At 45.7% G+C, this 53,352-nt stretch overlaps 1 protein-coding gene and 1 pseudogene across 1 annotated transcript; both read left to right on the top strand.

Moving 5' to 3' along the window:
- The first annotated feature begins 385 nt into the window (after window positions 1-385).
- CPA4 (carboxypeptidase A4) lies at window positions 386-30,671 on the top strand. Its single transcript, XM_039472993.2, has 11 exons — window positions 386-454; window positions 5,683-5,764; window positions 6,213-6,347; window positions 7,749-7,847; window positions 11,337-11,438; window positions 12,691-12,795; window positions 13,522-13,632; window positions 15,305-15,395; window positions 18,074-18,273; window positions 19,293-19,377; window positions 29,497-30,671. The coding sequence occupies exons 1-11, from the start codon at window positions 387-389 to the stop codon at window positions 29,682-29,684; spliced, it is 1,266 nt and encodes a 421-aa protein (XP_039328927.1). The 5' UTR covers window position 386; the 3' UTR covers window positions 29,685-30,671.
- Window positions 30,672-52,922: 22,251 nt separating this feature from the next.
- On the top strand, window positions 52,923-53,020 carry LOC120365514 (small nucleolar RNA U13; annotated as a pseudogene).
- Window positions 53,021-53,352: the final 332 nt, after the last annotated feature.

Below are 53,352 nucleotides of genomic sequence, written 5' to 3'. Positions count from 1 at the left end.
TAGCCCCATCCCAGGTTTACAATCTCACCTCTCCTATCAGGATAAATTCCATTCAACCCCGTGAGACTTTCTTATTCACTCAAAAAAAAAAAAAAAAAAAAAAAAAAAAACCACACACACACTATTTAAATGCCAAGTGATGAGCAATATGGTACCCTTGGCACACTTTTCAGCCCCTGGAGCAAGTTCCTGACCTTGTAAATTGAGAGGCTCAATCTTTATCACTTGAAAGGAATGGGAGAGGCATTGGTAGGGCCTGGCTGTCGCACTGTCAGAGTTGGAAGGGTGCTTGGGAATCAATTAGCATTTCTGAGGACTTGAGTCACCCCCACAGACTCTATAAATACAGCTTGACCTGGCCCCTGTAGGACTGACTACCCTGGGATATGAGGTGGATACTGTTCATTGGGGCCCTTATTGGGTCCAGCATCTGTAGCCGAGAAAAATTTTTTGGGTAAGTTCCTTTTGGACTTCTTCTTCTTTGGTTATTTCAGAAATATGGGAGCCAAATGGGACTGAAAATGAATGGCTGATGATAGCTCACATGGAGGAAGGAGAACTGGGCTCTTTTTCCGGCTTTGTCCCTGTGTCATCCTGGACAAGTCCACTCCCTTTTCTTCTCTGAGACCCGATTTCATCTGTGAAATCAGGACTAGATGATCACTGCAGTCTCTCTCCAGTTCCCTCATCTCCTGCCATTCTTTTTCTGCCTAGTTCTTTTTTTTTTTTTTTTTTTATAAGGTCAGTTCCAGGCATCTCCTTTCTTACTCCTACATTTTTAATTACTAAGAGTTACTGGTTACTAAGAGCTACATTATTAATTACCAAGAGTTACTGGTTACCAGAAATGATTCGTTTCCAATTTTTGCCATACTTACAGGGAAAACCTGGGTCTCAAGCTTGTTGATTTCACTTCTTTGTTAATGGCCAAGGCTTTGCAGAGCTGATACTTTCTCTTGATCTGCGGTTCAGTGTTCTACCCCTCAGCTATACCCCTTCTGAGCTGGTGCTTTCTCACTGGCTTCTGGGATGTGGAGATTTCACAGGTCTTGCCTTGACACAGCTATGAAAATGATATGCAGAGACAAATGCCTGTACACTGTGTGCACGCATGCACATGTGTGTGTGTGTGTGTGTGTGTGTGCCAAGTGATGAGCACATGCTCAGCACGCTCCAAGCAGAATGCTTTGAGGTTTGCAAAGGAGTGACATTTGGGTGGTAGGAGAGGTAAAAAGGATACCATGGTGCCCTGCTAGAAGACTGAATTATAATAACTCATTACTGCATAATACTTTGCCATTTGCAAAGAGCTTTCATGTACATTATCTTTTGCATCATGCAACAACTTTGCCAGGCAGGGGTGTTATTTTCTTCCGTTTAAACATGGAAAAAAAAATCAGTCTTAGAAATGTTAAGGAACATGCCCAAGGCCACTTAGTTGGGAAGCCAGGGAGCTGGAACTCTGAATGTAAAACTCGCATTCTTTTGCTATAACACAAGTTTATTTCCAGATAAAATCCTGTGTCTCCTGGATCTATCTTAGTTCACTTTCTGTTTTACTATCTGACTAATGGAATTTGGGTTGTTTTTTAAGGTAATTACTTACATGAGATTGACTAATTTTTATGGTGATGACTTCTGTTCACACCTGTGTCTCTATTGCCAAATAGCTCAGAGGGGTTAGGCTAGCAGGTGGGCCAGGGAGATTTTCCCGCAGGCGACGCAGCAGTAGGTGTGTAGTGACTAGACTTGCTGCCATGTGGGCTGACTCATGGATCCGTCAGGCTCCTACTGCAGCTATTCATGTGGCTGAAAAAAATCTCTATTTCTCAAGACACAGACCTCTCTTGCAATCCAGTGGGCACCTGGGCTGCGACAGCTGGGCCAGGCCCTAGAATGAATGCTCTCTGCGGGAATTCTACACAGAAAAAGCTGTGTGCCTGAGCTGATTGCAGATGGTGTGAACTGATAGTGTCGTTCTCATCCCCAAATCTGTTCTCATGCCACAGCTGGAAACCTAGCAAAGGCAGTGGAATTCTTCCTGGGCTCTCTAGAGACGTTCCAGACACCCAGAGTTTACAGGAAGGGGAACATTGAGAGCAGGGGGAAGCGGGCCTCTCAGCATTCAAGCCGTTGGGAAGCCAGGCTCTGGATTGGCGGCTGAAGATGAGGATGATGGTTTCTCCCCACCACCCACCACCCACCACCCACCACCCATTCCCCTCCCTTCCATCCGCCTCACCTATCTCTCCAGTCTCTCTTGCTCTACTGGCGTCTTCTGCCCTGGTCTTCAGACATCTTCAGGATGGGACAATGGCCAGGATGCCTAGAGGCGCCAGGCAGGCAGAGAACAGTAAGCAATTGCAGAGCTGGTTACAGTATCAGCATCAGGAGGAAGCTGGCAGGCATCTAAGAGTTCTGTGAAACCATCTCTTAATACTCTTTGTGGTGGCTGCTAAGCCTGGCTGGGGAGGCAGGTGAGAAAGGCGCAAAGAACGGGACACGTGGCTGCCAGCGTGGTGAAAGAGGGGGGATAGATGCTCAGTCACCAGAGTGGGTACGGACTGTGTAAAGCACAGACGCCTGTGGGGGTAAGGGAGAGGCGGTGCCAGCCATTGCACTGGCAGCAGCTGGACGCCCCTGGCTATTGGAGAGGACCGAGTTAAGAGGAGCTGCGAGAACACCTGTGTGGAACAGGAGAGGCAAACATGGCCACCTGCAAATCCCAACACGTTCGCCTCCCAGGCCAATCTTCCATCTTCAGAAAGAGTTCAAGGTCTTTGAGTGAATTTCCAGATAGTGGAGATAGGATATGCTCGACCATCTTGAGCCTCATGAACTCAAGAGGGCATATTCCAAATAGAGAGGAGGACGGTAAGGGCAAGAAGAAGGGTGTCCTTCGCATGGCACCCCGAGACGTCCTTCCTGCTTTCGGGTGTCTCTGTGCTTCTGTTCATAAGGATGATGCTGCCCCACTACTGCCCCACCAATGTTCAGTGCTATCTGAAGACTGCTAGGACTGGTCAGGAAAAGCTTCATGGGTGATGTGAGTGGGTCCTAAAGATTCGATGGGACTAGATGGGCCAGACAGATGAGACAAAGGATGGATTGCAGGCAGTGGGAACAGCACGTACAAAAGTACACAAGGAGTTTGGGCTGGGACCAAGGTGGGGAAGAAGGGAGAGGTGAAGAAGAGACAGAGGGAATGGGCTCCACTCTGCGCCTGCCCTTCTGCCCTGCCTCTTTCCATGCTACAGACATTTCTTTAACCTCTGTAGTTTGGCTGGTTAGAGCAGGATGAAATGGGGTTGCGAATTTAATCGTACTCAGGGCCAGGTAGAGACACAGCGTCCCATTGTCCTGAACCGCGCCCAGCAATGTGCACAAGTTCTGTTGTGAAGTCACCACTTTGGAAAAACTAAAATGCACGTGCTGGGTGAATATGTAACATGATTTTTATACTCCAAGAGCTCCTTATTCTTATGCTCTTCTTTTTTCTCTCCTCCTATTCCTTCTCCCTCCCTTTCCTCTTTGTGATTGCTATAGCCAGTGCTGTGTATTACACATGCCTAATTGTGCTAATAAATACGTCACCACGCAAGATCTTTCTAGAACCCCCATTTTTTTTTTTTGGAGACAGGGTCTTGTTCTGTCAGCCAGACTGGAGTGCAGTGATGCCGTCATAGCTCATTGCAGCCTTGAACTCCTGGGCTCAAGCAATCCTCCTGCCTCAACCTCCTGAGTATAGAATCCCCATTTTATTTTATTTTATTTATTTTTTAAGAGAATCCCCATTTTAAAGATACCCCGTTTCTGGAGTGTTGGAGGTAGGTTGTGATACAGCAGGGGCTCAGTAGATGGGTCCTTGTCCCCATCCAGGAGTAAAGATTTCCCTTCTGTTTTATTTATTTATTTATTTTTAATTTGAATTTTTTGAGATGGGGGCCTTGCCCTGTTGTCCAGGCTAGAGTGCAGAGGTGCGATCATAGCTCACTGCAGCCTTGAACTCCTGGGCTCCAGTGATCCTCCTGCCTCAGCCTCCGTAGTAGCTGGGCCTACAGGCATGAACCACTATGCCCAGCTAATTTTTTTTTTCATGTTCTTTGTGGAGACAAAGTCTCCCTATTTTGTCCAGGCTGATCTTGACCTCCTGGCCTCAGGCAATCCTCTCCCTTTGGTTTCCTGAAGCACTGGGATTACAGGTGTGAGCCATCACACCTGGCTCCATTCTGTCTTCCATCCTTTTTCAAGGATGCTCGCTCAGGTCAGGGAAAGGCCAGGTTTGACGCCTCATCCGAAGCCTGTTGGGTTCAGACTGAGACCTGCCCAGCCAGTGGCATCTCTGCAGGGCCATTGGCAGTGCCCACAGGGTGCAGTTACCAGTTCACCTCCAGGACCCTGTGGGGACCAGGTGGGTTGGGAGAAAGGGAAGCTTCAGCACTGGCATCTCCTCTAAACCAGCCACCTGCAGCAGAAGTGGCTCTGCAGTGGACCTTGACTCCTTGAGACTGGCCCAGATCTACTGGAGAGCCCCTAGAACCTTCCAGAACCCAGCAACACCCTGAAGGATCGTCTGGATGAAATCGGTTTTCTGACGAGGAGCTGCCCCATGAGGCTGCACGCTCAGCTTCCTGTGACAGCCATTCACTCTCAACAGGTCCTTGAGCCCACAGCGGCTCTCCTCGCATTCACTTGTGCCATAGACGTGACGCAGTCACAGCTTCAAGTGCGGATGCATTGGGGCCGTCTCCTAGCAACGGCCTAATGGCTCCCCTGTCTCTCCAGCCAGCTGAGAGCACAAAGGCAGCTTTTCAGGCCCCGCTTTCTCCCACCCACACACGGGACTTCAGGGTCCACTACACCTACTGCCTCTGCGGAAGCTAAATCACGTACGTGAAGCAAGCTCAGGACATACGACAAAGGGCACTGAGACTGGCTGGCCCCCACTGTGCCCTCTAAGGGTCCCTTCTCTCACCGTGGGGAGGAGCGGATCCCAAATCCAGCCTCAGCACCATGGGCCATGGTCAGTTTCCACCCAAACGAGCCTGTGTACGGGGTTCTAGAGCAGGAAGGGACTGAGCGAGGACCCAGCCTCCTCTCCTGGGTTTAAGAGGGCACAGCTCACCCTCCCAGCGTGGAGATGCTGTTTCCTTTCCAGCACAGAGGTTCTGCCAGGGTTTCAGTCCTCAGCCCTGACAGTGAAGAAGTGCTTCTTTATGTCTTGAGTTAGCTTTGCATGTAACTCAGGCACATTCCTTCCTGTAAAATATATATGTTTTTCATTATAAAGTAATATGACCACATTACAGAAAACAGATACAAGGGGGAAAAAAGTAAGTCATCCATAATCCCACGACCCGAACGCAAGGGCTGTCAGCATTTGGTATATTTCCGCTGTCTGTTTTTCTTCCAATGCATCTGCTATTTCCATACTTATAATCATGGCATACATACAATTTTGTGTCCTGCTCTTTCACTTAATATTTCCCTTAAAGTTATGCCATAAGCACTTTTTCATAGTTGCCATGTAGCCTTATTTTTAACGGCCATACATTATAACCAAAGACTAGACCGCTTCCTTTCCTTCTGCTTGGTTATGTCTGGGACAGGAGGCTTGGGGTTTCTTTGCCAGCTGAAGGCTCATCATTACCTTTTGCTCTTTTTTTTTACCTCCTTCTCTAGGGACCAAGTTTTTAGGATTAACGTCAGGAATGGAGACGAGATTAGCAAATTGAGTCAGCTAGTGAATTCCAACAACTTGAAGGTACCTGGTTCTTCTTAGCTTTCCCGAGTGTCTTCTAACTTTGGTGGGAGAAGACTCTTGCTCTCCTGGTGGGATCATTTTTATTTCTGAAGAGTCTCTGAATATAATCCCGTGTTAGTCCACTTGCCATTTACACAACTGAGGGGGCCAATGAGAGAGGGAGCACTGTAGATCACGTCACGGTGGTGGGGTCCTGGGAGAAGGGATGCTTGAACAGTGGGCTCCATCCTTCCAGCTACCATCCACTTATGATGCTTGGTCTCTGCCAGATACTGCTTGTTGGGCAGGTCTGAGCAGACACAATTGTGAAATGGGCAGACTTTGCCCTTGGGCAGAGCCCGGCCTCTCAGGGATCACCCTGGCTTTTGGCAGTGTCCTGGAAGAATGAGCTCATTGTACATTTTACCTGAACTGTCCTTTAATCTGGTTTCATTTCTGTTCTCTTCAGCTCAATGTCTGGAAATCTCCCTCCACCTTCAGTCGGCCTGTGGATGTCCTGGTCCCATCTGTCAGTCTGCAGCCAGTTAAATCCTTCCTGACTTCCCAGGGCTTGGAGTATGAAGTGACAATTGAGGATCTGCAGGTAGGTACGCTAAGCCCCCCACCTCCTGATCTCGCATAGGACCAAGCAGCCAGTCCAGAGTAGGTGGGAGAGATTTGCAAGTTCTGGTTTTATCCTTTTCTGTTCTATAGATGAGGAAGTTGAGGTAAACGGAAGGGAAGTGCAGTGACTTGTTAGAGGAACGACATCGTACAGTAGAAAGGGCATAAATAGGCCAGGGAACCACGCAGATGTGGATCCAAATCCTGATTTTGCTAACTGCCAGTGCTGTGTGCTGTGTCTCTGGACAAATTATTAACCTGCAGGGCCTCCGTTTCTTCATCAGTAAAATGGTGACAGTGAGACGTACATCATGTGATTTGTTGAGAAGGTTCAGGATTAAATGTATGTAAAACGTCTAACAGTACCCGGCAGATCCTAGATGAGCCTTAAGTCATAAGTCCCTCTTTCTTTTCTTCTTTGAAGTCAGGTGGCAAGAGCAGAGCAGGGGGAGGGTGTTGGGGACCACCCTTTGAGACAGGGGGAATGTCATCGACAGCCCCCAGCAGAGGGAACACCATCCTCTGGCCTCACGACCTGTATCTGGACATCAGGACAGTGTCTGGCTCATACTCTCTCCTTCACTGAGGTGGGTTGTGGACTAATTGGTGATCTGGCCCGGGAGTTTCCTGATGGTGTTAGCAGCTATGAGCTTATTAATCATCCTCACATGTCACAGACATCTGCCAGGAACCTTCAGAGTAGGAGTGGTTATAAGAATGTCTTTGTTTCTGAATGGTTTCCCAAGCTGTGTATTTCAGAGGCACTGGATACCAGATGCAGCCTGATGTCTAGAGAATTCATACTATAGAATAGCCAAAGAGCACATATGCTGCTTCCAGGGAATAAGTGGCTTTTGAATTAGGTGATGTAAGTTGGACACCGAGAAGTACATTTATTTATTTATTTTTTGAGACGGAGGCTCACTCTGTCGCCGGGCTGGAGTACAGTGGTGCAATCTTGGCTCACTGCAACCTCCGACCCCCTGGTTCAAGCGATTCTCCTGCCTCAAGCGATTCTCCTGCCTCAACCTCCCGTAGCTGGGATCACAGGCATGCACCACAACGCCCAGCTAATTTTTGTGTTTTTAGTAGAGATGGGGTTTCATCATGTTGGCCAGGATGGTCTTGATCTCCTGACGTCACGATCCGCCTACCTCAGCCTCCCAAAGTGCTGAGATTACAGGCACGAGCCACCACCCAAGAAGTAAAACGTTAGAAAGATATGAAAGAAATCTGACCCCCTTTTAAACCTTGACATTTGTACTGCTTGATATGCTGAAGGGGCCTCCATCTTGGCTGGCCCATGTGCCAAGATACGGCAGAAAAACCATAAACCTACATCTGCAGTGCAACAGTTCACAACATTGCTGTGTGTTTTCAGGCCCTTTTAGACAATGAAGATGAAGAAATGCAACAGAATGAAGGGCAGGAACGGAGCAGTAATAACTTCAACTACGGGGCTTACCATTCTCTGGAAGCTGTAAGTGTTTCAGAGTGAGTTAGGATCAAGGTTCTCTACCGCCTTACTTCTGGGATACATTAGTCTTCAGCACAATATCCCCTCACTGAGGGGCTAAAATATGTACATTTCAATTCCTTTCTGGTTCTTGTATTGCTTAACTCCTACCAGCACCTAAGATTGTCATGAAATACAACCTGACATTTCCCCCTTCAGCCATCCTTCTTTCCTTAAGCAACTCCTTAAGAACACCATGAAAATAATTGCAATCGTTTCTAGTCGTTGTAATTCAACCTTCTTCTAACCTACCATAAGCCCTCTATTTTACTCACCCAGCATAAAATGTTACTTATTCCAGGCAGGTAGACGAGTGACGATTTCCAAGGTTAACCAAATATTTCCACTCATTTATCATGACTACTTTTAATGTATATATTTGTTCCATCATGCGTTTTGGTGCTGTGTTTAGTTACAAACCACTTGACATTGATGGCTGACTTTCAAGGTAAGCCAAACCTTCAAACGAAAAACTTGAAGCAGAATAATTTCCTAGGATACTGGAACTTAAGAAATCAAGAGAGACTGTCGAATCGAACTGCATCATGAACACGGTACAGTTTTCTTATACCCCTCAGGGTTGTCGTCTGCAGACCACGAGCTCAGGAACACACCCCCACGTGGAAATGAGTGTTCCCCTTCGTGTACCTTAATACGGCAAGGCATATGCTTTGAGTTGTTTCTCTTCTTGAGGGAGGATTTCAAAGGTTGACTACTTCCACTTCTTTCCCATGCTTGTCAGTAGTTTTGTTTATGGAATACACTTCAAATGCACTGTGCCTTCATCTCCCTTGTGACCAATGACATACATGTGCAAAACAGCTGGATAAAGTTAGGAGTTCAGTCTCAGGCCATGGACGAATGCAGCGCTCAGAGCCCACATAGGGATCAGGCCCATGACATCAGCCTCATGAATGTGGGGCCCTCGCAAGCTGAGCTAACCAATTGCAAATGTCACCCAAGACCTGGAGGGGCCATCCCCTCATCTGCCGTCTGCTGGAGCCTCACTGTCTCACCCACTCACCTCTGGTTTCTCTGGTTTCAGGTGCCCTTTGCAGCCTGGCTTACAGCAATCTTGTCCTCACACTGTGACACCCTCCACTGTGGATTGGTGTGCCACCACCCTCCCAGCTTGGTTATATGCAGTTCTTTCTAAAAACAGCTTTTAAGAACTCGTATTCTAGGCTGGGCGCGGTGGCTCACACCTGTAATCCCAGCACTTTGGGAAGCTGGGACAGGCAGAACACTTGAGGTCAGGAGTTCGAGACCAGCCTGGCCAACATGGTGAAACCTCGTCTCAACTAAAAAAATACAAGAAGTATCCGGGCGTGGTGGTGGGCACCTGTAGTCCCAGCTACTTGGGAGGCTGAGGCAGATGAATCACAGGAAACCAGGAGGCGGAGGTTGCAGTGAGTTGAGACGGCGCCATTGCACTCCAGCCTGAGTGACGGAGCAAGACTCTGTCTCAAACAAACAAACAAACAAACAAACAAACAAAGAAAAATCTCATAGTCTATAACCACTTAGGCTTTCTTAGGTCTCTAGTGGGAATCTCATGCTTGTCTCTGCCAGAGTTTCTGGTTCCAAAGCCATTATTTGTGTGGTGGGCAGTGTGAATTTACATCCCACACCTGGACACAGCTTGGTGTTTTAACTTTTCCTGGTGATTCTCTTTTCTCTCAAGGTTCAAGGCAGCCATCCTGCTTTTCCTCTACCCTCTAGGGTCAGTGGGTAGAGTGGGGACAATCTCCGGGCCCTATTTGAGGCCCAAATTGCCCGTTCCTAGCTCTCAAATTCCAGCTCCTTGTCCCATGCTGGGTCCTATGCCTCCCCTCCTAGTTGAGGTTTGCCTAAGCCCGCAGCACCCGAGGCAGAGATGGGGCTCTGTGGCATGAGCTCTCACCCTCTACCTTCCTAGTTAGTTCCTTCTTTGTTTCTGGCACCTACAGTTTTCTCTTTTTCAGCTTTTAAACGCTGTGAATCATTTTTCTTGTATTTTACCTGGTTGGCCTATGTATTTGGAGGTGGTTTCTTGCTGCCGCTCAGTCTACCGTATTGATAGCAAGTCTGATAAACCCTTTAAGTTGGACTTTGTTCTGTATCAGTTACACATTTTCCTCCTCTGTAGAGTTTCTTTTTCTAGTCTGAAAGCCAAAACAAATACGTTTGTTTATTTTCTTTTGGCCCTCAAGTGGTTTGAACAACTAAGATGGGTAAATTCTATTTATATCAAACTTTTTTTCTGAAAGCAAATAAGGGTATCCTTAGCCATTTATTTACCTTTCTTCACTGCATTCACAAAGCCTTTAGAGAATTATCTCTAGAGCAGGGCATGTGTATCCACGGGGTATAAGCAAGATAGTCCACTAGGATGAAGGAAGAAACGATTACAACTTCTATTTATAGTTCTACATATATTTATGTGTACTATTAACACAACCATTTCAATTGTTTAATAATGTACGTAATACATTTGTATCGTTGTGTATGTGTGTGTCTGTGTGTGTGTACATATATATGGTGCATGCTAATTTTTAATTTTTTTTGAGTAGAGAAAGTGATCACAGAAGTTTGGAGAGTTCTGTTTTTAAGAGTCTTGGAGCTCTTTCTTTTTTTTTATTTTTCCGACAAGGCCTCACTTGTTGCCCAGGCTGGAGTGCAGTGGTGCATTCACAGCTCACTGCAGCCTAAACCTCCCAGGCTCGAACGATTCTCCCACCTCAGCTTTCCGAGTAGCTGGGAACACAGGCAAATGCTTCTGCAGCTGGCTAATTTTTTTTTCATTATTTGTAGAGTTGGCGGGGGCTGGGGGGGGGCGGTTTCTACTTATGTTGCCCAGGCTGGTCTCGAACTCCTGGGCTCAAGTGCTTCTCCCACCTTGGCCTCCCAAAGTTCTGGGATTATAGACATGAGCCACCACACTTGGCTTGTTTTTATTTTATTTTATTCTTCTTCTTCAATTTTTAAATTTCTTTCTTTTTTTCCCTCCTCCATATTTTTCAGGAATAATTTTTGGTTTTGAATGTTAGATAGGGTCTCACTGTGTTGCCCAGACTGGTCTCAAACTCCTGGCCTCAAGCAATCCTCTTGCCTCAGTCTCCCAAAGTGCTAGGACTACAGGCATGAGCCACTGCGCCTGGCCTCTTGTCTTTCGCTGTCCAGTCTAGTACGGAGCAAAACGACACACTGTTAGAGCAATATCTGGAAAAGTCTCTCTACCTAGTTTAGTGGACTACGATTTCGTAAACAAAGTGTGCTACTCTCTAGAAAACTGTAGAAAAGGACTCTTCAAGCGGTTCTCATAATCAGGATTTTCATGCTGGTAATATGGTCAACTCCAAGATCAGGGTACTGGAAGAGGTAATTAAGACCAGAAAGGTAAAGTTTCCAGATACCCAGCCAGAGCTGAGCAGATTTTTAAAATGTCCCTGGCTTCACTGTTTCATGCTTCAGATTTACCACGAGATGGACAACATTGCCTCAGACTTTCCTGACCTGGCGAGCAGGGTGAAGATTGGACATTCGTTTGAAAACCGGCCGATGTATGTACTGAAGGTAAGACCACATGCCCTTGGAAGGGTCTCCTGGGTCCCCATATCCAGGACCCAAGCTTCAGACCTCTGCAAAGGGCAGCTTTTTGAACTCCTCGACTTCAGGGAGGAAAGCGAGGTCAGGACACATTGTACCTGGGGTGCAACTTGGTCTGACAGAGTCCCCTGCTTTTGTCTCATGCAGGGAGTGTTAGAAGGAACGCATCCCACTCCAAGTTTTGGCTGAAAGACAGGATCAGAGGGAGGCGATTAGTATTCCAGAAAGCTCTCAGATGGGACAGAGTCTTTTGCTTTCATTCTCACCTCTGTAAATAGCAGGATAAGCTGGGATAGGCCTGAGACTTCTATTCTGCTTTCAGGGGGTACTTACTGGAAAATCAACCTAGGAAGCTAATTTGAGGGTTGGTGTAATTTTAAGCCCAGCTTCTGATCCTTGGCTGCACAAAGCCTCATTTCCAAATATTTCTAACAGATTCAGGTCTAAAAGAGGTAGAGAACTATGATCAGGACATAAATTACGTAAATAATCCAGCTGAATGAATCAGAAGGAATTTGGGCATATAACCCACGGAACAACTGGTGGTGGTAAGAATCCGCCAAACCCTTAGCTTCATATAAGTCCCAAAGAACTCAGGCTTATAGCATCAGGCAAGAGACCAGCGGGGGAGGAGACCTGCCGCGGAGCTGGTTGCTCTAGAATAATGACGTTTAAATAATTTGCCAATCTGATGGAGACCCTGGCTTCATTAGCATCGAGCTCTCACCCAAGGGGGCCCAACACTATGGCAGAGGCAGGAGCCAGGAGCCAGGATTCATGACTTGTCATTTACAAAGAACTGTAGCCAGCCTCCCTTCTTTTAATTTTAAACCAAATTCATTTATCGTATCGACCCAAACAGCCTGGTTCGTGTACCCTTCTGTCTCTCACTGTTGGGATACCGTTTGAGATCTTTCAAGAGACATAACATTATCTCTAATGGCATCGGCGTCATAATCCACAGCAACGAGTGTTTCCTCTTCCATTTGCTCTGAATGCTGGAGAGATTCAGGCTGCCTGGAGCTGCACTTGGCCCCGCAGCCAACCAATTAAGCTTCCTGGTCACGGATAAACTCAATAAATAGATGGTGCCCTTAGGAACATTTGGTCCCTGAATTATCTTAAATGAATTAAATGAATGGGAGAGAGCTGGGGAGAGGAGAAGGGAGCGGAGGTGCCGGCAGGCAGGTCATTTTCGAGCTGCTTCTTCCTTCTGCAGTTCAGCACGGAGGAAGGCGTGCGCCGGCCGGCCATTTGGCTGAATGCAGGCATCCATTCCCGAGAGTGGATCTCCCAGGCCACTGCCATCTGGACGGCAAGGAAGGTCATGTCGCCTGGTATTAGCCAAGAATGCTGATGGGCCCGGGGTGCCCTGAAGCATACCACGTGGCTGGGCCCTGGGGCATGAGGTGGGAGGGTGCTCTGCTAAGACCCACTCGGCTGGGGGCCCTTTCAGATTGGGGAAGCAAATGGTCAAAGCCCCTTAGTCAGCTCACTGCGGCCAAATGATTGAGTGTGTTCGTGGTGGCGAGCAAGCCGATACGCAGCAGAAGTGGGCCTGAGCCTCCGAGCACAGTCCACCCCGCAGAAAGGGAGCAAAGCAACACCCCGTCGAGGCCCCGTAGGCCCTCGGAGACCTCACGCCATCTCCATCTCCTGGAAAGGCTGCTGGGAGCGGAGGAGGGTTGCATGTGGAGAACACATCTTCCCTCCCTCTCCATTGGAGGTTCAAATTCCTAGAAACTACGACAATGTGTGTGGTTCCCTCCTCGTGGAAGGAAGGAATAAAGCATGTGCCCCAGGACTCACTGCCATTGATGTCATCAGCAGCCATGTCCCCAAGCAGCCGTGCCTCTCCAGGCTTTGAAGGGCTCAGAGGGCTGTGCAGAGAGCTGAGCTTCTGAGGGTGGCCGGGAGGCTTTTGAGGGTAGATGCTATTCTAGGAGCATCCATTCTAGCTGGTTGCCAGGCATCTTGAGAAGGTACATGGTTCAGACCTAATGACCCAGGCTGCGATGGGATAGCTGACAAGCGTGTTGTCTCTGCTTAGATTGCGTCTGATTACCAGAGGGATCCAGCTATCACCTCCATCTTGGAGAAAATGGATATTTTCTTGTTGCCCGTGGCCAATCCTGATGGATATGTATATACTCAGACTCAAGTGAGTAGTCCCCAGTGGGCCGGGCTTGGAGATTGTTGAATTCCTTGCTTTGCCAGGATCTAATTGTTTGACCTTGGAGAGGATTTCCACAAATGTGCACGTTATGAGCTTCCTTGGGATTTCATTTTCTAGTCATCCTCAGAGCTGAGAATCACCAAGGGATATTTTTTCTTAGAGAAAATTGTCTAATGAACCCCTATCATGAATCTTATTACCAACATTTTACCCATCTTCTTTTCATCTCTCACCCTCCCACGCATTTTTCCTGACGTATTTAAAGCAAATCAACACATTATGTTACTTCACTTCAAATTACTTTTAGTATGCATCTCTAACTGATGATAGAAAAAAAAAAAAAAAAAAAACCCTTAAAAAACCCCCATGGTGCTACTATCACCTTTAAAGGATTAATGGAGGTTCTTTAACATCATCTAACATCACAATTATCTTTACGATGGAGGCTGAGGCAGGCAGATCACCTGAGGTCAGGAGTTCGAGACAAGCCTGGCCAACATGGTAAAACACCGTCTCCTCTAAAAATGCAAAAATTAGCCGGGTGTGGTGGTGCATGTCTGTAATCCCAGCTACTTGGGAGGCTGAGGCAGGAGAATCACTTGAACCTGGGAGGCAGAGGTTGTAGTGAGCTAAGATTGCACTACTGCACTCCAGCCTGGGTGACAGAGCAAGATTCTGTCCCCCCAAAAAAAGTCTTTTAAGAGTCAATTTGTTCAAGTGGGGACCCCACAAGGTCTACACATGCATTTGGTGCTGTGTCTCTGTGGTCTCTTTAATTCTGCAACAGCACCACACACACCTTTAAAAAGTGTCACTCATTTAGGGGAGAAGAATTTGTCCTGTACAGTGTCTCACATTCTGAATTTGGCTGATGGCTTCTTTGTTGTGTCATTTGGTTTGTTCCCTTATCCCCTGTATTTCCTATTGACCAATTGCTAGGTCTAGAGCCTGATTGGATTCATGGATGTTCTTTTTTTTTTTTTTTTCTTTGAGACGGAGTTTCGCTCTTGTTACCCAGGCTGGAGTGCAATGGTGTGATCTCGGCTCACCGCAACCTCCGCCTCCTGGGTTCAGGCAATTCTCCTGCCTCAGCCTCCTGAGTAGCTGGGATTACAGGCACGCACCACCATGCCCAGCTAATTTTTTGTATTTTTAGTAGAGACGGGGTTTCACCATGTTGACCAGGATGGTCTCGATCTCTTGACCTCGTGATCCACCTGCCTCAGCCTCCCAAAGTGCTGGGATTACAGGCTTGAGCCACCGCGCCCGGCCTCATGGATGTTCTTTAGGCTAGCAAGAAACAGGGGCTGTGCACGTCCAGTTACATCCGTTATCATCGAGGTTGACAGTGTCCATTTGTTCCACTTCTGCCAAAGTCAAAAATTGTTCAGTGGATTCAGGCGGCATCTGACTGGTTCTAGCATATAAGGGTCTCATCGGTACATTCGGAAGAAGTCCTTCTCTTAGAGCCAGAAGGGGAAACAGTCCTCCGTCTGCAGGAGGAGAGATGACTGCTCAGTCAGTGAGGACTGGAGCCCCAAGGCCCTCCCGGCAGAGCTGCAAGCAGCCTGCCTGTCTGCGCGTCATCTTCACCCTGGCTCTCGTCGGTGCTCTGATCTGCCTGAGTTGTTTGCCCCCTCCTTGGTGGCTTTTTCAGAATCGATTATGGAGGAAGACGCGGTCCCTAAATCCTGGAAGCCCCTGCGTTGGTGCTGACCCTAATAGAAACTGGAACGCTAGTTTTGCAGGTAGGTGTGGGGAGACAGTTCTCAAATCTTGCTGCCCTGGGCTAGCCTGGTTTACCCGTGCTCTGAGCTGGCCGTGATGGAGCCCGTTTCTACTCTGTTTTCATTGCTGTGTCACTGAGAGACTGAGGCACGTTCCTTAGGCTCCGACTTAGTGTTTTGTTTGTTGTTGGGTTTTTTTTGAGATGGAGTCTCGCTCTGTTGCCCAGGCTGGAGTGCAGTGGTATGATCTCGGCTCATTGCAATCTCTGCCTCCTGGGTTCAAGTGATTCTCCTGCCTCAGCCTCCTGAGTAGCTGGGATTACAGGCACATGTCACCATGCCTGGTTAATTTTTTTTTTTTTTTTTTTTTTTAAGTAAAGACGGGGTTTCAGCATGTTGGCAGGATGGTCTCGATCTCCTGACCTTGTGATTCACCCACCTTGGCCTCCCAAAGTGCTGAGATTACTGATGTGAGCCCCTGAGCCCGGCCTTTTTTTTGTTTTTGAGACAAAGTCTTGCTCCATTGCCCAGGCTAGAGTGCAGTGGCAGGATCTCAGTTCACTTTCAGTGTACCCTCTGCCTCCCAGGTTCAAGTGATTCTCCTGCCTCAGCCTCCTGAGTAGCTGGAACTACAGACGTGGGCCACCACGCCCAGCTAATTTTTGTATTTTTAGTAAAGACAGGGTTTCGCCATGTTGGCCAGGCTGTTGTCAAACTCGACCTCAGGTTGCCCTCCTGCCTCGGCTTCCCAAAGTGCTGGGATTACAGGCGTGAGCCACTGCACCTGTGTGTTTTTTTTTTTTGAGACAGAGTCTTGCTCTGTTGCCAGGTGCCAGGCTGGAGTGCAGTGGCGGGATCTCCGCTCACTGCAAACTCCACCTCCTGGGTTCAGGCAATTCTCCCGCCTCAGCCTCCTGAGTAGCTGGGACTACAGGCACGCGCCACCATGCCCAGCTAATTTTTGTATTTTTTAGTAGAGATGGGGTTTCACCATGTTGGCTAGGATGGTCTTGATCTCTTGACCTCGTGATCTGCCTGCCTAGGCCTCCCAAAGTGCTGGGATTACAGACGTGAGCCACTGCGCCTGGCTGTTTGTTGTTTTTTTTAAATGTATTTTTTTTTACTTTGAAAGGGAATGATAGTAATGTCTGTCCTCCCGAGAAAATGGCGGGACAGAGCATCATTACATTGAGATTGCAATCTACACTAATATTTTTAAAACACCGTCCTCTTAGACATACGAAACAGGGAACCTTCCTTATCCCTGAGCTTACCAGCCCTGCCTGGGCAAGTTATGCGTGGGCAGAAGGACTCCGGGCAGCACCGCACAGGGAGCAATTAGCACTGTCACCCCAGTAGGCAAGACTGTGCTACGAAAATCCCACTCCAGTACGCTTAGATATCAACCTTAGCAGCTGGCTGTCACAGAAAGGAAAGAGAATTAGCAGACCTGGGCTCTGAGTGCCAGCAATTTAAAAACCACCCTCCGCAAAAGTGCTGACTGTGTACCAAGTGCTTTTCTGTGTTTATCATATTTATTCTTCTCGCCTAGCGAGTGAATTTTGTGATCTGAAATGAGATGGTTGAAGCTCAGAGACAATCTCAAGATGACGTGGGCGATCAGAGTGCTGATCTAAACTCACCTTCCAATTTCAAATCCAGACTGTTCTCTTTCACTGTTCCTAGGCTGTACTGATGGGTAGTTTGTTTTGTTGAGACAGGGTCGTGTTTTGTCATCCAGGCTCATGCTCTGTCACCCAGGCTGGAGTGTAGTGGTGGGATCACGGCTCACTGCAGCCTTGACATCCTGGGTTCAAGCGATCCTCCCACCTCAGCCTCCTGAGTAGCCGAGATTATAGGCACACACCACAATGCCTGGCTAATTTTTCTATTTTTTGTGGAGATGGGGTTTTGCTATGTTGCCCAGGCTAGTCTTGAACTCCTGGGATTAAGAGATCCTCCCATCTCAGCCTCTCAAAGTGCTGGGATTATGGGCATGAGCCACTGCGCCTGGCCCTGATGGTTTGTTTTTAATGTACTTATTTTACTTGTATGGAAATACCACAAAAACCACTGTGGGAAAATAATGACTGTGGGAAAAACAAAACTTTGAAACTCAGGGTTTCAAAGTTAAGTTAGATATTCCCACCACTGGGGTGGTTTCAGTCGCACTCATACACACACACACAGACACACACGCACGTGTGCACACCCCCCTCCCCAGAAACCTGAGGGAGCTACTTTATGAAGTAATACGGAAGGCAGTGTTTCTAAATACCTGTCAAATAATCAAGAGATTTTAGCTACAACAATTGATTATTTCTGACACACTTGGCCTTTAAGATCTGAACCAAGAGAACACGTTGACACCAGGATAAATGGAGTCATTTCCATTATTTATTGGTATTCATATTAATTATCCAGACTACTTATTAATTACAACTCATTCTCGAGGGTGATATTAATTATTTCTGACAACTCCCATTGGTACAATGCAGGGTCAACTCTTAACAGTTTTTTGCCTCTGCTGTAGGAGACCCAACTCCCAACCCTCCCTCTTCCGGGCTTTCTCTGTAGTCCATGCCCACCATGGACTAGTGTGTGGCCAATACCTTCGGCCCCTCCTCTGGGTTGAGTGTCTTGCGTTTCTGTGTTCTTAGACTATGAGTTAACGTTTCTGCTTGGGCTGACCCCAACAGGAAAGGGAGCCAGCGACAACCCTTGCTCCGAAGTGTACCATGGACCTCATGCCAATTCGGAAGTGGAGGTGAAATCGGTGGTAGATTTCATCCAAAAACATGGGAATTTCAAGTGCTTCATCGACCTGCATAGCTACTCGCAGCTGCTGATGTATCCATATGGGTACACAGCCAAAAAGGCCCCCGATGCTGAGGAACTGGTGAGTCACAGCTGCCTGCCACCCATCCCGGGGCCCTCCTGTGTACCCTTCTGGTGCTGCTAAGGTGGTATCTCTGCAGCTTTATAAGGAAGGTCCAGGAAGGAGCCTGGGCATGTTTCATTGAAGGCCCAGTCTTCTCTCCCTGCCCTGTGGGTTATGCCGTCAGCTGCTGTGTCTGCTATGAGTTCCCAGAACCATGCTCGCCCCTGCCTTTCCTTCTCCCTTGTTTTTCTGACTGCAATGTATTATGGACCCACTGCTTGCCAAGGACTGTGGGTGGCACCCGGGTGGGCAAGGGTAAAGCGCCTCACTCTAGTGAAGGAAGAGTTCAAGGAGGGTGAAGGCCACAGCCTGGGATGCCCTGTGTCTCATCCAGAACGTGGGCCATCAGGAGCGGGGCTGGCGTCTGCAGGGTGACTGCAGGTAGCTGTCACCCAGGGCCACAGTCAGCCCTTAAATCTTGGGCAGATGCAGCCCCTCCTGGGCTCATGGCAAAGTTGGGGCTAGATGCTGCTCCCCCACCCCTACGCGGCCTCTCTGGCAGGCACTTTACACAGGGGTCATCTGCCTTCTCCACTCTGCCACACCCGACTCTTTGAGAGCCTTCTCTGGAACACACTTGGCTTCCCTCATGTCCCTGGGTGTGACATCCACCTCCTCAGGACAGGTGAAGAGGGTGGGGCCTTTACTGGACTCCTAGCGGGTCGATGAGCAGCCCCAGATCCCTCATCTCTTCCAATCTGAGTACATAACACACAGGCTGCCCCTTCCTTCCTCCCCTCCCTCCCCAAACTGGGAGTCAAGAACTGGGGGTGCGGTGGGAGAAGGAGTTGAAGGAACCACGGCCCCTCCCTCAGTTTACAGTTGGGCCTTGGGTCTGGGTGAAGGTGAAAGAGGGAACCAGAAAGGAAGTCAGGGGAGGGGCTGAGAATCTTCCAAACCATCCCTGAGCAGAGCAGCTGAGGAAGGTCAAGCCTCAGGATCTATTCTTTCTCACTCCGCGGATTCCCCCTTTCCAGGACAAGCTGGCGAGGCGTGCGGCCAAAGCTCTGGCTTCCGTGTCCGGCACTGAGTACCAAGTGGGTCCCACCTCCACTACTGTCTGTAAGTACTCCCTGTATTTATTAGTTATTTAGGAAGGACTTTGAGAGGAGGCTCGAAACAGAGTAGGAGGAGAGCTGCAAGTTAGACTTCCTATTTGTCATCGGATTGTTTTTGTTGTTAATAATAGACTGAACTACTTCATGCCTGTGTGGTGACAGCTGCTGCATGCAATCCTCTTCATCAACATCACGTCAAAAATTCCTCATGCTCACCCTTCCATTTTCAAAGGAAACCTACCTTTCAGTTGGTAAACTGATGGTGGTAGTGGAGTTGGGGCACTCCCTCACCTTCCTATAGGAGATGAACAAACATTGAGCCTGGGCAACATAGCAAGACCCATCTGATATGGTCTGGCTGTGTCCCCACCCAAATCTCATCTTTTTTTTTTTTTTTTTTTTGAGATGGAGTTTCGCTCTTGTTACCCAGGCTGGAGTGCAATGGCGCGATCTTGGCTCACCGCGCAACCTCCGCCTCCTAGGTTCAGGCAATTCTCCTGCCTCAGCCTCCTGAGTAGCTGGGATTACAGGCACGTGCCACCATGCCCAGCTACTTTTTTTGTATTTTTAGTAGAGACGGGGTTTCACCATGTTGACCAGGATGGTCTCGATCTCTTGACCTCGTGATCCACCCGCCTCGGCCTCCCAAAGTGCTGGGATTGCAAGCTTGAGCCACCGCGCCCGGCCCCAAATCTCATCTTGAATTCCCACATGTGGTGGGAGGTAATTGAATCATGGGGGCAGGTCTTTCTTGTGCTGTTCTCATGATAGTGAGTAAGTCTCATGAGAGCTGATGGGTATTATAAGGGGGTGTTTTTCTGCACAAGCCCTCTTCTTGTAAGAATTAGAGAAAGAGGAAAGAAAGATGAAAAGTGGTTTAACAGTCAAAGACAGATTTATTCTGGGAGTAAATCTGAGAGGGGCTTCTGGCAGATTTCAGTCAGGAGCTTTCTCTCTTACAGTTTAGGGGTATTTAAGGGTTTAGGGAGGGGGAGCTTATTGCAGGTTCAGAATGTTTCTGTGTGAAGGAGAGTTTATTTCAGGTTGTAATGTCTCTGATCAGAGGGGAGGTTATCTTGGGGTTGGCATGTTTCTGGTCAGAGGGGAGGTTTATCTTAGGGTTTGAATATTTCTGGTCATGCTGATGTTACCTATTGGGCTGATGTTTGGGGCTGGTTTTTAATCAAGGGTAACTTCAAATGGCAGTATTTGCCCAAGATGGTGATGCTCCTGCTCTGTGAATCCAGACCCTATAGTTATAAAACGACAAAGGGTGGCATGTTCTTTTTGTCTATTTTCTGCTGAGGGGGCATGCAGAGGTTTTTGGTCCTGGATTGACTGTGGGAGTAATGCTGTCTGCAGATGTTTTTGGTAGTAGTCTGTGAGACGGCCATGATTCTGTTGGATAATCATCTTTGAAAATGGTTGATTAGGCAGGATAAGAACATTAGTCCTAGGCATATTATTAGAAGAGAGCCCAGGAATGGGATGGCCTGTGTTATGGTTTTGTCTCCAAACCAATAATTTATTTGTTTGTTTTGCTATTCCCTTAGGTTTTCAGCCCTTTTTAAAAAGTTTTTCAGCAGCGTTTCTTAATAGGCCCAGTTGGTTGAGATGGAAGCAACATTTCTTACCCAATGAGAGGCAGAGGCCCCCTTTTTCAGCTTTTATAAGATTTACTCCCCATCTATTTTGAAGGACTACTCCAGTTAAGGAGTCTGGTAGGTCTTGGGCTTTCATAAAGCTTCAGGCTATATTTTTTAAAGAACGCTGTAGTTCTGTTGAGTTTTTTTGGCTTTTGTTTTTGTCTTTCTTTTTGAGACGGAGTCTCGTCCTGTCACCCAGGTTGGAATGCAGTGGCTCAGTCTCAGCTCACTGCACCTCCACCTCCCGGGTGCAAGCGGTCCTCCTGCCTCAGCCTCCCAAGTAGCTGGAATTATAGGCACGCGCCACCATGCCTAGCTAATTTTTTTGTGTGTGTATCTTTAGTAGAGATGGTTTCACCATCTTGGCCATGCTGGTCTCGAACTTCTGACCTCGTGATCTGGCCACCTTGGCCTCCCAAAGTGCTGGGATTACAGGCGTGAGCCACTGAGCCTGGCCGAAAGAATTTTAAAGTCTGTTAAAGAGGTGGACAATCTGCCTGCTCCCAATCCAAGTTCGGAGGGTACACCTAAAGGCCACCATCAGAGAAATGACGTAGATGGCCCTCTTTTTTTAAAACTTATTGGACGGATAGAATGGGAAAAGATTGATTAGAAGGAATTCATTTAATGGGGGGAGAAAGATAAACTAGGGTGCAGGCTCCAGTTTAGTTAGTGGGGAGACAGAGGCATGTGTCAGTGCCACACCGAAAGAACAAGCCTTCGTCGTAAGCACAGGCGGAGATACGGAAAGAAAATAAGTGAATGAAAGATGGGGTGTTTTTTCTTTCTTGTGGTTTATTACTCCAAATGGACAATAGGAAGTGTTTTTTTTTTTAACACAATAATGCGGTCAGATGTTGCACCATTGATATTGAACCATGGGAAAGGGTGGGCGCTAGGAACGGCACAAGTTAGGCTGGAGGCATTGATTGAGGGAGAGGCTGTAAAACCAGTGGGTTGTACCCGTTTGCTTCTGGCGATTCTTGGTAGTCAACTTAGTTTGATGGTCAGAGGGCTGTTTAATAATGATAGTGCATTTGCACTGATTAGGTGTTAAGAACCCTACAGGGAAATTTTCCTTAGAGGCAAAGTGAGGCTCGTTGTAAAAGTGGGGCATGTTTAGTTATGGCCCCTTCAATGGGAGGGCCTTGGGGCTTGAGGCATTGTAGGGAGTTGTAATAGGTTTGAAATAATTTGTTGGCCTGATTGGTCCTGTTAGTGGGATAATCGCTGACCAGGGTGTCAGTTCTTTTAAAAAAGGAAGCTCCTTTTGGGGGTTTATAAATCAGGGTTATGTTTCCTGTTAAAAGGTCATGCAGGGGTGTAGGAAGGGCTGTGTAAGCTGAGGAAGACAGACATAAACACATGTAGCATTCCGGAGCAAAGGAACAGTTTGCAGCAAGAGGAATCGTGCAAGGTTTACGGAACGTTCCAGTTTGAGAGCGGTGAGGAGTGGTTGTATTGGTGAGGTTGATGGGATTAGGGAATTTCTATTGAAAGAAACAAACAAAAGGAGAAAAAAGATATTTCCGTAGGAGTAAAGTTCTGGAAAGTTCCTTGAAGTTATAGATCCCATAGTTCAGTAAGGAGCTGATCGGGGTGTATGGTGGGAATTTTGTAAGGGTATCACTGAAGGTCTCTAATGAGATTGGTTAGGAAGTGATGAAAATCTGGGAGAGAAAGAAATATAAGCAACTGATGTGGATTTCTCTTCCTTTTTCTTCGGGACTTGGGCAAGGCAAAGGAGAGCGAGTCATGTGGAGATACAAGAGAAGCCTGAAGGGGTTTTAGACATGGTGGTTTGGTTGCGTGGTGAAGGGAAGCCTGCTTTCTTGAGAGAAGTATCATGAAAGCGGATGGGGAGTCTCTGGAGCTTTGCTGCCGTAGGCGTAGTGAGGATGATCTCATCAGGTCCTTTCCACTGAGGTGTGAGCGGGGAGCTGGGGGTAGGGCTGGGGTCTGTTAACAGAACCCCATCCCCTGGCTGGAGGGAGGGATCAGAAGAGTCGGTTACAGGTTGCGCCAGGCATTTCTCAGCATATTCCCAAACAAAACGGTGGATGGTATACAGAAGAGGGGAAATGAGAGGAGTTGGAAGAGGTGGGGCTCGACTCTTGAGGTGGAACAGAAGGGGCGAGTGGTCTTTCAGACATGAGTTTAAAGGGGCTGAGCATCGGACGTTTACGTGGGAGTGCCCAGATTTTTAGAAGGGCCAAAGGTAAAAGTGTAACCCAGTTTGTGTTTGGTGAGTACCTGGTGAGGGTGTTTTTTAGAATGTTATTCATTTTTTTCGACCTTTCCTGAAGATTGAGGTCGATAGGGGATGAGTAGCTTCCAGGTGATTTGTAAGGCTTGTGCCAGTGTTTGAGTAATTTGAGAAGTGAATTCAGGACCCTTATGAGATTGAAAAAAAAAATGAGGCACCCCGAACCTGGGTATGATTTCTGTTATGAATTTGGAGGTGACAGTAGAAGGTTGTTTGTTAGATGAGAAAAGCCTTGACCCCTCCGGAAAGGTATTAACCAGAACAAAAAGAAATGGAATCTTTTTTGCTGGGGGAATGTGGGTAAAATTAATTTGCCAATCTTGTCCTGAAAAGTGTCTCCTGGCTTGATGGGTTGAGAAAAAAGGGGGTTTGGTTTTGGAGTGGGGTGACGCTTTCTGGCAAATAGAGCATTGATGGAAAATGGCTTTTAACTGTTCCTTTATATCTGGGGTTATGTGTATATGGGAACTTAAGAACTGTAGTGGGGAATGGCTCTGTGGAAGAGATTGTGGATATCCCATAAAAGAGTTGTTTTTTTCAGGGTTTGGTAGAACTAATTTGTTTTGTATGAACCAGTATGGGGGTTTGATTTGCGCCCCCTCCATAACTAGTTGCTGTATTTGGTGTTTAGGATAGAAGGAGGGGATCTGTCGTATGAGGAGAAATAGGTGTTAGGGAATTGGATGATTGGTTGAGACGTGTTTTGCCCAATAATCATCCTGGTGGTTCCCTAAAGAAAGGTAGCTCTTATCTGATTGATGTTCTTTGCAATGGATAATAACTCCAGCCTTTTCTGGAAGTAAAGTGGCCTTTAATAGATGATAGATTAGTTTTCCAGTAATGATAGGAGTTCTCTCAGCCGTGAGATACCCTGCTCGCTCCAAATTTGGGCATTGGAATGGATGTTATAGGCATATTTAGAATGGGTGTGTATATTCACTTGTGTGTTTTTTGCTAGAATTAGTGCTCTTATTAGGGCAGCTGATTCTGCTTCCTGGGAGGATGTGCCCAAAGGCAAGGGGGCAGCCTCTACAACTCTTGTAGGTGGGAGAGAATGGGTATCATCATGCTATCCCTCAATAATGGCATATCCTGCTTGGAGAGAGGGTTTTTTGATGTGCTGCCGTTTATGAAGTAATCTGGGTCTCCTTTTAGAAGTAGAAGTAAGGTGGTGAAATATAGTGAGAGAAGTTTTAATTAGATCAGAGCACGAATGTTCGTTGGGGTTTAAAATTGGTGCTGAGGCTGGGCACGCTGCCTCACACCTGTAATCCCAGCACTTTGGGAGGCTGAGGGGGGTGGATCACCTGAGGTCAGGAGTTTGAGATCTGCCTGACCAACATGGTGAAGCCAGTCTCTACTAAAATACTTTAGCTGGGTGTTGTGTGCACCTGTAATACCAGCTACTTGGGAGGCTGAAGCAGGAGAATCACTTGAACCCAGGAGGTGGAGGTTGCAGTGAGCTGAGATCATGCTATTGCACTCCAGCCTGGGTTACAAGAGCAAAACTCTGTCTAAAAAAAAAAAATAGTGTTTAAAGTAAAAGAGTGGTGGGATTGGGAGAGTAGCATTTATAAAGATAGATAAAGGAGGTTAAAGGAGAATTGAATGGAGGGCTTGCATGGGAGAGGATGAGATGGAGGTGAGCGCCTCATGGCCGAGCATATCTTTAGACTGTGAGAAGAAAATACCTGAAGGGGTCTTTATCTGGGCTCAAGCAATCCTCCCTTGTCAGCTTCCCAAAGTGTTGAGATGGCAGGTATGAGGCAGTGCACCTGGCCTGCTGTAGCTCTTGTATGTTTAGATTTGTTGAGATAGACAAATACCATTGTGTTACAACTGCCGGCAGTATTCAGTGCAGTAACATGCTGTGCGGGTTTGCAGCCTAGGATCAACTGGCTACGCCACATAGCCTAGGTGTACAGAACACTATGCCATCCAGGTTTGTGTAAGTACATTGCACAATGATGAAAACATACCTCCACTGTGAAGTGATGCCTGGCTGTATAAACGTGGGAGGTGCAGCTCTCATCCCCTTTAAGATGGTACCCTCCTTTTTTTTTTTTCCTCTGAATTTTATGAAACAGGGTCTTACTCTCTTGCCCAGTCTGGAGTGCAGTGGCGCAATCTCGGCTCACTGCAGCCTCGACTTCCCCGGGCTCAGGTGATCCTCCCACCTCAGCTTCCTGAGTAGCTGGTAGAACAGGCAACACCAACAACACGCCTGGCTAATTTTTGTATTTTTTTTTGTATTTTTTTTTTTTTTTTTTAGAGAAAGGGTTGCCCAGGCTGGTCCCAAACTGCTGGGCTCAAGTGATCTGCTTGTCTTAGCCTCCCAAAGTGCTGGGATTACAGGCGTGAGCCACCGCGCCCTTCTTTCCCCTCTCTGGCCTTTTCTATCACAGCGTCCCAATAGTTGATCCACCCTCAGAACCCCTGCAAATGTGCTGTTTCTTTCCTCTTCAACACTGTAGCTCAGTCTCCCTTCTGACTTGACTCACTCTCAGCTGGCTTTGCTTCAGACCCCCTCTTCTGGGAAGATTCTCCATCCACCCCCTGGGCCCTCCTCTGGACTCCATCTCTGTTTCAGAGGCCATCAGATGATGTTGGTGTTTGTGTTGCTAATTGCAGCAACAATCCATTAATAATTCATGGTTTCTTGTTATTAGTGTGGCTAAATGGGAACTCTTCAGTGAACACACCCGGAGAGTTTCTCCATCCTCTGCTTAATTAGAATGCTTAGTGAGGGGCCAAAGACAGTTAAAAGAGACTTGGTAGGAGCCCTCTGAGGACGTTCTCTCCAGAGATCTTTGGGGGTCATCAGGGTCCTGGCCTTTGGGTCAAACACCAGCTTAAATAATGGCCTTGTCCTCCTGCATCAGACACATTCTTCTCTCTCCTCCCCAACATAAACTGTCAAAACCCGGAGATACTCATCAGATTCCTCCAACAGAAGAGGAGGAAAGCTCTCCCGAGGGCTGTCTGGGAGACATGCAGTTTCCACCTTTTCCAGGAGCCCATCATTCGTATTCTTTATAGGTCTTGTCTGTCTTCCTTGTTTTCCAAAAAAAGCAATCAATCTTTGTACGATAACATTCCAGCCAGCGCCATAGGTTGGGGGGTGTGTTACAGAGAGTCGACGTTGTCCTTTCAAGGGCTGACCTTTCTTAGATCAGCCATTTTAGAGGAAAATAATTCTCAGATGGATTTTACACTCTTCTGCCTTCTAAAACAGTGCGTGTAGAAGAGATTTAAGCCCCTTTCTTCATGGCCAAGTGGACTTCTCAACCCCAGTACTTAGAAGCTAAAGGCCTACTCTGCCATATTGGACTGTTTGGACCTCTGCTAAATGGTTACAACCTGCTTTGCTGCTGCTGCTTTTTTTTTTTTTTTTTTTTTTTTTTTTTTTTTTTTTTTTGAGATGGAGTCTTACTCTGTCACCCAGGTTGGAGTGCAGTGGCATGATCTTGGCTCGCTGCAACCTCTGCCTCCCGGGTTCAAGCAATTTTCCTGTCTCAGTCTCCCAAGTAGCTGGAATTACAGACGCCCACCACCATGCCCAGCTACTTTTTGTATTTTTAGTAGAGACAGCATTTCACCATGTTGGCCAGGCTGGTCTTGAACTCCTGACCTCAGGTCATCCGCCTGTCTTAGCCTCCCAAAGTGCTGAGATTACAGATGTGAGCCACCGTGCCCAGAATTATGATGTCTCCTTCCTCCTGCCAGACTGACAGCAGTAGCTTGTACTTTGGCCTCCCAAAGTGCTGGGATTACAGGCGTGAGCCACTGTGCCTGGCCTGTATACTTTTCTTCATACAGGAGGGAGGAGGTGTATGGACTGGGGAGGTGGGAGGCAGACATCACAGGAAGGTGAGGGGCCCTTAAGCAAATGAGGTGGACCTATGTGCAGTAAAAGGGAATACTCCCCAATTGTTAATTGAAAACGACAGCGTACAGAACAGTGTTAATAGTGTGTTCCCATTTGCTGTTGTTGTTGTTGTTTTTAAAGAGTGGGGAGACTTTGAGCAGGGACCCAAATAAAGTGAAGTTTACAAACTTGGTCATTTTGACTGCTCAGCAGAAGCCTTTTTCCCTCCTTCCTGAATCTCAGATGCATTCTGAAATACTTGCGCTTGCCATGTAAGTAACTTCTAGAAACTTCTGGTACCATTGTTTTTCTTTCAGCATTTTCTCGATGTAGAGAAAGGCCATGGGAACCACACAGGGAGGGAGCACAGAGTCTCACTGGAAGCATCTCTAGAAAAATCACAGATGCTATTCAGGAATCACACAGGAACCATGGGAAAGGCAAAGGATGTGTATTTCCATGAAACAGGCTTGTTAATATACTAACTGGATCTGGGGTCGGTGGAGGAGAGCCCGGGCTTTATCATCAGATGGGCCTGGGTTTGGATTGCAGCTCCGCCATTTTCCATCTGTATTTCCTTAGATGAATGATCCATTCTGAGCTTGGATTTCCTCATCTGTAAGACAAGGACAATAAAATCTACTTCACTGGGTTTTGGAAGATGATGAGATCATAAATGTGAAGTGTCTGGTATAAAGCCTGGCTCATGGGAGATACTCAACAAATGGTAGCTGCTCTTGATATTGCTTTATTATTTAATATCATCTAGGCCAGGCGTGGGATTCACACCTTTAATCCTAGCACTTTGGGAGGCTGAGGTGGGATGAACACTTGAGTCCAGGAGTTCGAGACCAGCCTGGGCAACATAGTGAGACCCCCCCATCTCTATAAATAAATAAATAAATAAATAAATAAGCTGGGCATGGTGGTGTGCACCTATAGTCCCAGCTACTTGGGAGGCTGAAGTGAGAGGATCATTTGCTCCTAGGAGGTCAAGGCTGCAGTAAGCTGTGATTATGTCACTGTACTCCAGCTTGGGTGACATAGTGAGACCTTGTCTCAAAAACAGAAAAGGAAAAAACTATGCTTTGAACTTTTAGGCAATTTCTGAGCTAGTAGAATTTGACTGGGAAGAAGCAGAAAAATGAGCCTCTTGCCTTTAATAAGTCTTTGGCAAAGGGAAGTCCCAAGGGCTGTGCCCCGTCTCTGTATCCATTATCTCTTGCAATGTTAAAAAAAAAAATCCTAAAACTTAGCATCTTAAAACAATCAACATGCATTTTCTTATAGTTTCTGTAGGGCAGGAATTCAATGGTTTAGCTAGATGGCTCTGTCTCAGGATCCTTCATGAGGCTGCAGTCAAGATGTCTTCCAGGGCCACAGTCAACCTAAGGCTTGTGTATTAGTCCGTTTTCACACTGCTGATAAAGGCATACCCGAAACTGGGTAATTTTATAAAGAAAAAGAGGTTTAATGGACTCATGGCTCCATGTGGCTGGTGAGACCTCACAATCACGGCGGAAGGTGAAAGGCACATCTTACATGGCAGCAGACAAAGAGCAAATGAGAACCAAGCAAAATGAGATTCCTCTTATAAAACCATCAGTTCTCAATGGACTTATTCATTACCAAGAGAACAGTATGTGGGAAACCATCCCCATGATTCAATTATATCCCACCGGGTCCTTCCCACAACACATGGGAATTATGGGAGCTACAACTCAAGGTGAGATTTGGGTGGGGACACAGCCAAACCATGTCAGCTTGCATTTTTCATTCACTACCATGAACCTCTATAGAGGCCTGCTTGAATGTTCTTACACCACGACAGCTGGCTTATCCAGAGTGAGTAATCCAACAGACAGCAAGGCAGAAGCCACAGTGTCTTTTATAACCTGGCTTTGAAAATCACACAGCTTCATTTCGGCAGCATCCTGTCAGTTACACTGGTGAAGTCAGCCCTATTTAATGTAAGAGGGAGCTGCACAAAGACTTGACTTCTAGGATCCAAGTATCATTGGGGCTATCTTGGAGGCTGCCTACTATACTCTCTCTCTATAGAGATTGGTTTTGAGGGGCCTACAAGACTGACACAGTAAGTTAGTAACAAGGTGGGCATGGGGGTTTCAGATCTCTTGGCTTGAGACCAGTGCACAACTTAGGCCAGTGCAGGATGGCCTGGGACATAGGGATCAGGCTGATGATTTTGTCATGGGACTGATGACTTGAGGAGCAAACTCTGGATTCCTAAAGGAATCTCAGGGCAGGCAGAGCTCTTTCCCCCTTCCCATCTAACCCGGGAGGGAACTGGGCTTCAAGAGTGTTTTGTCCACTGACTTACAGATCCAGCTAGCGGGAGCAGCATTGACTGGGCTTATGATAATGGCATCAAATTTGCATTCACATTTGAGTTGAGAGATACCGGGACCTACGGCTTCCTCCTGCCAGCGAACCAGATCATCCCCACAGCAGAGGAGACCTGGCTGGGTCTGAAGACCATCATGGAGCACGTGCGGCATAACCTCTACTAGGCGATGCCCCGCTCTGTTTACATTTATTTGTACCCACACGTGCCCACACTGAGGCCACTCGGTTAAAGGAGCTCATTCCTTCCCGTGTGAGTCAGAGCCCTCTGGGTCTGTAGAGCACACAGACCTGCCCCTCTCCAGCCAGCTCCCTGGAGTCGCGTGTCTTGGCGGTGTCCCTGCCGGGGGCAGTTCTGCCAGCCCGCTCGATTTTGGTCCCGCTGTCTTTGATGAGCCTTTTGTCTGTCTCTCCTTCCACACTGCTGGCTTGGGCAGCTGCAGGATCACCCCTTCCTGGGCAGCATGTCTCTCTCTACCTCATTTTTAGAACCAAAGAACATCTGAGATGATTCCCTAGCCTCACCCACATCTAGCCAAGCCAGTGACCTTGCTCTGGCGGCGCCGTAGAAGATGCCGCTTGTGTTTGGGTGGGTCTCAAAGATGACGCAGGATTACCTTTAATTTCTCTCAGTCTTCCTGGAAAATATTTTTCTTTGAGCAGCAAATCCTGTAGGGCTATGAGTGTAGGTCTCTCCCTCCCTCCCCTCCTTTTTTAGGTCTGAATACAATGTAGAAGACCACTTTCCATCACTGTGCTGAGAATTTCTAGATACTACAGTTCTTACCCTTCTCTTCCCTTTGTTATTCAGTGTGACCAGGTTGGTAGGAGGGGAGCTGTGTCACTGTAGGTGCTACTCACCCAGGAAGACTGGGTGAAGTGACGATCTAAATTGCAGGATGGCGAAATCATCCCCGTCTGTCCTTAATGGGCTCACATCCACTTTGCCTTTTGAACTCACTTCAAAGATCTAGGCCTCATCTTACAGGTCCTAAATAACTCCTGTGGCCTGGATAATCTCACTGCCTGGCACAGTCCCGTTTGGGCTCTGGGGTATCCTGTGTTTCCTTGTCCTGTGTGTGTGTGTGTGTGTGTGTGTGTGTCTATTTTGTATCCCGGACCACGAGTACCTAAGTAAAACAAGAATTCATCAAGCAGATGCCTCGTGTTTAATTTCACCTCAGCACGTACCATCTGTCCTTTTGTTGTTGTTGTTTTGTTTTTGTTTTTTTGCTTTTTTCAAACATGTCTGTAAATCTTATCCTCCTGCCTAGGATTTGTATAGCATCTGGTGTGCGCTTATAAGCCAATAAATATTCAATGTGAGTTTCACGATCATCTCCTATTCTTCGCCTTCACCTGAATAGAAGCAAGCCATGGTTTTGAATATGCAACTCTTTATAATGTCAGAAGTCGATTTTAATCCCTCTCCGTGTCGCATGACACGTAAGAAGTCCTCCTTCTCAGGCCGAGGGGCCTCCAGGGCATCGTTACCTTGGTGATTTCACTCTGGTCCCGGATCTGGTTCTTAGCTTTTCAGCTCAAAAGCTTGATAGTCTCAGTGTCCGTGTTGATTAAACTAGGGGATGCTGACTCACGCCTACAGAGCTCAGATGAAGCAGATGATAAAATCAGAATGCGAATTTATTAATTTACATCGTGGCATGTAACTGTTGAGTGGATTGGATCCTCACGTCGGCCTGAACAGAACATTCTCTCCCCGTAGGCAAGATACATGGGAAGCCAAATTATAATCAGAAGGTTGCTTAGTGAGCGGGCGTCAGAGCAAGGAAAGTTAATTAAAGTCTATGATTAGAATGTTTAATAGCACCCAGCTCTAATAGCATGATATATCCAGTTCTATAGCCAGAGCACACCTGCCAGCCAGCCAGCTGGTCACTTTTGCTGGCTGATCAGGGCTGCCTCAGACAGGGACGTGCCTTGGTGAGCATAACCAAGCTTGCCTCTGTGACTGGCCTGTAACCTGGCCCTAATTGTGATCACTCCCCTCAGATCGAGATTGTCCTTCAGATTCTTTAAGGGAAAGGTTTATTTTAAAATTTTATTATTATTTCTTTCTATAGAAAGATGAGAACTTACTATGTTGCCCAGGCTGGTCTTGAACTCCTGGCCTCAAGCAATCCTCCTACCTTGGCTTCCCAAAGTGCTGGGATTACAGGTGTGATCCACAACACCCGGCCAAGGGGAAGATTGCTTAAACAAGACATAAATGCCTGATACTATAATGAAATTAAGAACTTTTGTTCATTAAAGGATACCATAGAAAGGAAGAAAAGTTAAAGGCCAGGGAGGATATTCACCATATTCCTAATACACGCAACAGACAAAAAACGTATGAAGAACTTCAACAAATCCATAAGGAAAGCACAAATAACCCAATAGAAAAATGGGCCAAGGGTACGTCCAAGCATTTCACATAAGAGGAAGCACAGGCCGTGCGTGGTGGCTCATGCTTGTAATCCCAACACTCTGGGAGGCTGAGGTGGAAGATTGCTTGAGCCCAGGAGCGAGAGACCAATCTGGGCAACAAAGTGAAACCCTTGTTTCAAAGAAAATAAAAACAAAATAAAAATAAAAAATGAGTTGGGTGTGGTGGCAAGCGCCTGTAGTCTCAGCTACTCAGGGAGCTAAGGAGGATCACTGGAGCCCAGGAGTTTGAGATCAGCTTCAGCAACATGGTAAGCCCCACCCCCAATGTCTCTACAAGAAAAGGAAAAAGATTATCCGGGTGTGGTGGTGCGAACCTGTAGTCCCAGCTACTTGGGAGGCTGAGGTGGGAGGGCTGCTTGAGCCTAGGAGTTTGAGGCTGCAGTGAGTTATGATCATACCACTGGACTTTAGCCTTGGTGACAGAGCACCCTGTCTCCAAAAAAGAAAAAGAAAAAAGAAGCAGCAGACACATCTGATCAACATATGAAAGGACATGCAAATCAAGATTGCAACGAGATGCCATTTTTATTTATTTAATTTATTTTTTTGAGGTGGAGTCCCACTCGGTTGCCCAGGCTGGAGTGCAATGGCGCAATCTCGGCTCACTGCAGCCTCCACCTCCCAGGTTCAAGCTATTCTCTTGCCTCAGCCTCCCAAGCATCTGGGACTATAGTCATGTACCACCACATCCAGCTAATTTTTGTATTTTCAGTAGAGACGGGGGATTTTTTTTTTTTTTTGGCTATTTCGACCAGGCTGGTCTTGAATGCCTGACTTCAAGTGATTCGTTCGCCTCAGCTTCCCAAAGTGCTGGGATTACAGGCTTGAGCCATCACGCCCAGCCTGAGATGCCATTTTAAACTCATTTGATTTACAAAAATCCAAAGTTGGAGAGGATGTGGATGGCAGGGTCTCATACCTTATTGATGGGCAGCTGAATTAGTAAAACTACTTCACAAAAGAGTTTGGCATTATTCTCTCAAGTTTACACCTTATGATCCAGCTATTCCACCCTAGGCATGACCTCAAGAAATTCTTGCAATTGTACAACAGGAGACATACCTAAGAATGTTCGTAGCAACACTGTTCACACTAGTAAAACCTTAAAAATAACTCAGAAGACCATCAGTGGGAGAATGGGTGAAAAAGGTGTGGTACATTCACATACTGAGATATTATACAACAGTCCAAACAATATTTGGTATGATTTCCTTTCTAGAAAGATCCAAACAACTGAAAAAAAAATGTATACTTTTAAAGAAGACGTACATATTTTGATGAAACTATATAAAAAGAGAAGCAAGCCACAGTGGACCTGCCCAGACCCCTCTTCCTGGTTGATGTACAGATCCTCAGTGGCTGTCAAGCACTGGCTGCCAATGTTCACGGCTGCATCCCTCTCTAGAGAATTGCCCTTGGCCAAATAGGGGTTGCCTCACCCAGGAGGCTACACACTTGCTTTTTCTTGTACCATCGTCCCAAATGTCCACCGATGGCAGACTGGCTCAGGAGTACACACAGCTAGCTCTTTGCCTCAAGGTGGGATCAACACTTTGGTGGAACGAATGTTCCAGAGCTCCCTTGTGGTGAGGCTAGAGCTCCAGATGATTTCAGGCAAGTCATCCTTGCTTATCATTTTTTTCTGCCCTGCCTGTTTCCCTCAATCTCCTTCTGAGACCATTCCACTTCATATCACTTGTGTAAGACTCTCCATTGTGGGTTCTGCTTCTAGAGATATTGACTAAGACAACAGGAGAGGAACCTGGGATTCCAGAATGATGATTCCTTCAAATGGGGAAGGGCAGAGGATGAGAGAGGGACAGGGCCCTATGGTTTGAGGACGAACTTTAGCTTTTGTTTTAGATTCCGTTTTTTCAGGTGTTTGTTATGTGATTTTATTTTTTTTTAAGTAGAGATGAGGGTCTCCCTATGTAGTTTAGGCTGGTCTTGAACTCTTGGCCTCAAGTAATTCTCTTGCCTTGGCCTCCCAAAGTACTGGGATTACAGGTGTGAGCCACTGCACTAAGCCTATTATATGATTTTTTTTTTAAAAAAAAAAACCTAATTAAGCAGCTAAATAAAATAAAAAGAGGACCATGCATAGATCAATGATAAGGGTGCCACTAACCATGGATTGTAATTATTTCTATGGACTTGAAAGCCAATTTAAAAAATGTGTATAAAGATACAAATTTTAAACAACGATTGTACTATTTGACATGCATTTATTGAGTCCCTACTATGTGCCAGAGACAGTTTCTTTTTCTTCTCTTTTTTTGGAGGCAGAGTCTGGCTCTGTCCCAAGGCTGGAGTTCATTGGGGGCAATCATAGCTCACTGTAGCTTCGAACTCCTGGGCTCAAGCGATCCTCCCACCTCAGCCTCCCAAAATGCTGGAATGACAGGCACGAGCCCCATGCCTGGCTCCTGAGACAGTTTTAGATAGTTGCTTGCAACAGCAAACAAAAAGTCAAAATCTGTTATTGCATGAAATTTCATTGTAGTTGGAAAGACAGGAAGTACTCAAGTAAACAACTAAATTAAGACATTAATTTAGGTAAGGAGAGCTGCTATAAAGAAAAAAAAAACAACAGACTGCTGTCAGGAGAGTGATGGGTGTTAGGGGAGCCTGTCTAGATTTGGAAAGCTAGGGAAGGTAGTATTATAAACTATTCTTTTTTGTTGTTGTTGTTGAGACAGAGTCTCCCTCTGTCACCCAGACTGGAGTGCAGTGACACAACCACAGCTCACTGCAGCCTTGACCTCCAAGACTCAAGCAATTCTCCTACTTCAGCCTCCAGAGTTGCTAGGCAATTTTTTTTTTTTTTTTTTTAACAAATCTTTTATAGAGATGGGGTCTTTCTGTGTTGCCCAGGCTGGTCTCAAACTCCTGGGCTCAAGTGATCCTCCTGCCTTGGCCTCCCAAAGTGCTGGGATTACACGCATGAGCCGCCATGCCTGACAACGACTTACATTTCTAAAACACATTTAAGTTTGAAAAGCTGTCATACAGCTGGGGGAAGTGGCTCATGCCTGTCATCCCAGCACTTTGGGAGTCTGGGGCGGGTGGATCATGAGGTCAGGAGTTCAAGACCAGCCTGGCCAAGATGGTGAAACCCCGTATCTACTAAAAATACAAAAAATTAGCCAGGCATGGTGGCAGGCGCCTGTAATCCCAGCTACTCGGGAGGCTGAGGCAGAGAATTGTTCGAACCTGGGAGGTGGAGGTTGCAGTGAGCCAAGATCATGCCACTGCACTCCAGCCTGGGCAACAGAGCAAGACTCCGTCTCAAAAAAAAAAAAAAAAAAAAAAAAAAGAAAAAGAAAAAGAAAAAGAAAGGCTTTCATACCTTATCAAATCAGTCTGTGGGTAATTTTCCACCAGGAAGACATCAATGAGGATAGAAAAAGGATAATCTATCAATCATGGGAAAAATGTCTTGAGTTCTCTTTTTTTGCAGTACTGGGGAGGAGGGGTTTCTCCAAGCCACCTCCACATGTTGCACCCAATTCTCTTGGGGACCAAAAGAAGATATTTGTGAAGTAGCTGACAGAATGAGGGATATATCTGGGATTCGCTGCGGTCCATACGTTGTCCACTTGACATCAGTGCCCTGCATTGAGATGCAGCCGCCTGGAGGCAGGGAGCAGGCCATAGCCACTTCTGTATTCTGGATCACAGGTGGTGGAAAGCCGTGTCATGGACCAAATCTTTCACTGACTCATGTGACTTTGGCCCATGGTATAACCTCTGGACTCCTCAGTTTCTCATCTTTAAAAGAATAACGATAGTATCTGCAATGACTTATCAAGAGAATTAGCTAAGTGAATATGAAAGCATTCGGTTATTTACCTGGCAGTAGAAGCTCTTGGTATGTGTCAGAATTATTCTTAGCTAGCACACGCTTACCTCTGCACCAAACCTGCACGTTCTGCACATGTATCCTAGAACTTAAAGTGAAATTTCAAAAAGAAATGATTTTTAAAAATTATTATTCTCAGCCGGGCTTGGTGGTTCACCACTGTAAGCCTAGCATTTTGGGAGGCCAAGGTGGGCAGACTGCTTGAGCCCAGGAGTTTGAGACCAGCCTGAGCAAAAGGGTGAGACCCTGTCTCTATGAAAAAATACAGAAATTAGCCAGGTGTGGTGGCGAGCGCCTGTAGTCTCAGCTACTTGAGAGGCTGAGATGGGAAGATGACTTGATCCCAGGAGGTTGAGGCTGCAGTGAGCCACAATCGCATCACTGCATTCCAGCCTGGGTGACAGTGAGACCCTGTCTCAAAAACAAACAAGCAAACAAACAATAAAAGAATTATTCTCACTGAGTGGTGGAAATTCATTTATAAATCAGGTCTTCAGCATTTTCCCTAAAGTGAGAGACTTATTTGCTTCAGACTGTTCATGAAATGTAATAACAAAGATCTCCACCACAGAAAAACACTAGCTGGATGTTGAGTAGTTTTTATTATTATTTGGGTTTTGAAATATTGGGATTCTTTCTCTGGGAACTTTCCCAGGCTCTGTAGATATCGAGGCCCCTTTAAGGGGTTAAGACAAAGGATCACTGTCTGAAACCTTCAATGGCCCAACTTCTAAACACAACTATGTCAAACACAGGGGTCGCTGGGTGTTAGAGGTCCTGGAAAGGCCCTGTGATAAATCGATTTTGGGTGAAGTCGAGGGCATGCTCCAACTCTGGAATGTCCTATGTAGATTGTGCTTCTTTGATGTTGCTATAGAAAGACCAATTATACAGAATCATTTTTATCATTATCACCATCATTCTTATCTTTCTGTTTGATGAATTCAGGAATTTTTCCAACCAGGCAGCTTGTAAAATAAATTCTCTCTGCTATTTGTATGGAGCCTTAAATCATGAACACCAGCTGTTTCTTGTATTTGAAGTAAAGCTCCAGGTGTATTGGGGGCAACCAGGGAGCACAGGCAGCTTTCTCCTCCTCTAGAATACACAGGTTCTGCGGTGCAGCTGGGTAATTTGCTCCTTTTGAGCGGAAAGTGAATCTCATGCTTTTTTGTATCTCCTACAAGGCTTAGCTCAGCAGCTAGCAAATATTTGTTGATTCGATTTGCTGCAGGGCAGCTGGTTAACAATTGCAAAAGCCGGACTCTCAGCAAGTCAGGGCAACAGGAAAAAAATACTTTTTCCAACAAACATTATCAGTGGAATTTTGGAAAATACATTGGAATGTATGTCCCTGAGTTCTAAGAGAGAGCATAAATTAAACATTCAGAGATAAGGAAGGCTTGATATTGGTTACACATTGCTTGCAGCTTTGTAGTGATTTACAGTTTTAAAGTACTTTATAGCTATTGGATAATTAAATTATCACAATCACCAGGTGATAGATGCAGGCTGGGTGTTATCATCCTTATTTAACTGTTGAGGAATCCAAGTGTTAAAAGAGGCAAAGGACCATGCCCAGACTGAAGGCGATGGACATGGCGGAGCCGATTGTCAAGAGCAGCTCTGCGGATTGTTGCTAAGGGAGCAAAAGGGCAGGAGCTGCTTTGCTGACTTTGGTTTTGAATTTGAATGCCTTTAAAACACACACAGCTCCTGCAGCTCCTCTGGTCTCACACTTTTGTATTTTGTGCCCGGCTCCTGAAACCTTTCGATTTTCAGTTGTGCACTCATGAGGGGGAATTTAGGTAGCAAAAGCCAGGTCTGCCTCACCCGTGGAGGGGTATCCTGCTGTTCCTACAGGCTCTCCCCGTAGGGGTCTGCGCTCAGGATTGCCACTAGGGAGAGTTATGGCTAATATTTTAATGCAAAACACCTGGAATGGGCTGAAGACTCTATTTCCAAGCTTTAGGGACTTTATGTCTTTTCATAGGGATTCACAGCCTGTAGAACCACCTATCCCCATTTTTATTAGATTGTCACATCCTTAGATGACAAAATGTCCATTTGTCTCAACAAGCAAATAGGTGTATTCTGTTTGAGTATCTAAACAATTCGGCCTAGTCTTAGAAAACCATTAGCCCCAGTTTTGGGCTTGTAAGCCCTTCATGGGCAGAGCCAAGGTTTTATTCATTTAGAATCCTCGGCACCTAAGCACACAATGGTACATCATAAAGAGGTAAAGAACGGGCCAGCACAGTGGCTCACATCTGTAATCCCAGCAGTTTGGGAGGCCAAGGTAGGTGGATCGCAAGGTCAAGAGATCAAGACCATCCTGGCCAACATGGTGAAACCCTGTCTCCACTAAAAATACAAAAATTAGCTGGGTGTGGTGGTGCGTGCCTATAGTCCCAGCTACTCGGGAGGCTGAGGCAGGAGAATCGCTTGAGCCTGGGAGGTGGAGGTTGCAGTCAGCCAAGATCGCACCACTGCACTCCAGCATGGTGACAGAGCGAGACTCTGTCTCAAAACAAAAAAAACAAAAAAAAAAAAAACAAAAAAGGTCTTGAATGGATACCTGCAGCAGGACCAATTCCACATCGGATCCCAAAGACGCCTGGAATATTCTTTCTGCTTAGCTCACTGGCTGCAGCAATCTTCCTCCCTCAGCTCTGAGCCCCTCGCCAAGGGCATTGTTCTTTCTGATGGATGTGAGAAGCACAGAGGTCAGGGAAAGCAAAGACCTTCTCTTCCCATTTCAGCAAATCTGTACTGGAAAACTCAGACACACAAGGCCCAGTGGGAAAGGATAACCTGTCTCCTCACTGTGCAGTGGTATTTCTAAAATGCTTCCAGAGGCAGCCGGCGGGTGGACAGGTATTAACTCTGTTAATAGATCTTCCTCCCTCCCTCCTGCCCCAGGGCCACCCATACAATCAGTATTTACCAGGCCTGTCTCTGTATGGCCTTGTGGGCTTTCTGGAACCTGACTTCTATCTAGGAGTGTTCTGTTTACTCTGGAAAACCAGTGAAGGACACGTATAGCCAGAAAGAGATTAATTCAAGCTGGAAAGTGGACACTTCGCGGGACCGGGGAAGGCCTGTTCATGAGTAGTGCTGGCCCTGGAAGAGGGTATTTCCTTCCCTCTTGCTGCCAGCACTGCAGAGAGATGGAAAGGCCCAGATGCCAGCCCTGCTGTTGTGGAGGCCGAGCGTACGATAACCTTTGGAAGTTAAATCAGGAGATTGGGAGGAGGATGTCCAGAGATGTTTCCCTTACTCCCAGTAGAAGAAATAGAAACACATTGATCCATGTTCTTCTGGGCTGCTCATACCAGAAAGGGCTTTTACTCCAGTAATATTAAGATTGTACTTTTTATTTCTCTGCCACTTGGATCGAAATACATAGACTCTTCCTCAATAGCTGCCCTTGATACGTGATCAATGTAAGGCTCAGAGGGCAGCTGTTGTTTAGGACTTGACAGCCCTGTGTTCTTTTTTTTTTTTTTTTTTTTTTGAGGTGGAGTTTCGCTCTTGTTACCCAGGCTGGAGTGCAATGGCGCGATCTCGGCTCACCGCAACCTCCGCCTCCTGGGTTCAGGCCATTCTCCTGCCTCAGCCTCCTAAGTAGCTGGGATTGCAGTCACGCGCCACCATGCCCAGCTAATTTTTTGTATTTGTAGTAGAGACGGGGTTTCACCATGTTGACCAGGATGGTCTCACCGCGCCCGGCCTGACAACCCTGTGTTCTAAACCTTCAACATCCTGAAGCATCTCTCAAATTTCTCATGATCTCAATGCCCAGGGTATTTCTGTGGTCCTGGGAAAAGACAGGCCTTACTCTTACGACAAGAACCATTTTCCAGAGTCAGGCTACCTTCTCCTTCCCTACATTATACATTCCTGAACATATATGTATATCTACATGTATATAAAGCCTGAAGCCTGCAAGTCTAGCAGTAGACACAGGCTAAAATGAGAAGTCTGTTTCCAGGGAGCCAAAATCCTGCTGCTCAAATAGAATGACAATATCAGGCAAAGCCAGGGAGCTTGTCAGGAACAGAACTGGTGGTTCTCCTCCAGACCTACTGCATCAGGATCTGCATTAAACATAATTCTGGATAATTCCCATGCATAGCAAAGCTTGGGGAGCACCGAGCTCAAAAATATATGACTAATGATATCTCACCTCATCAACTTTTAGACAGGTGGTCTCCACCTTGGCTATACATTAGAATCACACAGGGGCTTTTAAAAATCTACTGATGCTTGAAGCTTTACCCCAGACCACTGGAAACAGAATCTCGGCGCTGGTTTTGTAAAAATCTGTCCAGGTGGTGCTAATGGCGTTTCAAGGTTGAAGACTACTGTTTTAAACTCTATGTCTGGCGCCATTTCCCCAACGCTTTATACATACATTGGGAGACAATTCTCCTTAGGCCTTTTATACTTCTGCATGTCTAGATTATTCCAGATGATCTTTTCAAGGATGTTAGAATAACAAACAACCTTGGAAGACAGAGACAATATTTTCCTCTGGAGTGAAGGGCAGATTTGTTTACTATTACAATAGACGTCATGTTCCTTCTAGAGCAAAGGGCAGGAAGGCTTACTACCTATTAGAAAAGATTTGGGGACTTCTGGCTTTAGTGCTGACATGTAAAGAGCTCAGAAACTCTTTTAAACTCTTTCAACAAGAAATAAGCTGGCCGGGCGCGGTGGCTCAAGCCTGTAATCCCAGCACTTTGGGAGGCCGAGGCAGGTGGATCACGAGGTCAAGAGATCGAGACCATCCTGGTCAACATGGTGAAACCCCATCTCTACTAAAAATACAAAAAAAAAAAAAAAAAAAAAAACCAAACAAAACAAAACAAAAACAAGAAATAAGCTGAATATGCTGGAAGTTAATGACTTTTCTTGGACCTATCAGACAACCGAGCTCCCAAGGCAAACTGCCACCCTCAAATCTGGAGAGACAGGCAAACCCGCTGTTCCAGGTACACAGCTGGGATCTGCGTACCCAGAGCAGAAGCTGTTAATGCCGTAAGCTGGTAAAAACACTTACATGGTAATTTTGATGTAATTGGAGGCTGAGTGTGAACCTGCTTGAGAGTGAGAGACTCCTGGGGGCCTGTAGCCTTAGAGGCTCCTCCAACATGATTGTGGATCTTACCTCCAGAAACTCCACCAGGTTTTCATAACGAAGAACCAAGAAAAACTCTCTGGTGTTTCTGACAGGGTAGAGGAAAGGTAACCATTTTGAAATATGCCCAGAGTGTTCTTCATAACGAAGGCCCACTCTGCTAGGAGAAGACTTTACCAGTGTCTTCTCTACTTGGGGGAAAGGAAATTATTCAAATCCAGTCCCCTCTAATATTCCTATCTCAGCCAAGAGAGGGGGGAAAAAAAGCTAAGAAACACTTGTGAAAGTCACAGCCCAGAGACCTACTCATCTCATAATCATAAGATGATAGAACATCCCCTCACCCGGCCCCCTGCCCATCTTACCACCACACCAGCAGGGCACGAGTGTAATGGAGCTGGATTAAAGCTAAAAGAGCTGCAAGATGTTCACTTTCTCGGAGGAGGAGTACTCAGGAAAGCCAAAAGACAACAAGGGGGACAAAAATCAAAGATCGCTGAGGAATTGGAAGCCTCTGGCACCAATAACTACAGCAAACATTAAACACAGCCCAACTCCTAGCCAGACGAATAAAATCTCACACTGAAAGCCTATTTACCTCAGTTTCTATTGGTCAATATATCATGTCCAGCTTTAAAACAAAACAAAACAAAACAAAACAAAAAAAACACCACACACACAAGGTATGTTAAAAGGCAAAACAAAACCAAACCCAAAATCCAAATAAAAAACCTTGTCTATAGCTGGGTGTGGCGGCACGTGCCTGTAGTCCCAGCTACTCAGGAGGCTGATGAGGAGGATCGCTTGAGCTCAAGAGTTCGAGGCTGCAGTGAGCTGTGATAGTGCCATTGCGCTCCAGCCTGGGCAACAGAATATGACTTTGTCTCTGGAAAAGCAAAACAAAGCAAAAGCTGTCTGAAGAGAAAAAGCAAGCAACAGAACCAAACTCAAGTATGATACAGATTCTGGAATTATCATGCAGGGAGTTAAAAATAACAATGATTAAAGCTGAGTGTGGTGGTTCATGCCTAAGTTTCAGGTACTTGGGAGGCTGAGGGAGGAAGAGTGCTCGAGCCCGGGAGTTTGAGTCCAGACTAGGCAACATAGTGAGACCCTGTCTCTAGAAAAAAAGCAAAATAAAAATAAAAATAAAATAACAATGATAAATGTGTTAAGTGTTCTAAGGGAAAAGGTAGACAGGTAATGTAAGCAGCAGAAAGATGGAAAGTCTAAGAAAGAATCAAAAGGAAGTGTTATAAATCAGAAACACTGTAACAGAAAAAAGGAATGCCTTTGATGGGCTCACTGTTGGTAAACTAGATATGGCCAAGGAAAGAATCAGTGAAATTGAAGGGGGAAAAACACTTCTCACATTGAAATGCAAAAGAGAAAGGATGAAAAAACCCAGAACAGAACACCCAAGAACTGCGGGACAATTTCAAAAGGTGTAATGTACATGTAATGGGAATGCCAGAAGGAAAAGAGAGAACAGAGCCAAATAGATATTTGAAGTAATATGCTTGAGAATTTTCTAAAATTAATAGACACCAAACACATATCTAGGAATCTCAGGGAAAACCAAGAAAGAGAAATACCAATAGACTATACTTACGCATAACATAAACTGAAAAATAAAAAATGAAGTCTTGAAAGAAGCCAGAGGGAACACTTTATCACTTTACCTATAGAGAGCAAAAATAAAAACCACAGCCAACTTCTTGTCAGAAACTATGCCAGCAAGTAGAAAGTGAAGTGAAGTATTTAAAGTGTTGAAAGGAAAAAACCCACCAACCTAGAATTGTATACCCAGTGACATTATCCTTCCAGAGCAAAGGATAGACTGGGCATGATGGCTCACATCTGTAATCCCAGCACTTTGGGAGACTGAGGCAGGCAGATCACCTGAGGTCAGGACTTTGAGACCAGCCTGGTCAACATGGCAAAACCCCCTCTCTACCAAAAATACAAAAATGAGCTGGGCATGGTGGCACACACCTGTAATCCCAGCTACTCAAAAGGCTGAGGCAGGAGAATCATTTGAACCCAGGAGATGGAGGTTGCAGTGAGCTGAGATCATGCCACTGAACCCCTGTACCCCAGCCTGGGTGACAGAGTGAGACTCTGTCTGAGAGAAGGAAGGAAGGAGAGAAAGAAAGACAGTGAAGGATAAATATTTTCTCAGACAGTCAAATACTGAGGGAATTTATCACCAGCAGATCTGCTCTACAAGAAATGCTTCAAGAAGTATTTCAGTGAGTAGTCAATAGCATGTTAGAAATTCAGATATACATAAAGGGAAGGAGAAGGAATAAATGAAAGTAAAATAATCTTATTTTATTTTTCTTAATTTATCTAAAAGATAACTATTTGTTTAAAGCAATAATACTAGCAATGTATTGTGTGATTATAACATATGGATAAGTGAAATAAATTTCAGCGATGTCGTAAGGGGCAGGAGAAAAAAATTGGGAACACTTTGTTACAAGGTACCTGTACTACATGTGAAGTGGTCTAGTATTATTTGAAAGTGAACTTTGATCAAAAAGTGGTAAAACTTTTGCCCATTTTTTCCCAACCAGACGTGAGGTTACAAAAGCAGAACCTTGCTCATAGTGGTGCTCAGGAAATAGCTTTCACTTCATAATACATAGCTTTCAGGGACAGTGAAATTCTGCAATATCCATCAACATGAATTTAAATACATGTTAATTTTAAAAATCAGACTTTGCCACCCAACACTACGCGAGAGAGGAGGCACTTAGAGAAACAAAGGCACGGCGGTGTGTAAAATACATTTGCAAAATAAATTCACGTAAGAACTTTAGACGGAAGTCTTCAGATGTTTTCATCCTGCATCCCTATAATTAAAAAAAAAAAAACCAGCTTGTCACACCTAACATATGTAATTATGTATTTATAAATTATGTTCAAATGCCACTGCACTCATATATTTTATAAAACACAAAAATAGAAATAAAAAGAATGAGATAAAAATAGAGCTAGTCTTAATAGTTTCTTCCTTTACCCCCTGGTAGAAATGAATGCCTCACTTTGGAAATCACTGGATTTGATTGAAAATGCTTCTAATTCTTGACTCTGATTTTCCTTGAGCTCTCTAATAGCCTTGACTAATCTCATAAACGAATGGCCACCTCTTCAAGTAGACCGGGTAGGCAAACTATGGCCTGCAGATCAAATCTAGCCTCAAGCTAAAAATGGTTTTTACATTTTTAAAGATAAAAAAAAGACCCTTCAGGCTGGGCACGGTGACTTGTGCCTGTAACCCCAGCACTTTGGGAAGCTGAGGTGGGAGATCCCTTGAGCCCAGGAGTTCAAGACTGGCCTGGGCAACAAAGCAAGACCTCATCTCTACAAATTTTTTTTTTTTTTTTTTTTTTTTTTTTTTTTTTTTTTTTTTTTTTTGAGATGGAGCCTCGTTCTGTCGCCCAGGCTAGAGTGCAGTGGCACGATCTCAGCTCACTGTAACCTCCGTCCCCCAGATTCAAACGATTCTCCTGTCTCAGCCTGCCGAGTAGCTGGGACTACAGGCGTGTACCACCACGCCCAGCTAATTTTTTATATTTTTCATAGACACGGGGTTTGACCATGTTAGCCAGGATGGTCTTGATCTCTTGACCTCATGATCTGCCCGCCTCAGCGGGCAGATCCCAAAGTGCTGGGATCACAGGTGTGAGCCACTGTGCCCACCAAACATTTTTTTTTAATTAAAGAGAAAACCAGGCTCTTCAGTAGGAACAGTAGCTCTGTCTTACTTTCTGGATCCCCAAAGCCTAAAATATTTACTTTTTGGCCCTTTCCAGAAAAAAATTTTCTGGCCCCTGTACCGGGAGAGCATATGGGTCACCTTTACCTTTCCTCTACATGGTGAGGTCTTTGAAAGCGCTGCACGGTGCTGTACGGAGACCTTCCAGGTCCAAGGGGCTTGCCTTGGCTGCAGCTGCACCCCTTCCTTCACCTGGAGGCTACCAACCCACTGTCTCACTGGGAGCAGGCCCTCATCCTGTGCTCTCAGGCATCTCATGGTGGTCATTAGGTAGGTCCCAGAGGACCACACACTAGGCATCCACCCAGGGAGCCCCAGCCCCAGCCCACTTCCTCCCAGTGTCTCTGAGGGGTTTAGCAAGTGGCATGCCCTGGCACTCCAACCCATAGCTCTTGCTGCGCTGTGGCTGGTGGCGGTGGGGAGTGATGGGTCTGGCCTCTAGCCAGGCACAGCTGGCGGGGAAGGGGTGGGTAAAGTACAGTTGAGAGGAGGCCAGCTGGGTGCCTGGATGGAGGACGCCATGTGGCAGAGTGTTGCCCAAGAATTATATCAACTGCTGGGCCTATGGCTGGGGCAGGGACATGCGTCCTGGGGGAGACGGAGGCAAGACCTTGGTGTTAGAGGCCTGCATTTGAGGAGACACCAGGGGAGGGAGGTCCCTGGTTGTGGGGGTGAGAGTGAGGTCCAGTAACTAAACATGGGGAGCAGGTCGGAGCAAAGGTTTAGGAGCTCTGGGCTGACGGAGGCAGAGCTGAGCGGAGCAGGCAAGGGTGAAGGCCCAGATGTGAAGGCTTGTTCCCCTGAGCTTTGGGGAGTCACTGGAATGAGTGAAACTACAAATTAGTCAACAAATAGGTCCTGGGCAGTGGCCTGGATATACACAGGATTCCTGGGACAGCACAAATGAATATGACACAGGCCTAGCTTATGAAGACTTTGTGTTTGCAGATGCCTGTAAAGAATTAGAATCTCTGGTGTGTGTGATGGAGGCACAAGGCATGGTTAGTTAAACTGGGGAGATAGGGTCAGTAGGCTGGGGCTCCCCACGGTGGGTGGCCCCGGGCTGGGATTTGCATGAGAAAGTAGATTTTGAACCTCTAGTCCAGAGCAGCATTAACCAGCCTTTTTGGCATTTCATTGTTTTCTTGGACTTTTAATATTCCATTTCCTGAAAGCACCTGCTTGACATATTTCTGAAAGGTGGGATAAGCCTGGAGGTTTTTTGTTAATTAAATCACATTTTGAGTGTACTGGGGGAGCTTCCATGTTAAGAAACAGTGGCAAATCCTCTCGATAATCAAAGAATCCTTTTAGAACGGGAACGATCGTGCTCCTGTTCTGTTTTTAAAGATTACACTCGATGTATGTATTTTCCTAAAGCACCCAAAGGGGACTTTTGGAGACTAACACATAATTTAGTTTGGAACTTTTGTTTGCAGAGATTGGAGCACCTCATTCAATCTCTGGAGACCCCCAGGGTGGTCCCCAGCCAGACGGGAGAATTAATACCTTTAACGAGGAAGGGATTCAGGGCTAGAGTCAGATTTCCTGCAATCTCCCCACTGCGCTCTGTCTAGTTAACTCCTTCACATTTTACTTAACTCGGCTCAAATTCTACTGCTTAGCTGTTTTTTTTTTTAAGCTTTAATTTTGTGTATGTGATCAAATATATATAACATAACATTCACCATTTTGTTGTGTAGAGTTCAGTGGCATTAAGTATGTCTGCGCTGTTGGGTAACCATCACCACCATCCATCTCTAGGACGTTTTCATCTTCCTAAACCGAAACTACATCCTCATGAAACAACTTACCATTTGCCCACTGGCAACCACCATTTCACTTGCTGTCTCCATGAACTGGACTACTCCAGGTATTGAATGCCACTTTTACAACTTCTCTGTAATTTAATGGGTTACACAGCGCATGGTATGAAGAGTCAGAGTTCTACAAGACTTGTAATAAAAAGCAACAGAAGGTCGGGCATGGTGACTTACGCCTGTAATCCCGGGACTTTGGAAGGCCAAGGTGCGCGAATCATTTGAGGTTGGGAGTTCGAGACCAGCCTAACTAACATGGAGAAAGCCCGTCTCTACTAAAAATACAAAACTAGCCAGGCATAGTGGTGCATGTTTGTAGTCCCAGCTACTCCAGAGGCTGAGGTAGGAGAATTGCTTGAACCCGGGAGGTGGAAGTTGTGGTGAGCCGAGATCATGCCATTGCACTCCAGCCTGGGTAACAAGAGCAAAAATCTGTTTCAAACAACAACAACAACAACAACAACAAACAAACAAACCCAGAGATCTGCTCCTCGCTTTCTTCCCAGGTCCTGCCCTCCGGCAATAACCATGTTGAGTTCTTTTAGCCTTGATGTTCAACATTCATAAGACTAGTAAAGTGCTTACATTGCTACTTCTTGATTTTTCAGTTTGGGGCATTTTTTATTGATTCTCACTATAAAAAGTAAATTAACTTTCCCGTATTTCCTTTAAAATATGTTTTATTGTGAAGTATATCATATGTACAAGATCCCGCATAAAACTTCAGTGGTTGTTAACAATAAAATTAATAGCCAGGTGGGGCAGCTCATGCCTATAATCCCAGCACTTTGGGAGGCCAAGGCAGGTGGATCACTTGAGGTCAGCCTGGCCAGCATGGTGAAACCCCATCTCTCCTAAAAATACAAAATTAGCTGGATGTGGTGGGTGGGTGCCTGTAAACCCAGCTACTGGGAGGCTGAGGCAGGAGAATCACTTGAAGTTGGGACGAGGAGATTGCAGTGAGCCGAGATCAAGCCACAGCACTCCAGCCTGGGGGACAGAGTGAGACGCCATCCCAAAAAAAACAACAACAAAAAATCAAATTAAATTAAGTGAACACTCTTACCCTATTGTTCAGCTCACGAACAAGAATGTAACATTGAGTAGCCTGCACATGTCCCTCAAGTACACTCCTTGCCTTTCCTTTTCTAGACAAAACCACTAATCCATGCTCATAATTTTCTTTCTTTTCCTTGTAGTAACCGCATATGGACGTATTCCTAAACGATACGTTGTTTTGTGGATGTATATAAATGGAAACACAGCGTGTGTTCTGACTTGACTTCTTTCACTCAACATTACACTTTTTGAGGTTCCACCATGTGGCTGCATGGTGCTGTGGTTGACCCCTTTTCTCTGCTCTGTTGTATTCCATTGTATGATGACATCTACATTTATTCAGCCAACCTTGTACCTATGTTCTGGTGACATGTGCAAGAGTTTCTCTTTTTATTTTTGTTTTATTTTTTGAGACAGAGTCTCACTCTGTCGCCCAGGCTGGAGTACAGTGGTGCGATTACAGCTCACTGCAGCCTCTACCAGGTGAAGGCCATCCTCCCACCTCAGCCTCCCAAGTAGCTGGGACCACAGGCGCACACCATCACACCTGGCTAATTTTAACTTTTTGTAGAGATGGGGGTCTCACTCTGTCGCCCAGGCTGGAGTGCAGTGGCGTGATGATGTTGAGTTTTCTTGTTTAAGAATATAGCATACTGTTAGATTTGTTTGGAATGCTAGCAATTTCCAATAGTTTTCTAAATGTCTCCATGAAGTATGGAGGCCAAAGAAACTCCATCTTGGATGCTAATCTGCCATGTTGACTTCTGGTTGCCCCCAGATCGGAGAAGGTCTCAGGATTTCCAGTTTGTCTATTGTTCCTTGTGTGGGAGTGTGTGCTTGTCGTGAATCCTGCCCTCGGCTTGGCACAGGCTTGATGCTGTCATACTTCAACCGTCCTATACATCCCTTCTGAGTTATCCTGTCTCTGTGGTATGGGCCATGGGTCCGGCGGATAATGGCGCAGGAATCCACCAGCTCGCTTCACCAATACCTAAGACACAGACATGGCTTCTGTTTGTAAGTCCCTATTAAATGTTCCTTTCTAAAAAACAGATTTGTCAGCCTCTTTCTTGGATCTCTCACATTCTTAAGACTTTGGGGGCAGGTTTGCATATACCTGCTTACTTCAGAACAGGGAGGATTGCACATTGCTTGTTAGAATTATTACCGATTTTTTTTTTTTTTTGAGAAGGGGTGTCCCAAGTAGCTGAGACCACAGGTTCATGCCACCATGCCTGGCTAATATATTTCTATTTTTTGTAGGGACAGGGTCTCCCTATGTTGCCCAGGCTGGTCTTGAACTCCCGTCCTCAAGCGATGCTCCCTCCTTGACCTCCCAAAGTATTGGGATTACAGGCATGCACCACTGCACCTGGCCATGTGCTTTCTTTTGTTAGCATTTACCTGGAATATATTTTTCCGATTCTTGAATTTAAGTCTCTCTGCGTTCTTATGTTTTGTTCTGGTTTTTTTTTTTTTTTTGAGGCAGAGTCTCACTCTGTCGCCAGGCGCCAGGCTGGAGTACAGTGGCACAATCTTGGCTCACTGCAGCCTCCGCCTCCCGGGTTCAAGCAATTCTCCTGCCTCAGCCTCCCGAGTAGCTGGGACTACAGGCACACGCCACCATGCCCAGCTAATTTTTTTTTCTATTTTTAGTAGAGACGGGGTTTCACCATGTTGGCCAGGATGGTCTCGATCACTTGACCTCGTGCTCTGCCCGCCTCAGCCTCCCAAAGTGCTGGGATTACAGGTGTGAGCCACCATGCCTGGCCTGTTCTTAGGTTTTAAGAGTGCCTCTTGTGAAACCATATAACTGGTATTTTTTTCTTTCTTTCATTTTTGAGACAGTCTCGTTCTGTCACCCAGGCTGGAGTGCCGTGGCATGATCTTGGCTCACTGCAACCCCAGCCTCCCAGGTTCAAGCGATTTTCCCACCTCAGCCTCCTGAGTAGCTGGGATTATTCCCACCACCATGCCCAGCTAATTTTTGTATTTTTAGTAGAGACAGGGTTTCACCATGTTGGCCAGGCTGGTCTCAAACTCCTGACCTCAGGTGATCCACCTACCTTGGCCTCCCAAAGTGCTGGGATTACAGGCCTGAGCCACCACACCTGGCCATATAGCTAGCATTTTAAATAAATCATATTGGGCTGAACACAGTGGCTCACACCTGTAATCTCAGCATTTTGGGAGGCCAAGGTGGACAGATCAAGAGATCAAGAGAGGTGAAACCTCGTCTCTACTAAAAATACAAAAATTAGCTGGGCGTGGTGGTGCATAACTGTAGTCCCAGCTACTCGGGAATGTGAGGCAGGAGAATTGCTTGAACCCAGGAAGCGGAAGTTACAGTGAGCCGAGATTGTGCCACTGCACTCCAGCTTGGCGACAGAGTGCGACTCTGTCTCAAAAAAATAAATCAAATAAATACATAAATAAATAATACTGATTGTTTTTGTCTTTTACTGAAGAGTTGAATCCATTTACATTTAGTATTATTGCAGCTATATTTAGGCAAGTTTCTTCTTTTTATGCCCTTTCAAATGGTTCTACTTTTTTTTTTTTCTAGGCTCTGGGGTATTTTTATGTTCTACTTTTAAAAATTCCTTTTTGTAGACCTGTTTTCCTCATCTTCTTCTGGTTTCTGTCTCCTCCTTCATCTCGTTTCACCTTTACCCTTGCTACCTGTTTGGAAGTTAAAGCATTCGGCCTGTTCTTCTAGTTCTTGCTCTAGCTCGTTGAACATGCATATTTACCAAAATCTGAAAAATTATCAGTATCTCTCCTTTCTCCCAACAATTCTGGGACCTTAAGACATTTTAACTCTGATGACTCACTTGCACATAACATGCCATTCTTGTCCGGGACTTAAAACGTTGGTGTTAGATGATGCCGGGAAAAATATTTCCTGAGATTTCATAACCACAAGTAAGCCCCCAACCTGAGTTTGTGGTTTAGGTTTATGCTAACTATGCAGGCCAAATAACAACCTTAAACTATTTAATTTAGAGTGGTCTCAGGTTGGTAGTGTCCCCAGCAACTTACAGAAGTAAATGCAAATCTCCTCAGGAAGAACCCACCTTCAACCTAGGCCTCAAAGGAGTTCTACAGATAAATGTTCAAGGAAAATGACTGGTTCACAGACATGCGACATGAGAGAAAACGCACCATGAATGAGAACCAGCGGAAAGAATATGCAGCAGAAATGGGCTTAAAATGTCTAGGAATTGTAATTATCTGACACAGAATATAAAATATCTGTCTTATACATTTAAAGAAATAATTGACTGATTCTAAAATAGATAAGAAATTCAAGTCATTTGGGCTTGAATAAAAAAAAAATCAAGTAGAACTTCCAAAAATGAAAAATGAATACCATATTCTATTGACTATAAAACAGGATTGATTTGATAAGATGCATCATAATTTCACGTACCATCAAAAATACTGCTGATTGTCATTGCACAATGCCACCAATTGTAAGATGTATCCTGATTTTAGTAGTGTTAAAATGTGAAAAAAAAGGTTGCAGAATCAATGAACTGTAGCAATTGAAATGTAAAACTTCACAGATCAATTAAATTACAGATTAAACACAGCCAATGAAAGAATCAGTTAACCGGAATAAAGACACAATTTTTTTTTTTTACAAATAAATTATTCAGAATGTAGCCCAGAGAGGCAACACAATGGAAATAAAACAGAATGGTTGTGAGTCTTGGGGGCTAGAACGAGGCGGAACGAGTCAAAAATTCCAGATGAAGGTAATAGAGTGGAATAGGGGCAATGTTTAAAAATATAATGGCTGAGAAATTTGGAAAATAGTGGAAAGCGAGTGATAGAGTAATACTCAGATACAGGAATTCAAATGATTCCCAAGCAAGACAAGCAAAACAAAAATCCATACCTGGACATATGATGTTGTATCTCAAGAATACATGATAATAAAATTGTGGAACATCAAAGGCAAAGAGAAGATCTTCAAAGCAACCAGGAACAAAGAGAGGTCACCTTCTGAAGAACAGTAAGTCAACAAACTGATTACCTTTTAGCAGCAAAAAGCCAGAAGACTGTAGGATAATATTTTCAATGTGTTGCGAGGAAAACAGTAATCAGTTTAGAATTTCTATCCCAAAAACCCTTTCAAGAATGGGAGCAAAACCTTCCTTTCCTCCCCTCCCCTCCCCTTCTCTTCTTCTTTCTTTCCTTCCTCTCTTTCTTTTCTTGCCTTTCTTCTTCCTTTCCTTTTTCTCTTTCTTTTCTTTTAGACAGGTTTTTGTTCTGTCACCCAGGTTGGAATACGGTTCACTGCAGCCTCAAACTCCTGGGCTCAACTGATCTGCTTGCTTCTCGAGTAGCCAGGACTACAGATGCATGCCACACCATGCCCAGCTAATTTTATTTTATTTTATTTTTGCAGAGATAGGATCTCCCTGACTTGCCCAGGCTGCTCTTGGACTCCTGGGGTCAAGCAAACTCCTGGGCCCCTCTTGCCTTGGCCTCCCAAAGCACTGGGATTACAGGCGTGAGCTGCCACACCTGGCCAAGAATTGTCAAATAAATAAAAACAGAAACCTTCACTAAAGGAAGGTTTGAAAAGACAGATTTGAAGCGGCGGGAAGATGATTCGAGATACATGGTACATGCCAGTAGGAAAATCAAAACCTTCAGCATTCTGAGTTCTCCGAGGCAAAGCTTGCTTACCTCTTGGGTGTCTGTCTGGCTTTTCCTTCTTGTTGGGATCTGTGGATTCTTACTTTTTTGCCAACCCAGTGAAGGCTTTAAAAAGTTGTTACTAAAAATATTTTATCCTGTATTCGAGTTTTTCATTTGGTTAGGATTGCTAAGGTATCTAACCCACCCACCTGCAGGAAATAAAAGCCTTCCAATAAAATTTCTAATTGAAGGAAACTCTCCTTCAGTCTATATGGAGCCCACGTCACCCATCCACATGGTACGATGCACCTTTCCCTTGTAGCACAAACAGGAGGTATATTTTTACACTTATCTGGAGTCAGATGGGCTATCATTATGTCTCCAGGTCACTCATTATCTGCATGCTATTTAAATTCATAGTCTACTTACCCCTTTAGAAATGTAAGGGCCAGGTATGTGTTGCTTTCTATTTTACTTCAGGACTTTACTAAGGGCCTGGCACATAGTAGGTATTCAGCGGAAATTTACTGAGTAAATGATTAGCTGAATACTTAATTATGAGTGAAAAGCCAACATGAGGTATTAGGTCAAGCATAGCTATGTGTCTGCTTCAAACCCAGCTATAAGCTGGTAATTGTAGTTCGTGAGCATAATTGGGTGCTCACGCACGCATGTGTGAGATGTGTCGCCCTCAAACCTTGTTACGATGTCAGCACATTACCCGTCTAATATGAGCTCAGAGGAAGAAAAACCAAAAACAAATCCAGCTATTGGAGACGGTTCTTTCAGGGTTGGTGAATTCCCACAGAACTCTGTTGTCCAGTATGGTAGCCATTAGCCACATGTGGCTATTTAAATTTTATTTAAATTAATTAAAGTTAAATAAAACCCCAAACTCAGTTTCTCAGTCACACTAGCCACATTTCAAGTGGTTAATGGCTATCCTCTTGGACACAGAACATTTCCATTGTCAGAGAACGTTCTATTGGAAGCTGTGTCATAGAATTCTCAAAAATTCCTGCTTCTCTCTCTCTCTCTCTTGCTCTCTCACTCTCTCTATTCC

Source organism: Saimiri boliviensis, chromosome 10 (assembly GCF_048565385.1).
Source record: "Saimiri boliviensis isolate mSaiBol1 chromosome 10, mSaiBol1.pri, whole genome shotgun sequence".
Classification (NCBI taxonomy): domain Eukaryota; kingdom Metazoa; phylum Chordata; class Mammalia; order Primates; family Cebidae; genus Saimiri; species Saimiri boliviensis.
The sequence above is the reverse complement of the archived record's forward strand: the minus strand, read 5'-3'. Positions and strand labels throughout refer to the sequence as shown.

What these genes read in the sequence shown, in the direction of transcription:
- CPA4 (XM_039472993.2), top strand. Translation starts at nt 387, where the DNA reads ATGAGGTGGATACTGTTCATTGGGGCCCTTATTGGGTCCAGCATCTGT. An exon ending in TGACAATTGAGGATCTGCAG is followed by an intron (nt 6,348 to 7,748) that starts GTAGGTACGCTA and finishes GTGTGTTTTCAG; the next exon opens with GCCCTTTTAGACAATGAAGA. An exon ending in ATGTATATACTCAGACTCAA is followed by an intron (nt 13,633 to 15,304) that starts GTGAGTAGTCCC and finishes TGGCTTTTTCAG; the next exon opens with AATCGATTATGGAGGAAGAC.